General features: G+C 40.9%; 2 protein-coding genes across 2 annotated transcripts; one reads left to right on the top strand and one right to left on the bottom strand.

The window, feature by feature from the left end:
* Positions 1 to 21,679: 21,679 nt before the first annotated feature.
* slc39a7 (solute carrier family 39 member 7) lies at positions 21,680 to 34,056 on the bottom strand. The gene is made up of 8 exons (NM_130931.3): positions 33,873 to 34,056; positions 32,428 to 32,813; positions 30,598 to 30,766; positions 25,322 to 25,405; positions 25,061 to 25,189; positions 24,691 to 24,810; positions 23,422 to 23,618; positions 21,680 to 22,374 (listed from the first exon to the last, which is right to left on the bottom strand). Exons 2-8 carry the CDS (start codon positions 32,806 to 32,808, stop codon positions 22,120 to 22,122), a joined length of 1,335 nt encoding a protein of 444 aa, NP_571006.3. The 5' UTR covers positions 32,809 to 32,813; positions 33,873 to 34,056; the 3' UTR covers positions 21,680 to 22,119.
* A 70-nt stretch (positions 34,057 to 34,126) lies between these two features.
* Positions 34,127 to 49,492, top strand: LOC141379056 (uncharacterized). The gene is made up of 2 exons (XM_073931631.1): positions 34,127 to 34,260; positions 46,800 to 49,492. Exon 2 carries the CDS (start codon positions 47,229 to 47,231, stop codon positions 48,180 to 48,182), a length of 954 nt encoding a protein of 317 aa, XP_073787732.1. The 5' UTR covers positions 34,127 to 34,260; positions 46,800 to 47,228; the 3' UTR covers positions 48,183 to 49,492.
* The last annotated feature ends 22,597 nt before the right edge of the window (positions 49,493 to 72,089 follow it).

Here is a 72,089-nt window from a genome sequence, read left to right as displayed (position 1 = left end):
AAGGTGTTTACATAATTGATGATTCTGAATAGTTGTATGAGACTGAGTTAGATTTGCCCTTCTTTTATCTAAACTCTTCTTTTATCTTTTTTATGTTTCTGTTGTTATGTTGTGTACGTTTGTTCATTATATGTTAGACTAGATAATAAATCATGCTTTAACCATGTTGGATTGTCATTGTTTCGCCTCAAAGAAAGGGTCACTTTAAAGGTAAAAGATCTTTGCTACCAGAGTTTATTAAGTTTCCAAAAACTTCTAAACTTTTTATTTACTTCACTAGAAGTAGCTATAATTCCCTTTCTAAATAATTAAATAATTTTGGAGGTGGCTCAGACAACCGGGTGAAGTCATTATTATATTTGTTTTGTTAAATTAACATTACGTAAAATCTGAATATTCATAAATATAATTTTTTTTATTGCTAATAATTAATATTCATAAATTGAGCTACAAAAGCATACAGGTAAATGTACCTTTGCCAAAAACCAAGGTGGACCAAAAGTACCTAAATCATATTCCACTAATGTACAAACCACAACAATGATAATACCAACACAATCTCACAGCAGTTTGTAACTTTTTCATTTAGTGGCTAATTCGTACGAATTCGTACGATCTAATTAGTACATTTTTGTACGATTTGCTCATCCCCCCAATGACGGTTGGGTTTAGGGGTGGGGTTAGGTGCCACGCCTCCTTTTTAAAATCGTACAGTTTCTTACAACTGAACTGAATTAGCCACTAAACTGCCAAAACGTCAAATACTTACGTTTTCTCGTGAGATCAGGCTGATAATACACAAGCTTGCAAGATAATTCTAGAAAGGTATTTTGCAGACAAAGGAAACTCCAGTCCAGAAAACTTTGGCAGCTGTTAGCAGCCATCTTGTATTGGCCATGCTGGTCTCTGTATATTGTTACCTGCTTCCTATCAGGTGACTGGTCTTCCTTAATTCTGTTCTTAAAAACACACACACACTAATGTTGTAAGAGATAAAATGGAATGACAGAGTGGTAAAACATCTATCTCATGTTTCAGTGTCACACAAATTAGGGGTGGGACCATTTCAAATCTTCAATGAAGATCCCATGGGCCATCCAGGCTTAGGGCTTTCTGTGGGCTTAGTAAGGGCAGCCCATGCAGCGCCAATGAGAGTTTGATTAGTGGCTAAATGTTAGCCCATTGGTAGGGCCAGACAGAATCTATAGACATGTTTTGCTATTTCTGCTGAGAATTTTGTAAAATATCTGCAGATTTATGCAGTGTGATTTTAGGAGTACCATAACTAAAAGCTTAATACTCATTCATTCATTTTCTTTTCGGTAGTCCCTTTAATAATCTAGGGTTGCCACAGTGGAATGAAACCCCAACTTATCCAGCTGCAGCATATGCTTTATGCAGCGGATGCCCTTCCAGCTGCAACCCATCACTGGGGGAAAAAAAAGGTTAATATATGAAATAAAAATAAAACACTTTTGATTTTTATTTAATTTTTACAAATCAAATTCAATTAGATCCACTTATTTGGTAAACAAAACAAGTCTCTCACATAATATATATACTAAAAGACAGAAAATATTACTTTACAAACTGTATTGTAAATAAATCATAAGAACAATTTCATATTCATATTATATCACAATAATATTAGTGAAATTAATAAAGAAATTTAATAGATATAGATTTACTCACACATACACAATTAAATACATAGACTCAATGATGGGCTAAAAATCTGCGGAAATATGCGATATTCTGTGTGCTCAGATTCCGTGTGGGCCTAGTGCAGACTTCACCTAGCCCCCAGAAAGCCCTTACTAGGCACTCACTTGCTGTGGGTTCTCTCCTAGCTGTGGGCCAAACCTGGGCGTGCCCGCACTGGGCCTGTTTATATTTTGTGTGGGCTTGCCATAGCACATACTCCCAGCAAAAGTCAGCATGAACCCTGCTGGGCACACATGCAAAATGCTATAAGACATGTTTCTGGGGCATTAAATAATGGTGGAAAACCCAATTAACTGATTACCACAAACCTCTGTCAGTCATGTTGCCAGATTCAAAGAAATATTTTCCTCCAACCATTTATAAATCTTTTCCTAGAGATGGGGTCTGGCTAAAAGGGCATCCATCGCGTAAAAACGTTCTGTATAAGTTTGCGGATAATTCCACTGTGGCGACCCTGGATTAATAAAGGGACTAAGCCGAAAAGAAAATGAATGAATGAATTATTCATCTGAAAGGGAACTTCCCACAAATGCATAAGGTCAGTAACAAAGTAAACAATGTACTTTTTGCCATCATTTTGTAAATACTAAAGCTGTAGTTTACAACACAAACAGTAAATCTGATGTTTAGAATTAATGAATGTGAATAATAGCTTAGATGATAGAGGAGGAAGGTGTGGTATTATTTTAAACACTCGCTCTTTCAACTTTTACCTGCTAAATGCTAAAATGATTATTGTGCAATACAATTCCACAGAATTAGATTCAATTTAATCAGCTGGCCCTCAGAACAATGCCTTCACACACATTACACTTGTGAATCACACTTTATAAGATTTCAAAATTGAGTAATACCAGCTGTGTGAGGATTACGCTTTTCAGCTGATTGTTTCAACACATCAGTGATGAAATAAAATGCAGAAATGATTATGGTCTTTTCTATTTCTGTTCCCCTTTTCCCTACCTTTTGCCATGATGTGTGTTCTAATACAGTTTTTTTCCCCAATTCAATTCAATTCAGCTTTATTTGTATAGTGCTTTTATAATGTTGATTGTGTCAAAGCAGCTTCAGATAAATAGTCATAGTAACTGGATCAGGGTAGTTAAATTTTTTGTGTTTAAGTTCAGATCAGTTTAGCTCAGTTCAGTGTGGTTTAAAATCATTACTGAGAGTACAAACACTGAAGAGCAAATTCATCGATGCGTAGCTCTACTGATCCTGAACCATGCAAGCCAGTGGCGAAAGTGGAGAGGGAAAAAAAAGGTTCACCGATAGGAGAGTGAAGAAGAAACCAGACTCAGTTCGGCACAACCAGGGCCGGAGTGGGACTCCTTTTCAGCCCTGGAGTTTCAAGCCTGACCAGCCCACCCAGTTTACGACTGACTATATTAAAATAAGGTCATTTCCAAATCAGTTTCTAATGACACTATCACGTCTTTTTTTGAGAAAATAGCTGCTTTGGAACTTCAAATGTTCAACAACCCTAACAATATTATATGTCTTAACAATAAAAATGAAAAAAATAAGTCACTCAGCGGAGGATCAAACCCGGGTCTGCAGCAGCATAAACTAACGTTTTAACCACTGAACCACTACAGTTCATTGTGTAGTGACTCATCTAAGTTATATTATCCTTAACCGGCAGGCTGCATCTTGCTCACTGAGCTGCGAGAAAAAAGATAAAAAAAGAGTAGAGCTGCAGTAAAATAGTGAATAAAAGGCTGTGGTCAAGTAAATCAATAAATACATAGCTGCTGATCATAGTGTATATAAACAAGATGCAGAAACTTGTGTGGAAACCCGCTAAGTGTATGCTTTACTAAACAGATAGGTCTTTAATCTAGTTTTGAACTAAGAGAGTGTGTCTGAGCCTCGGATGTTATCAGGAAGGCTATTCTAAAGTGTAGGAGCCATAAAGGAGAAGGCTCGACCTCCTTTACTCGACTTTGCTATTCTAGGTACTACCAGAAGCCCTGAGTTTTGAGATCTTAAAGAGCAGGTTGGATTGTAGCGAGGCAGAAGGTTGGTTAGATAAACAGGAGCTAGATTGATTAGAGCTTTATAGGTGAGGAGTAATATTTTAAATTCAATAAGAAACTTAACAGGCAGCCAGTGTAAGGAGGATAAAATTGGGGTGATATGATCATATTTTCTAGACCTGGTAAGAACGTTCGAGGTTACAGAAGTAACCCTTCGTTCCCCGAGGAGGGGAACGGAAGTGCCATGAATGGGAGGATTCGGATCAGAAGCCGCTTATCTGGAGAGTATTGAACGGGCCAATGAATGAAATTAATTGGCAGCGTAAGCTTGCGCAGGTGTGCGACATCTGCAATTATCTCAGCATATAAGCACACCTGAAGCCAGCAGACGCCATCCTTTTAAGCTGAAGAGACTTTCAAACAGCTAAGGGACAGTCATTATGGCGACGGAATATGGCACTTCCGTTCCCCTCCTCGGGGAACGAAGGGTTACTTCTGTAACCTCGAACGTTCCCCTTCGGTTGGGGAACTTCAGTGCCATGAATGGGAGAATATGGAAAGCGCCATAATGACTGCACCTTACCAACACCCCCGATGAGGAGATAGTCAAGCAAGCGTGACGCACCCACATCATGGGGGGCGCGGTCCTCCAACGTGTCCCTGGCCCTAATTTATCCTACTTCAACAGAAGTTTTACGGATTTAGATATATTTTTTGGGAAGTCGTGAGCATCTAGATAATTCTAGGAAATACGACAGTACGTTGGGAAGCGTGCAATCCCGATAGGGAGGACGCTGCGGAGGCCATCCGTTACCCAAGGGGGGGATAGATGGCAGAATTTACCTATGGACTAGCCCTAAAAAGGGGGAGTACGCATAGCAAAAGAGTGGTTAGCGGAGAGGGAAGACACGGGTCCGCCCAGGGGGGGGACTTAACCGTGGCGGAATAAGCATATGGGATCGCCTAGTGGGGATCACGCATAGCAGGCACCTATACCCAAAACGCGGGCTGACCAGCGGGCAGACCTACAACGTAGTGGGCCAGCAAGTGACTCCTCCGCTGAGTCAGTGCTGGGGGCCACGGAGGAATCTGCAGGGCTCACCTGACGGGGAACTTTACTGACAGATAAAAAAGGCGCACGTACCTCCGTGTTAGGGAGAATGGCGCCGCAAGCGTGTTTCAACACCCTACCGAGTTGTCTCCTCAATCACCAAAGGGTTACCTAATACCCTTGAGGAAACCGGCTCCACTCGCAGATTGTAAAACCTTGCAAATGTGTTGGGTGTCGCCCAGCCCGCAGCTCTACAGATGTCTGTTAGAGAGGCGCCGCGTGCACGCGCCCAAGAGGATGCAACGCTCCGAGTGGAGTGTGCACGAACTCCCGATTTTAAATGGCATCCACAATCCAGTGGGATAATCTTTGTTTTGATACGGCACTTCCCTGCTGCCGACCGCCATAACAGACAAAGAGCTGCTCAGATGATCTAAAATTCTGAGTACGGTCCACATAAATGCGCAGAGCGCGAACTGGACAAATTAAAGAAAGGGCTGGGTCTGCCTCCTCCGGGGGCAGCGCTTGCAGGTTCACTACCTGATCTCTAAAGGGGGTGGTAGGAACCTTGGGCACATAACCGGGGCGGGGTCTCAGGATGACGTGAGAGTAATCCGGCCCGAATTCCAGGCACGAGTCACTGACCGAAAATGCCTCCAGGTCCCCGACCCTCTTGATGGAGGCCAACGCAACCAGCAGAGCTGTCTTCAGGGACAGAAATCTTAGAGATACTGATTTGAGTGGCTCAAAGGGATCGGATCGCAGACTCGTGAGAACGAGGGCGAGATCCCAAGAGGGCATGAGGGGGGGGCGAGATGGATTAATTCGCCTAGCACCCCTAAGGAACTGGATGACCAGGTTATGCTTTCCCACGGTGCCGCCAGCTACCGCGCTATGATAAGCGGAGATGGCGGCCACGTAAACCTTGAGAGTGGAGGGCGACAGCCTGCTGTCCAACTTCTCTTGAAGGAAAGAGAGCACAACACTAATCTGGCAATTTCGGGGGTCTTCTCTGCGAGAGACGCACCATTCAGTGAATAGACTCCACTTCAGGGCGTAGGCGCGCCTCGTGGAGGGGGCTCTAGCCTGAGTGATGGTATTAACCACCGCAGTCGGTAGGTTACCTAAGTCTTCCTCGCGTCTAGGGACCACACGTGGAGGTTCCAAAGATCGGGGCGAGGGTGCCAGATGGTGCCCTGTCCCTGAGAGAGTAGGTCCTCTCTCAAAGGGATCCGCCAGGGGAGGGCCGTCGCGAGGAGTGAGAGCTCTGATATCCAGGTCCGGTTGGGCCAAAGGGGCGCAACTAGCAGAACCTGTTCCTCGTCCTCCCTGACCTTGCACAGAAACTGCGCGAGCAGGCTCACTGGGGGAAACGCATACTTGCGCATGCCCCGAGGCCAGCTGTGGGCCAGTGCATCCGTGCCGAGAGAGCCCTCGGTCAGGGAAAAAAACAACTGGCAGTGAGCGTTCTCGGGGGAAGCAAACAGATCGATCTGGGCCTCCCCGAATCGCGCCCATATCAGCTGAACAGACTCGGGGTGGAGTCTCCATTCTCCAGGGCGTAACAGCTGTCGTGAGAGCGCATCGGCTGCACGATTGAGCGTGCCTGGGACGTGAATGGCGCGCAGCGATTTCAGCCGCGGGTGACTCCAGAGGAGCAGACGGCGGGCGAGCTGAGACATGCGGCGAGAGCGCATACCCCCCATGCGGTTGATATACGCCGCCGCCGCCATACTGTCCGTCCTGACCAGCACGTGTTGCCGCTCCAGCACCGGTAAAAAGCGGTGGAGAGCGAGGAACACTGCCAACAGCTCTAGGCGATTGATATGCCAATGCAGCTGGGCACCCTTCCAGAGGCCCGCAGCCGCATGCCCGCGACACACGGCCCCCCAACCCATGTTGGAAGCGTCTGTTGAACCAACAACATGGCTGGACGCCTGTCCTAGAGGCACACCGGCCTGTAGGAACGAGGGGTCGTTCCAAGGGCTGAGGGCGCGGCGACACAGCGCAGTAACCGAGACCCGGTGTGTGCCCGCGTGCCATGCGCGTCTGGGGACCCGATCGTGAAGCCAGTGCTGAAGTGGTCTCATATGGAGCAACCCGAGCGGCGTGACGGCGGCTGCGGATGCCATATGCCCCAGGAGCCTCTGAAAGAACTTCAGTGGGACCACTAGTTTGCTGTCGAGCTCCCTCAGACAGTTCAGCAACAGGCGAGCGCGTTCCTCGGAGAGGTGCGCTACCATGGTGATCGAGTCCAGCTCCATCCCGAGAAAAGAAATCCTCTGCACGGGGGCGAGTTTGCTCTTTTCTCGGTTGACCTGAAGCCCCAGTAGGCGGAGATGCCGAAGCACCTTGTCCCTGTGCATAATCAATTGCTCCCGCGAGTGGGCTAAAATCAGCCAGTCGTCGAGATAATTGAGTATGCGAATGCCCGCGAGCCGAAGGGGCGCTAGGGCACCCTCCGCGAGTTTGGTGAAGACCCGCGGAGACAGAGAGAGCCCGAAGGGGAGGACCTTGTACTGCTACGCTCGACCCTCGAACGCAAACCGCAGAAATTGGCGGTGGCGTGGAAGAATGGAGACATGGAAATACGCGTCCTTCAGGTCTATGGCTGCAAACCAATCCCGAGGACGAACGCATTGGAGAATGCGCCTCTGCGTGAGCATTCTGAACGGCAGCTTGTGCAGACAGCGGTTCAAAACGCGCAGATCTAGGATTGGCCGTGACCCACCGCTCTTTTTGGGTACGATGAAGTATGGGCTGTAAAACCCACTCTCCATCTCGGCTGGAGGAACCGACTCGATTGCACCCTTCGCCAGGAGGGCAGCAATCTCCTCTCGCAAGACAGGGGCGGACAGGGGGTTGACCCTGGAGAAATACACGCCCGTAAACTTGGGGGGCCGTTTCGCGAACTGAATCGCGTAACCGAGTCTGATTGTGCGTATGAGCCACCGCGAGGGGCTGGCCCGCGCTAACCAGGCAGGCAGAGCCCTCGCTAATGGAGTCATCGCTACAATCGCTGACGTACCAGCGGTGGGGCAGCGCGGAGTGGGTGTGCTGATCCGGGAAGCACGAGGGTCCCGCGGAAGAGCTGGAGGAGAGCGATTCGCTCTGGCTCCGCACCCTGACTCCGGAGAGGGGGCTGGAGGGCTGAGGGAAGGGAGACCGTCCCCCCAGCGCTCGTGAGCCTCTGGCGAAGCACGTAGAGTCTGTGAGCCGGAAGGCAGCGCGTCCCGGACTGGCAGAACTCGTGCAGTCACATCCGGGGAAGGGAATAAGTGCTCTTTTACTGATGTTTTGGTGGCACTGAAAAGTACCGTTGTTATCGGGGCCCCGCCCTCCAGCGGGGAAAGAGCAAGTTTCCTCTTCTCCGGATGGCCTGTCTCAGGGACGCTTCGCGGTCCGTTTACCGGACTTAACGGCGCCCTGGGCAGGAGGGGCTGCCTGCTTTCGAGGTGAACGCCGCGCCCGCTTGGCCGGAGGCGCAGGCGGGGGCGGGGCAGCACTCGTTGGCGGGCACCCTCGGCGAGGAACAGCGGAGGTGGATGGCTCGGCGGGCGGAGCGGGCTTACGGCCACGCCGATAGATGACATTGCCCATCGCATCCGACTGCTCTTTCACCGCCTTGAATTCCTGGGTGAATTCACCGACGGTGTCGCCGAACAGGCCAGCCTGGGATATGGGCGAGTCAAGAAAGCGAACTTTGTCAACGTCGCACATATCGGCCAGGTTTAGCCAGAGGTGGCGTTCCTGAACCACAAGTGTGGACATCGTCCTCCCCAGCGCACACGCGGCGGACTTAGCAGTCCGAAGAGCATAGTCGGTCGCGGTGCGCAGCTCATGTAATAAGCTTGGGTTGGACCCGCCCTCGTGCAGCTCGGCCAGCGCTTGCGCTTGGTAGCGCTGGTAGGTGGCCATCGCGTGCAAAGCAGAAGCAGCCTGGCCCGCAGCCTTATAAGCTCTGGCTCCGAGGGAGGCAGACAACCTACAGGCTTTGGACGGGAGGCGGGGCAAACCCCGCCACGTAGAGGCGCCGCGCGGACAAAGATTGACCGCGATAGCGCGCTCCACTGACGGGATCGCCTCATACCCCCTGGCAGCTCCGCCGTCAAGGGCGGTGAGGGCGGAGGCACTCGCAGCACGGGCAGAGAAAGGTGCCCTCCAGGACTGCGTGAGCCTACTGTGCACTTCCGGGAAGAAGGGGACGAGAGGCTTCGAAGGCTTCGCCTTCTGGTCCTCTACGTAGCACCCATCTAGTCGGTCCGGCCGCGGAGCTGGGGGATAAACCATCTCCAACCCCACGGCCGAAGCAGCCCGGGAAAGCACGGCTAACATGTTTGCTTCAGGATCCGATTTGACAGCGCTCACCTGCCCGGAGGGGGCGAGCGGGTCCGGATCTTCGTCGGACAGTGAAAGCCCACCCTCCGATGCCGCGGAGGACATCTGATCTCCGGTGTCAGCGAGTGTGAGAGCTACCATCTGGTTAGACGGATCACTCTCACCACCCGAAGCTTGGATGGAGCGCCGTGAGGAGCGAGAGGTCCGCGAGCCCGTGGGCGGCGGATTAGCTCCCGCTGAAACCCTCAGATCTGCCCGAGCGCCCGCTGCTTTTTTAGAGCAGGAGGCAACTGGGGTGGCTCGCTCTCTTGCGAAAGTTAGCCGCGATCTTAGCTGTGCAACGGTCATGGCATCGCAATGACGACATGAACCGCCCGCGAGCACCGCATTAACATGCTGGACCCCCAAACATGCAATGCAGTGATCGTGTCCATCATCCGGAGACAGGAAACCCCCGCATCCAGAAACGCACAGTCGGAGCGCCATCCTGAAAAGGACGTGCTGCACGACTGTGTTGCTCTTTTAGGAAAGTTGCAACTATACGCACCGCTCTGGAGGACCGGACCCAAAGAACCGCAGGCAAGGGAGTAACCCAGCTCGACCGTCTGCCACCGCGAAGACCCACTCTGGACCGGGAGACACACTCGTTCGCTCTGAAGTGCTGATCAGCAAGAGGAACCCTCATCGACTCACTCAGAAAGGATCTGAAGCGAAAAGGATGGCGTCTGCTGGCTTCAGGTGTGCTTATATGCTGAGATAATTGCAGATGTCGCACACCTGCGCAAGCTTACGCTGCCAATTAATTTCATTCATTGGCCCGTTCAATACTCTCCAGATAAGCGGCTTCTGATCCGAATCCTCCCATTCATGGCACTGAAGTTCCCCAACCGAAGGGGAACTACTAATGGAAGTTTGTTAATAGAGAAAGCTGGGCAGCCAGCAAATAGAGCATTACAGTAATCCAGTCTAGAAGTCATAAAAGCATGGACTAGCTTTTCTGCATCAGAGATTGATAGCATACTTTGTAATTTAGCAATATTTCTTACATGAAAGTAGGCGGTTTTTGTGACATGGGATATATGATTTTCAAAAGTTAAATTGCTGTCTAATATGACACCCAGATCTTTTATAGTAGAGCTAACGCTAACTTTGTATCCCCCTAATTGTAGATTGCGTTGTGAGATCTGCTGTGCCTAATAAGTAATAATTCTGTTTTGTCTGAGTTTAAGAGAAGAAAATTGTTAGTCATCCAGTCTCTAACATCTCTAATACACTCAGTTAGCTTACACAGTTCATACATCTCATCAGGTTTAGTTTAAACATATAATTGAGTATCAGCTGCATAGTAGTAAAAGCTGATCCCATGTCTTCTAATAATGTCTCCCAGTGGTAGCATGTAAATTGTAAACAGCAAAGGGCCTAAAACTGATCCTTGAGGCACCCCATACTTTACTGGGCTGACTTGTGATGGCTGTCCATTAATATTAACAAACTGGTAATGGTCAGTTAAGTATGACTTGAACCATTGTAGAGCCTGTCCCTGGAACCATGTAGACTTTAAGTGATTTATGAGGATATTGTGGTCAATGGTGTCAAATGCCGCACTAAGATCGAGTAGAATTAATAGCGAGATGCACCCTTGGTCAGCAGCTAAGAGTAAATCATTGGTTATTTTCACTAATGCGGTTTCTGTTCTGTGATGAGCCCTAAAACCTGACTGAAACACTTCAAAAATATTGTTGGTCTGCAGAAAAGAGCGTAATTGGGTAGAAACAACTTTTTCTAGTATTTTAGACATAAAAGTTTTGAGTGGCAAAAACTCAAACATCCATTAGATGTTTACAAGCTTTATTATTTTGATGTTCATTTTGAGTATAATAATTTTCTTTTGCATCATAATAAGGAGCACACAAGAAGCACTTTTACTTGTGTACTTAGTAATCCAGTATTTGGTCACCTGTTGACATTCAGACCAGCATAACAGATGCAAGTGTGAAACTGCTTTTGCATTAAAACAAGAAGTTAATACTAGGTCACATTTCATATGATCTTTCTTGGTTGCTTACTTTCAGTAACATAATCTCTTAGCATGACTTCATAGTAGAAACTTCCCACTAGTTCTTAAAATCAGTGTTTCTCTACCAAGCTCCCGGTGTACCACAGCTCTGCACATTTTATATCTCTCCTCAACTAAACACAACTGATTCAGATTATTTTCTCAGTAGCCGAGACTGAAAAACATGTAATGGGTGTGACAGACAAAGGAGTCCAAAACGTGCAGTGATGGTTGTCCTCCAGGTCAGTGGTTGAAAAGCACTGCTTTAAACGACTGGCTAAGAATAAGCTACATGTCAGCTAACTTTCTGATTTATAGGATTAGTTTAGGCTGTATAAATTAGTCTAAACCCATGTTGTTTTTTCCTCAACAAAAAATGTTTTCCCTGCAGTCCAAAGACATGCGGTATAGGGGAATTGGGTGTGCTAAATTGTCCATTGTATGTGTAAATAAGTGAGTTTGTATGGGTGTTTCCCAGTGATCGATTGCAGCTGGAAGGGCATCTGCAGCGTAAAACATAGGCTGGATAAGTTGGCGGATCATTTCGGTGTGGCGACGCCGCGACCTCAGATTAATAAAGGGACTAAGCCAAAAAGAAAATGAATGAACGAATGAATAATAATTCATTCATTATTTTCTTGTCAGCTTAGTCCCTTTATTAATCTGGGGTCGCCACAGCGGAATGAACCGCCAACTTATCCAGCACTTTTCTACGCAGCAGATGCCCTTCCAGCCACAACCCATCTCTGGGAAACATTCACACACACTCATACACTATGGACAATTTAGCTTACCCAATTCACTTGTACCGCATGTCTTTAGACTGTGGGGGAAACCGGAGCACAAAATAAATGTTAGCTTTATGATTTGTAAAAGTGCTTCAGAATCAAGCATTAGGGCCTCTTCTTTTATCAGTTTAAGTTGTATCACATTTATTTCATTGAAACCGAAAGGGAATTGTAAAGGGTTTACATTGTAATGAGTGGCATTTGAATAAATAATATGGGAAACACAAACAATAAAACTAGAAAAAAATTCTACTTCAATATACTGTTTGCATCTAATGATGAACCATCACCACTGCATGTACAGTTGAAACCAGAAGTTTACATATACTTTATTACATATAAATGTCTTATGTTGAATGTGGCTTCTCTTTTTCTCTTTTAGGTAAGTTAGGATTACCAACATTGTTTACATTTGCTTAAGAGCAGAATAATGAGAGATAAATAAATATGTTTTTTATAACTTTTCGTAAAAGTCAAAAGTTTAAATACACTGAGATTACCATGCATCGGAAAAAAAGCCCAGATGATGGTGTCAAGGTTTTGGAAGTTTATGATTGGCTAATTGACAATATTTGAGTAGCACAACTGTAGATTAGTATTTAAGGCAAACCTCACATGGCTTCCTTGTGTGACAACATGGGAAAATCAAAAGAATCAGCCAAAACATCAGGAAGAAAATTGTATACCTCCACAAGTCCGGTTCTTCTTTTGGTATAATTTCTAGATGACTGAAGGTAGCACGTTCATCGGTTCAAACAATTATATGCAAGTATAAACAACAGGATAATGTCCAGTTATCATATCGCTCAGGAAGAAGGATTCTGTGTCCCAGAGATGCATGTGCTATAGTGCGAACTGTGTGCTAACCACAGAACAAAAGCAAAAGACGCAGTGAAGACGATGGCTGAATCTGCTGAGAGAGTTTCATTATCCACAGTGAAACGACTCCTGTACCAACATCGGCTGAAAAGTTACTATTACTACCATTACTAGCCATATTACAATTTGCAAAAGCACACAGGGAAAAAGGCTTTAATTTTTGGAGGCATGTTCTGTGGTTTGATGGAATTAAAATTGATCTGTTTGGCCATAATGACAACAGAATTCTGTGGTAAATACTACAGACATATGAAAGTGATACCACACACTACCACAAGAATACTACTGGAGTATTACATACTGTACAACACAGAATCCTGTGGTTCAACGTACCAAAAAACAACAAAGTACTACACAATTACCACATAATTTTTGTGTTGTACATTTGATGGTTTACCACATAAAATACCACAGGTAATTTTTATGGTATCATCAAAACTGGAATTTATAAACAACACCAGAAGTAATAATTGTCATAAATAAAATTTTTAGTAGATATTTTTTTTTAGTAGATGTCATAATTATAATTATAGCTAAATTATCTGATTGTTTCAAATACAGGGATTTGACAATTGAAGTGAAACACTGGCCAAGTTAATGTTGGAGGTTTTATTGCTAAATCTGACCAGCCTCGTGGCCAATCTTCATTGATTGCATATTCCACTAGTAACAGCAAAGTGATTAAATTAGCAGTTTTGCTTAAAATATTGCAATGCATACAGCATTACAGGTGACATCAAATTCAGAAGAGGACAAAATGTGGGTGTGCATCTTGCTGGTGCATATGTTACAAAGACAGCAAGTCTTTGTGATGTATCAAGAGCCACGACATCCTGTCGATGCAGGAGGAAGCTGTCTTAAAGGGATGTCTGGGTGCTATCCTGGATTGTATCCAAAAAAACATAAAACCACAGTAGCCCAACTCACTGCAGAATTAAATGTGCAACTCACCTCCCCTGTTTTCTTTCGTTGGGAGCACCACAGAGGCAATGTACATGGCCAGGCTCCTATAGCCAAATCCTTGGTCAATCATGCCAATACCAAACGTCTGTTTCAATGCTGCCAACAGCAGATATCTTGGGCTGTGGACAATATGTATTGTTCTCTGATGAGTCCAACTTCACTGTCTATCTTACATCCCAGAAAGTTACGATGTGGAGAAGCCCCAAAGAAGCTTACCACCCGAACTGTTGCATGCCCAAAGTGAATGATGGGGTGAATCCGTAATGGTTTGGCCTGCAATATCATGGCATTTCCTTAGGCCCTTGTGCTAAATGGGTGCATCACTGCCAAGGACTACCGAACCATTCTGGAAGACCATGTGCACCCAGTGGTTCTAACCATGTATCCCAAAGACAGTGCCATGTATCAGGATGATAATGCACCAACACACATAGCACACAGAGAAACCGAGTAGTTTGATGAACTTGAAAGTGTCACATTTCTTATTTTCCGGCAATTATAAATTAGTTTAACGTTTGGCTGTGCATATCCCCAATCTGCGCAGCAAACTCCACGCAAACGACAGAAGGACATCTAATAAAAAGACATCATCTTCTAAGCATCAGAGAATGAACCCAGGAAGAGAGAGAAAGACCCAGACAAACAGGTATTAGTTATGCGTTTACGCTGTGCCTTTTTAAGGTGTTTACATAATTGATGATTCTGAATAGTTGTATGAGACTGAGTTAGATTTGCCCTTCTTTTATCTAAACTCTTCTTTTATCTTTTTTATGTTTCTGTTGTTATGTTGTGTACGTTTGTTCATTATATGATAGACTAGATAATAAATCATGCTTTAACCATGCTGGATTGTCATTGCTTCACCTCAAAGAAAGGGTCACTTTAAAGGTAAAAGATCCTTGCTACCAGAGTTTATTAAGTTTCCAAAAACTTCTAAACTTTTTATTTACTTCACTAGAAGTAGCTATAATTCCCTTTCTAAATAATTAAATAATTACGGAGGTGGCTCAGACAACCGGGTGAAGTCATTATTATATTTGTTTTGTTAAATTAACAATACATTAAATCTGAATATTCATAAATAGTAATTTGTTATTGTTAATAATTAATATTCATAAATTGAGCTACAAAAGCATACAGGTAAATGCACCTTTGCCAAAAACCAAGGTGGACCAAAAGTACCTAAATCATATTCCACTAATGTACAAACCACAACAATGATAATACCAACACAATCTCACAGCAGTTTGTAACTTTTTCATTTAGTGGCTAATTCGTAGGAATTCGTACGATCTAATTAGTACATTTTTGTACGATTTGCTCATCCCCCCAATGACGGTTGGGTTTAGGGGTGGGGTTAGGTGCCACGCCTCCTTTTTAAAATCGAACAGTTTCTTACAACTGAACTGAATTAGCCACTAAACTGCCAAAAAGTCAAATACTTACGTTTTCTCGTGAGATCAGGCTGATAATACACAAGCTTGCAAGATAATTCTAGAAAGGTATTTTGCAGACAAAGGAAACTCCAGTCCAGAAAACTTTGGCAGCTGTTAGCAGCCATCTTGTATTGGCCATGCTGGTCTCTGTATATTGTTACCTGCTTCCAATCAGGTGACTGGTCTTCCTTAATTCTGTTCTTAAAAACACACACACACTAATGTTGTAAGAGATAAAATGGAATGACAGAGTGGTAAAACATCTATCTCATGTTTCAGTGTCACACAAATTAGGGGTGGGACCATTTCAAATCTTCAATGAAGATCCACACATGGGCCATCCAGGGTTAGGGCTTCCTGTGGGCTTAGTGAGGGCAGCCCATGCAGCGCCAATGAGAGTTTGATTAGTGGCTAAATGTTAGCCCATTGGTAGGGCCAGACAGAATCTATAGACATGTTTTGCTATTTCTGCTGAGAATTTTGTAAAATATCTGCAGATTTATGCAGTGTGATTTTAGGAGTACCATAACTAAAAGCTTAATACTCATTCATTCATTTTCTTTTCGGTAGTCCCTTTAATTATCTAGGGTTGCCACAGTGGAATGAAACCCCAACTTATCCAGCTGCAGCATATGCTTTATGCAGCGGATGCCCTTCCAGCTGCAACCCATCACTGGGGGGAAAAAAAGGTTAATATATGAAATAAAAATAAAACACTTTTGATTTTTATTTAATTTTTACAAATCAAATTCAATTAGATCCACTTATTTGGTAAACAAAACAAGTCTCTCACATAATATATATACTAAAAGACAGAAAATATTACTTTATAAACTGTATTGTAAATAAATCATAAGAACAATTTCATATTCATATTATATCACAATAATATTAGTGAAATTAATAAAGAAATTTAATAGATATAGATTTACTCACACATACACAATTAAATACATAGACTCAATGATGGGCTAAAAATCTGCGAAAATATGCAATATTCTGTGTGCTCAGATTCCGTGTGGGCCTAGTGCAGACTTAACCTAGCCCCCAGAAAGCCCTTACTAGGCACTCACTTGCTGTGGGTTCTCTCCTAGCTGTGGGCTAAACCTGGGCGTGCCCGCACTGGGCCTGTTTATATTTTGTGTGGGCTTGCCATAGCACATACTCCCAGCAAAAGTCAGCATGAACCCTGCAGGGCACACATGCATAATGCTATAAGACATGTTTCTGGGGCATTAAATAATGGTGGAAAACCCAATTAACTGATTACCACAAACCTCTGTCAGTCATGTTGCCAGATTCAAAGAAATATTTTCCTCCAACCATTTATAAATCTTTTCCTAGAGATGGGGTCTGGCTAAAAGGGCATCCATCACGTAAAAACGTTCTGTATAAGTTTGCGGATAATTCCACTGTGGCGACCCTGGATTAATAAAGGGACTAAGCCGAAAAGAAAATGAATGAATGAATTATTCATCTGAAAGGGAACTTCCCACAAATGCATTAGGTCAGTAACAAAGTAAACAATGTACTTTTTGCCATCATTTTGTAAATACTAAAGCTGTAGTTTACAACACAAACAGTAAATCTGATGTTTAGAATTAATGAATGTGAATAATAGCTTAGATGATAGAGGAGGAAGGTGTGGTATTATTTTAAACACTCGCTCTTTCAACTTTTACCTGCTAAATGCTAAAATGATTATTGTGCAATACAATTACACAGAATTAGATTCAATTTAATCAGCTGGCCCTCAGAACAATGCCTTCACACACATTACACTTGTGAATCACACTTTATAAGATTTTAAAATTGAGAAATACCAGCTGTGTGAGGATTACGCTTTTCAGCTGATTGTTTCAACACATCAGTGATGAAATAAAATGCAGAAATGATTATGGTCTTTTCTATTTCTGTTCCCCTTTTCCCTACCTTTTGGCATCATGATGTGTGTTCCAATACAGTTTTTTTTTCCAATTCAATTCAATTCAGCTTTATTTGTATAGTGCTTTTATAATGTTGATTGTGTCAAAGCAGCTTCACATAAATGGTCATAGTAACTGGATCAGGGTAGTTAAATTTTTTGTGTTTAAGTTCAGATCAGTTTAGCTCAGTTCAGTGTGGTTTAAAATCATTACTGAGAGTACAAACACTGAAGAGCAAATTTATCGATGCGTAGCTCTACCGATCCTGAACCATGCAAGCCAGTGGCGAAAGTGGAGAGGGAAAAAAAAAGTTCACCGATATAAGAAACAAGTAAATCAATAAATACATAGTTGCTGATCATAGTGCATATAAACAAGATGCAGAAACTTGTGTGGAAACCCGCTAAGTGTATGCTTTACTAAACAGATAGGTCTTTAATCTAGTTTTGAACTAAGAGAGTGTGTCTGAGCCTCGGATGTTATCAGGAAGGCTATTCTAAAGTGTAGGAGCCATAAAGGAGAAGGCTCGACCTCCTTTACTCGACTTTGCTATTCTAGGTACTACCAGAAGCCCTGAGTTTTGAGATCTTAAAGAGCGAGTTGGATTGTAGCGAGGCAGAAGGTTGGTTAGATAAACAGGAGCTAGATTGATTAGAGCTTTATAGGTGAGGAGTAATATTTTAAATTCAATAAGAAACTTAACAGGCAGCCAGTGTAAGGAGGATAAAATTGGGGTGATATGATCATATTTTCTAGACCTGGTAAGAACTACTAATTAAAGTTTGTTAATAGAGAAAGCTGGGCAGCCAGCAAATAGAGCATTACAGTAATCCAGTCTAGAAGTCATAAAAGCATGGACTAGCTTTTCTGCATCAGAGATTGATAGCATACTTTGTAATTTAGCAATATTTCTTACATGAAAGTAGGCGGTTTTTGTGACATGGGATATATGATTTTCAAAAGTTAAATTGCTGTCTAATATGACACCCAGATCTTTTATAGTAGAGCTAACGCTAACTTTGTATCCCCCTAATTGTAGATTGCGTTGTGAGATCTGCTGTGCATAATAAGTAATAATTCTGTTTTGTCTGAGTTTAAGAGAAGAAAATTGTTAGTCATCCAGTCTCTAACATCTCTAATACACTCAGTTAGCTTACACAGTTCATACATCTCATCAGGTTTAGTTTAAACATATAATTGAGTATCAGCTGCATAGTAGTAAAAGCTGATCCCATGTCTTCTAATAATGTCTCCCAGTGGTAGCATGTAAATTGTAAACAGCAAAGGGCCTAAAACTGATCCTTGAGGCACCCCATACTTTACTGGGCTGACTTGTGATGGCTGTCCATTAATATTAACAAACTGGTAATGGTCAGTTAAGTATGACTTAAACCATTGTAGAGCCTGTCCCTGGAACCATGTAGACTTTAAGTGATTTATGAGGATATTGTGGTCAATGGTGTCAAATGCCGCACTAAGATCGAGTAGAATTAATAGCGAGATGCACCCTTGGTCAGCAGCTAAGAGTAAATCATTGGTTATTTTCACTAATGCGGTTTCTGTTCTGTGATGAGCCCTAAAACCTGACTGAAACACTTCAAAAATATTGTTGGTCTGCAGAAAAGAGCGTAATTGGGTAGAAACAACTTTTTCTAGTATTTTAGACATAAAAGTTTTGAGTGGCAAAAACTCAAACATCCATTAGATGTTTACAAGCTTTATTATTTTGATGTTCATTTTGAGTATAATAATTTTCTTTTGCATCATAATAAGGAGCACACAAGAAGCACTTTTACTTGTGTACTTAGTAATCCAGTATTTGGTCACCTGTTGACATTCAGGCCAGCATAACAGATGCAAGTGTGAAACTGCTTTTGCATTAAAACAAGAAGTTAATACTAGGTCACATTTCATATGATCTTTCTTGGTTGCTTACTTTCAGTAACATAATCTCTTAGCATGACTTCATAGTAGAAACTTCCCACTAGTTCTTAAAATCAGTGTTTCTCAACCAAGCTCCCGGTGTACCACAGCTCTGCACATTTTATATCTCTCCTTAACTAAACACAACTGATTCAGATTATTTTCTCAGTAGCCGAGACTGAAAAACATGTAATGGGTGTGACAGACAAAGGAGTCCAAAACATGCAGTGATGGTTGTCCTCCAGGTCAGTGGTTGAAAAGCACTGCTTTAAACGACTGGCTAAGAATAAGCTACATGTCAGCTAACTTTCTGATTTATAGGATTAGTTTAGGCTGTATAAATTAGTCTAAACCCATGTTGTTTTTTCCTCAACAAAAAATGTTTTCCCTGCAGTCCAAAGACATGCGGTATAGGGGAATTGGGTGTGCTAAATTGTCCATTGTGTGTGTAAATAAGTGAGTTTGTATGGGTGTTTCCCAGTGATCGATTGCAGCTGGAAGGGCATCTGCAGCGTAAAACATAGGCTGGATAAGTTGGCGGATCATTTCGGTGTGGCGACGCCGCGACCTCAGATTAATAAAGGGACTAAGCCAAAAAGAAAATGAATGAACGAATGAATAATAATTCATTCATTATTTTCTTGTCAGCTTAGTCCCTTTATTAATCTGGGGTCGCCACAGCGGAATGAACCGCCAACTTATCCAGCACTTTTCTACGCAGCAGATGCCCTTCCAGCCACAACCCATCTCTGGGAAACATTCACACACACTCATACACTATGGACAATTTAGCTTACCCAATTCACTTGTACCGCATGTCTTTAGACTGTGGGGGAAACCGGAGCACAAAATAAATGTTAGCTTTATGATTTGTAAAAGTGCTTCAGAATCAAGCATTAGGGCCTCTTCTTTTATCAGTTTAAGTTGTATCACATTTATTTCATTGAAACCGAAAGGGAATTGTAAAGGGTTTACATTGTAATGAGTGGCATTTGAATAAATAATATGGGAAACACAAACAATAAAACTAGAAAAAAATTCTACTTCAATATACTGTTTGCATCTAATGATGAACCATCACCACTGCATGTACAGTTGAAACCAGAAGTTTACATATACTTTATTACATATAAATGTCTTATGTTGAATGTGGCTTCTCTTTTTCTCTTTTAGGTAAGTTAGGATTACCAACATTGTTTACATTTGCTTAAGAGCAGAATAATGAGAGATAAATAAATATGTTTTTTATAACTTTTCGTAAAAGTCAAAAGTTTAAATACACTGAGATTACCATGCATCGGAAAAAAAGCCCAGATGATGGTGTCAAGGTTTTGGAAGTTTATGATTGGCTAATTGACAATATTTGAGTAGCACAACTGTAGATTAGTATTTAAGGCAAACCTCACATGGCTTCCTTGTGTGACAACATGGGAAAATCAAAAGAATCAGCCAAAACATCAGGAAGAAAATTGTATACCTCCACAAGTCCGGTTCTTCTTTTGGTATAATTTCTAGATGACTGAAGGTAGCACGTTCATCGGTTCAAACAATTATATGCAAGTATAAACAACAGGATAATGTCCAGTTATCATATCGCTCAGGAAGAAGGATTCTGTTTCCCAGAGATGCATGTGCTATAGTGCGAACTGTGTGCTAACCACAGAACAAAAGCAAAAGACGCAGTGAAGACGATGGCTGAATCTGCTGAGAGTTTCATTATCCACAGTGAAACGACTCCTGTACCAACATCGGCTGAAAAGTTACTATTACTACCATTACTAGCCATATTACAATTTGCAAAAGCACACAGGGAAAAAGGCTTTAATTTTTGGAGGCATGTTCTGTGGTTTGATGGAATTAAAATTGAACTGTTTGGCCATAATGACCAGTGTCACGTTTGGAGGACAAGGGGGAAAGCTTACAAGCCTAGGAACACCATCCCAACTGTGAAGTATGGAGGTGGCAGCATCATATTGTGGGGCTGTTTAGCTGCAGGAGGGACGGGTCCACTTCACAGAATACATGGCATCCTGAGGAAAGAACATTATGTAAAAATATTGAATCTCGAGACATCAGCCAGTAAATTAAACTTGGCCACAAATGGGTCTTCCAAATGGACAATGACCCTAAGCATACTGCAAAATTTGTTAAAATGTGCTTTAAGGACAATAGAGTGAATGTTTTGGAGGGACCATCACGGAGCCCTGATCTTAATCCTATAGAAAATGTGTGGGCAGAGCTGAAAAAGCATGAGCAAGAAACAACAAATCTGACTCTGTTACACCAGTTCGGTCAGAAGAAATGGGCCAAAATCCAGCAAACTATTGTGAGAAGTTTGTGGAAGGATACTCAAAATGTTTGACCCAAGTTATACAGATTAAAGGAAAAGTTGAAAATACTAAGGAATTGTATGTAATCTTTTGACTGTTTAAAAATTAATATATTTTTTTTAAACAATCAAGAAAAATCTCTAAAAACGTTTAGTATGATTTAGCAGCAGACATTTAAAAAAAAAAAAAAACGTAATGTGCCTTTTTTAATTGTGTATGTAAACTAATGGTTTCAACTGTAAATATAAATGTAAAGAAATCCCATTAAAAAGCAAACGCACTGCTGTAGAAAGAATCACATACTTCTTTATTGCGTGAAGTGCAGTCAAATGATTTTTCAAATCAAAACATTACTGCAATTTCTTGATAAGCAAATAAATTGATTAGCAAAACATGTTTTAGTGACTGGAGACATAGTAACTTTGGAACGTAATGGTCCGCACATTCTGATTCTATCAGTCTCTTTAGTGTATACCTATGATTTGTATGCATGTATTAGATCTAAATTTTGGTCCCTGGTGAGGTTGTTTTATGTGATCCATTCATGCAGGTCTTTGCATAAATGAGTAGTTTTCTCATAAAAGCACTTTTTTTATTTCTTACGCAGGTTTTCCTCCTGTGGTCAATGCTAACATACATTTCAAAGTTTCTCTGCGCTTCCGGTGACCATACATTGGTCACTGCGCCTCATATTCCAAGTTCTTCTTTTAAACATGGCTTCCTCGCTCACTCATACTCTGCAATCAGCACCATCATTCCCACTCCAAACAGAAGAGCCAGGATCTCCAGGAGTGACTGCCAGAAACTAGAGTGTCCAGCCAGCAGCTCTGGGAGAACTGTGACAGTCGCAATGTAAACAAAGCCTCCGGCAGTAAAGGGGAGGATCCACGCTGTGGCCGCGTCACCCACTCCTTCAGCCAATAAGGAGCAGGCAGTTCCAGCTAATGCACCAACAGCAGTGAGAAGCTGAAGACACATAGCCTGATTAAAAGAGAAAGAAAAGAGAAATAAATGAAAAATAAAATAACGGTCATCAGGAAAGATTTTTGCAACCAATTCTACTTTAGCTTCAATCTTTGAAACATGTAGATCAGGGTTTCTGCAGTTTTCATCAAGTCAAATTTAAGACTTTTTAAGACTATTATAAATTATTTATATATTTTAGGGAAAAAATTATTAGCCCCTTTAAGCTATTTTTTCTTTCGATGTTCTACAGAACAAACCATCATTATACAATAACTTGCCTATTTACCCTAACCTGCCTAGTTAACCTAGTTAAGCCTTTAAATATTACACAAAAGATCAAGTAAAATATTATTTACTGTCATCATGGAAAAGATTAAATAAATCAGTCATTAGAAATGAAATATTAAAACTATTATGCCTAGAAATGTGTTGAAAAAAATGTTCTTCGTTAAACAGAAATTGGGGAAAAAATTAAAGGAGGGGCGAATAATAATTCTAGGGGGCTAATACTTCAGAATTATTAGTATTGATATACTTATCATTAATAAGTCAAGAGCATAAGATTGATTCCCTAAAAGACTCAAGTTTCTGCCCTGTGACCTACTCAGACTTGCACCTTCTCCATGATGGAAGATCATCTTTTTCAAACCTCCGACATGCAGACGTTTGGCCAGAAATCTGAGCCTGGTTTCGGTCAAGGTTTTGTTTTCATCACTTTCTTTTAATGGTACAGTGAAGTTCCTTGCCACAGTCATATTTGGCTTGCTAGGTTGGGATCAGTGGAGCTGCGCACCAGTGGACCGGCCTTCAGCAGTGACGTTTAAGTTCCACTGATCTAAACATTTAAACTAAACTGAACTGAAGCAGTTTCAATTTAACTACAACTACATCAGGATTCTACATTCCAGCCAGCCTAAATTGCTGAAATTTTCCACAATCTCCAAAAATATTATGGCTTTCACTATCTATGTAAAGCTGCTTTGACAATCTACAAAGTAAAAAGAGCTACAAAAATAAAGAAGAATTTAATTGAATGTGCGAGTCCTTAAATTTGCTCCGTACCTTCCTCTTGGTGCAGCCTGATTGGACAAGAATTGCAAAGTCTCCAATTTCATGTGGTACTTCATGTAAGAGGATGGTGATGGTGGTAACAGCACCAACAGCTGGACCAACCAGGAAAGATGCTCCAATTGCAAGACCATCCGTGAAATTGTGAGTGAAATCAGCAGCCAGGTTCAGATAACCAGACACTTTAATATCTGTAAATACAAACAGAAGTCACCAATGACCATTTCAACTGAGCAGTATGGTTTGGTAGAGTACGTTTCCACTGTCAAAGGTACCAAAAAAAGCATACTGTACTGTGCCATACCACCCTTTCCAAAACGTATCTAGTTTGAATAGTACCAAAGGGGTGCTTTTGGTTTACAGAAAATAGTCACCAGAGTGTGCAACAAGCCAGGAGAACAACACAGGAAGCGCCATTTTGAAAAACACAACTGAGATACATCAGTAATACATATAAGCCATGGTCGACCATATAAACCTTGTTGTCTTTATGGGACAAACTGCCAAATGTCAAAAAAGCGATAACAGAATCTGCTATATTATTGTTTACCCAAGCATCTAAAAATGTGTGGTCTAAAAGCATTGAGGGGTTCTGCGCTCTCTCTCTCTTTCCATATTTGCATCTGCTTTACATGCATCTATATATTTGAAATAATGAACTTGAACTCATGATTTTAACTTACATGTGATTAGGTTCAAGTGCTTCTCACATCTGTTTTGAAAGAAGCAAAATTGAGAGTAAAGCGCAAAAGAACTAATGAATCTATTAGCAACCTAAGCGATTTTTAATTTTTAACATCATCACCTTTAAGACTATTATGCACTCAGAATGACAGAATTTTTTTTAATTGTTTAATACTGTAAGTTTATTAAAAAATTATCTATTAATGTGAAACATTCGAAACATTAATGTGTTTTTTTATTTATTTCGATTTTTAAAAATACAATTATAAACGTTCAGTAATTTGCATTAGCGTAAAACATGAAATCCTGCTCATAGAAGGATTAATTAACATTAATACACAAGTATATATGTATATGAAGCATCTTTTTTCTTAGTGCTCATCACTACTATTCTTTAAGTGAAAATGGCATCTACTGAAACTCTGTTGTACACCACGCCTACCAAAAGGGTACCATTGGAAGTGGAAGGATAGACTTGATGAAGGTGACACATACTGTACTGCATACTGAACCATACCACTCAATGGAAACAAGACACAAAACAACAATACTGACACTCAAATACTTTGGTTTTCGTACCAGAACTTGTCTCTACTGTTTTCTTTGTAGGTTTCTGTTGAGAGACAACTTTGTCTTTCTCTCCCTTCTTTTGTCCTTTCTTGTCATCTTCTTCATCACTATCCTTTGACTTTGGAGCAGCTGAAAACATGACAAGAAAATATATTTCTGCGTTCATTTTAGAGACTTCATAACAACAAAAAAGTGTTTATTTTATCAAGGAACTTTTTTAGTCTCTGCCAGTTTAAAAACACTGAAGATGGCAAAAATTCAAAAAAAAAAAAGATTATAAAGATTATAACAATTTTAGAAAGAAGTTGCTTTAGGAACAATTTCAATTCCTAAAAGCTCCTAAAAAGTAAATACAATACAATTAATCTGAAGCACTTACAGGGAGAGTGGGAATGCGAGTGTGAATGTCCTCCCTTCAAAAGACGAACAAATTTCTCAACCACTAGAAATGCAACAATGCCACCTAGCACCCACAGACCAACTGACATCATGTGACCATGGGCAGCTCCTGTGACAGAATTTAAAAAAAAATGTACAATGAACAAAAAAGTAAAGACTATCTACCAATAAATTCTATTCCTCATCGCATTTGGCCTCATTATAACAACTGTAGAAAAAATAAGATAGACCAATGACCTACCATGAGAGTGACCATGTGACTCCTCACCATGCGACTGGCCATGGGACTCCTCGCTGTGTGGCTGACTGTGATGAGAATGAGGTTCTGTGTTGGGAAAAAGAAAATAAAATATGGCTGGTTAGCATGGACCAATTATATGGGTTGTTTATTTTATGACTCCGCCATCTGGCTTCAAAAACACTCATTCAAAAGCATCTGTCTAACTATTTGGGATCAAACCTACACAGGAATAAGAGAATAATTTAACATCTCACAAATCAATTATTTTTCCAGTATGATAATATATCTATGTAGTCCAGTACAGATGGCTAGGAAAAAACAAAAACAAAAAAAACGCTCAAGTCAAAGGGTACTGTCATAATAAAATAAAGCAAATTCTCTGCAATATGAAATACATTTAAATGGGAAAGTAAAAATTCAGTCTTTATTTCCCTGCTGTTCACAAACCTGTTTGAGTTTCTTTCTCTCTTTCTTTCTTTTGGACACAAAAAAAAAAACATTCTTGGAAACTGTTACTATTGACCTACATAGCATTTGTTTTTCCTACTATGGACATCAATGATTACCAGATCCACCCTTTTTCAACAACATATTTCTTGTGTTCAACAAAAAAAGAAACTCGTAATAGTGTGTTAACATTTGATTTTTTTTAATAAACTATCCCTTTATGTTTTCTGCCTCAGATTGGCCCAATCCCAATTTTATCCCTACCCCTTGGCTCTTGAAATAGAGTGTGAAGAAATGGGACAGCACTACAACACCTGCACATGTCATTGCGAGCTCGTACTTCTCATGAGATTGACGATGGCGACTACGGTAGTTATTCAAGTTGCAATCATTTTTTGTATTTATCTTCAGGAAAACACTGAAGGCAACAATATCATGTTATCACAAAGATAAATGTGGCAATAAGCTGGTAACTGCACTGTGCATTTACACAGTGGACATATTCATCTAAACACACAAAAACAACATTAACATTCTACCAAGCACTGTAAAAAAAGCTCATTACCAGTCACTAGACTTTTCTGACATGGTATTCAAGTATCATTAGATGTGAAAGTATGTTGTAGGACTATACAGGAATTATTATTATAGATAACGAATAACAAAATTTTGCCGTTTTTTTTTTCAAAGCAGATTGTAAAACACGAACACCTTTATGAATGTATTAAAACATATGCTTGCTTGCTTGTAAGAATTCATAATAAGGACAAAAAAAAAAAACAATTTGTGCATCTTTTTACTTCTGTGTGCAACCATGCTGCCGTTGTAGCTGGTGTATTCGGGGTAATTTTCATACCCCTTTGGTTTCAAGTAGGGTTGTGACGATGAGGAAATTTCTCCAGCGGTTAATCGACATGTGACAACACCGGTAATACCATTATCACCGCAGGGGTGGGGGTTTCCTCTTTTTTTTTTTTTTTTGCCTTAAATACCTTATAAATGCGTGTGTATAATACTTTCAGTTTTGCGAGAATTGACAATACACGATGCATAAGGGCGATAAACACACTACACAGCATACACTGCCAAGATAACAAATGCTGCAGGATCAGTTTTATTTGTTTTGTCATTTGCATGTTGTTCCTTTTTAAAATCCCTTTTATTAGTAAATCTCTCAAGTTAATATTGGCTATCTGGTAACCTATTCTCCCTCAGAGATATTGGAGGTCAATAATGGTGCGCAGTATGACTATTGACCAACACCTCCCTGTAAGTTTACACACTGCATAGACTACAGCTCTGGTGTGTTATGAATTGCATGTTTTAAAAGACAGCGAGACATTCTACACTTTTACTGTAAAATATTCATTATAACCCAGTAAACAGTAAAATAATATTTTTTGAATGGCTTGCCTATTGGCAGCATATATAGCCGTTAAGCATCAATAGGCTAAGCATACTTTTATTAATATAAAAACTTGGGATGCCCAAAATAATTGATTAACCATTAATCCAAAGGGTGCGTTTGTAACAGATTAATGGTATCAGTTAAACGTTTAAAATATTATTTTATATATTTTTTGTTTGATGCATAAGGGGCCGATCGAAAGCGCATTTTGTGTTAAAAGGGGCATCTTTTTAATGGTTTACTCAAAGCCGCATATGTTTTACATGTGGCTCATCCCAGAGCTGCAGTGTGTGTGTTGTCAAGACAACTATAGAGAACTTTTAAAGAGCATGGTTTTCGCTACATTTATTTTTCCATGGCCAGGCGCCACACCAAAATGCATCCCTCCACGGCTACATTACAACTTTTCATTTAAAACATTGTCATTGTTGTTGTTGTTTTAATTGCGGGTTATAATTGCACCAAAACGTATTAAAAGGTAAGTGAATTATAACAGCGCTGACTTTTCTGTAACTGTAGCAGTGATTCGTAGTGAACCGTTTTTAGGTTATGTGCTGACAGACTGACAGGTGCGTGATGCGTGAAGCCAGCAAACACGACGTAGCTTTCAGTTAGGATGAACACAGTTTCCATAATTTGAACTTATTTATAGATAAAAGGTCTGTGGCTCTGTATATAATGACTTTATCTTGCTGGAGTTTATAGCCGTTTCACTTTACTTCAGGACGCATTGATGCCGCTCTAAGTCTATTGGAGACATCCAAAAATATTCCTAGAAAATCTAATAAATGTTGGAGACATACTCACTACATAAACGCAATAAATCGCAGCGTTTATTTGAGAGCACAAGAAGATCTGCGCTTGACCTGCATAACCTATATTTGAGGGGTGTGCAAGAGGTTTTGAAATCGGCGGTCTTCTTTTTTCCTTGTCAACATAAAAGGTGTTTTTGGAATGGAAAAGCATGTTTGCTGTGATCGGCCCTTTGTTCAACTGCAACACATATTTGTGAACTCGCGAGACGGTAACGTGTAACCACATGTGCCTACAGACATATTTGGAAAAAAACATTTGATTAAAAAAAAAAAAAACAGCAGGCCTATTTATTTTATTAATTTTCTTCAGTTTATTCTGGTTTTCTATGCTGTTGGAAACTGCAGGTGCGTGCAGATGCTGTTATGTTCTGTTATTAATATGCTAGCATGTTAAAATAAATCAGTATTTTAAAATGCATTTTTTAAATAATGGCTCATCTAAATTAACTTTACATTTGATTATAAGCAAAAACACACAGAATACACTCTTGTCAGCCTATTCATAATAGATTTTTTTTTTTAACATTAAATGCATAATAATCAAGTGTAAAAAAGAACAGCTGAACTTAGAAAAAAAAGTCATAACTGCGGTTGCCGTGAGGGTTGCTTTGTTTCTCTGCAGTTGGCTTATTAATGACACGGCATTGTTAAATCACTCATTTTAATAAAAAAAAAACAGTATTATTTATCATTAAACATTGTGAGATAATGGTCGCATGATTTTTAAAATGAGTATGCGTTGCCTATTTATGGCTATTGATCTTATCTACCCGCGACCCTCCCATAGTTAAACATCAAGTCGGTGTGTTGAAGGTGCCTGTATAAATTAAGTTAGTTGTATTTCCTCCAGATGATGCCGCCTTTGTCAGGCAAAGTTTGCGGACTGCCTCATTAATGTTTTCAGGTTCTCTTTTTGCATTAGGGTTGAACCCAAAATATTGCCAAACAGGCGCTTTTGCATTGCGATTTGACACTAAATCATCTGCCATTCTCTTTCTGTAAATTCGACTCCGCCCGTTCTCCTCATGTGATAAATGAAATATGACGCATTGTAGCTATGTTCAGATTATAATTATAGTGCATGCTCTCGTCTTATGTAAATTATTTAGAATAATATTTTCCATCTGATTCAAATAAATATTTAATAAAAAAATAAATGTGGGGACTGTGTCACAGAGGAAAAGTGATGTCACTGGTGTTGTGTATAAAAACCGGTAACACCGTCAACACCATCTATCATGGCAAGCCTAGTTTCAAGTGTGGTCCTGAAAAAAAATCTCAAGTTTCATCAGCACTCTAGCCCTTCCCCTTAGCCCTACACCGTCACGCTAAATCCTGGTTTATAATCGACACGTCGGCTAGTTGACATGGTGAATGTGATGTCATCGCTGTATTTGCAGAGGTTAACTTTAGGTGCGTGCAACATGATTTCAGCTGGCGGAGCACACAAAATGTTTTAAGACTCAAGCGAACAGTTTGCGTAGCATCATATTTTATTTTATTTTATTGGAGTTGAATATGAATCACTTTAAAGAGATTATGTCTGAAACAGGTACGCCTGTACACACATCTTTATGATCCAACAATGGGTGATCATAGGGATAACCAGATGGCCAATAACTCTTGGCTATAAATTGCAACAGCCGTGGAAAAGAAGAAGTTTTTGTAAAAGTTTGGAAAAATCTGAGGGATAAGTTTGTTAAAACCAAAAAAAAGAGGCCATGGCAAAATTTAAGACCCATGTGGTTTTAATATTACAGAATGTTTTTCCACCATTCATGGGTTTAACTCTGATGTATATATTATAATTTTGAATTTAACACTATTTAATAGTTACAAACTAAAATGAAGGAGTTTTTTGATAACTGAAAATAAATATTTGATTTACAATATACCTTTATTGATGCCCTGTTTTTAGGCTTTATTGGTGATAATGGTCAGGAATGTTGGACCATTATTTCCTTTTTAACTTATAAGTAGAGGACAAACTAGCCAGACAGTAATGTGTGAATTGTTGAGTGGGCTAAATAAAAACATCAGTATTTTTTAGTAAGTGTACTTATTATTGCTTTTATTCTTACCACAATAAAAAATATAACTGTACCCATGTTCTGTTGTCATTAATATTCACTTTAATAGGTAGAACTCTGAGATATATTAACTAAAGCAAGTGATGCATCAAAGTTTGACTTAACAAATCGTTAAATTGTTAAAAAAAATCTTTATAATCATTCAAATAAATTAGTAAATGAATAAAAAAATAATTATAACTGAACGATATTGATGATATGAAGCAGTTTCGGAAACTTCCTACTCTGTTTATGCGGCTGACCTTACAGAACATCACAAGAGCGATTGCTTAATAAAAAGAATAAAAGTCTCGTCCATTTCGTGAGGTGACCGCGCAGTCAGCGGAGGTCTGCAACACGGCACCAGGTGAAAGTATAAATGAGCCTTAAAGAGAATTGAGACACCCTTACCCTTTCACATGAACACACAAAACGAGGGGTACGGGTAAGGAAAAGGGCTAAGGGGTAGAATTGGGATTGGGCCAGGTTATGTGAGACAATATGTTACTATGGATTGACCTCTGTCCAGTCACTTACCCAGTGCATGAGGAATGAGATGAAGGAATGCATCTCCAAGCAAACCACCAGATGCAAAACTCAAGAGCACTTTAAGCAGGTTCTGGTGCTGGTCAGTGTTTGACTGTACTGGAATGAGGAAGAGTATCAGAAATGGTGCAGCACTAATGAGCAGGGTGGCTCCAATGGCCTATAAAAACAAAGAAAGAAAGAAAAAAAAAAGCTTAGTTTCTTAAAGCCATGGTTGAGATCTAGTCATCCACAGTGTTTCTTTAGACCAATTAAACATGGCACTCATAATTTTCAACAGCATCTTATTTCAATAAAATGACTTTTGGAACATGTTTTGGTCAATGTTATAGCAATCTAAACTTTGACTGACATTTTAATCAGCAGATTATTTTCTTCAATTTTAAATCATCCAACACTTTATAATATGGATGGGAAATTTGGCCTAAAATCTAAATTTTTATTCGAATAATGAATAATTATTTTATTTTTTATTTTATGTTTTTGCCCTCATAGTTCACTGACAAGTTTTATTTTATTTGTATTATTTATAGCACTTCAATGCTAAACAACTAAAATTAAAATGCACATACCCTAAAATGCGGTTCTCTGTGCCACCCACCTTCATTACCGCTACCAAACCAACCAACCACAAAGCTTGCGTTAAACGTCGTTATGACATGCAAGTACTTTTTTTTTTGAGAGGTGAACGGGTATGTGAAGGCTGCTCTGGACTGTACACGTGCCCTTGACAGAAAAATAATAATTATAACATAAAAAATTATAAATCATGATATAAAAAGTAGAATTAAGCCTTAACAGCGTGACTCCACACAGGGTAGGAAAAGAAAATGAAAAAAAATTGACCTAGAAAAATGTGATCAATTATAGGTTCTGAATGACTATTTCGATTAATCACCCAGCCCTAGTTTATAATCTTGCATGAGCCATATAAAATACCATCCAAAAGATCACACAATTAAATTTAAAATTACCCAGGCATATAAGAATTTGTTAAGAAAAAAAAAAAAAAACATTAAAATGTAAATAATTTGTAAACCTGTTTTTTTCTTTGCTCCAAGTATCTGCCCTGGACTATTCTGTTGTGGTTAATCAGTTTATACCACTATACCATGTTGTATGATTATTGAGTTATTAATAAAAGATAACACATTGTTTAACTGTTTAATTATGAACCAATTAAAGAATAATTTGTTAACTTACAATACTAGCAAACACATTGTTTTTAAGTAAACAAGTCACCGGTTTTAAATAAAAATAAATAAAATCATCTTGCTAATAATTAAAAAAAATAAATAAATCGACTAATACTATGAATTGAGTATTTGTATTGTTTCCATGTTTATGTGGAACTATATGTGTATTAAAAATGTGTTAAGATTGATTAGACTTATAATTATAATACACAAACAAAATAAAAAGATATTTCATAAAAGAAGAGTCTTTGCATATGAGCTAATAAAAAGTACTTTTAACAGTATACATTAATGTAAAACACAATTAATAAACTATGAATTATTTATAAAATGATGGTAGGTCAGAAGTACCTTATTACTCTACAATTAATATAAATTGTTATTATAATGTTTTGGCCGGAATAAGATATATTTTTTGCAATATGTGCGTATACAAATACAACCTGTCCATATACCCTATTAAAAGTAATATTGGTGTAAAGAAAATGATTCATAAACTTTGAATTAATTTTGAATAGGTACTAAATATAAAAAAACACTTCACTATTGACATACAGTATCAAATGTTTCACAATAACCCAAGTGGGAATCTATTAATCTGCACTTATTCATCAGCATGTTTCACCTGCATCCAGAGCTCCACCATGTTCCGTTTGCCTGCTTCCACAACTTTCTTCGATTTCTCAGCTCCATGATCGTGTGCGTGTCCATGCTTGTGTGCATGTCCATGATCATGAATGTCTCCATGACTGTGTGCATGCCCGTGATCGTGTGCATGATTATGTGTGTGCCCGTGATCGTGTACGTGATGCTCCTCTTCAGCATGAGGCAGATTAGCTTCAGCACTCCATTTGCTTGCCCCGTGATGCATCTTCGCTCCACCATGTGAGTGACCATGGCATCCACCATCACCATGTCCATGATGATGGTGGGAGTGAGCCAGTGTCTGCTGGGACATTAAAATGCCAACAGCAATCAGCAATAGCGATTTGCTAAAGACCCTCATTGTTCCTAAACAGAAAAAAACAATGTTTTTGAACTCACACAAGCCACACCGAATATTCAGTTGCATTACAATTAATTCACTTTTTATTGCAAGTAGTTATTTGTTCTGGGTAGTTACTTGACAGTCTTTAGGTTACAACTGACAGGTATGAAAGAATGCAAGTAAACTATTTTAACGAGCCAGAACTGGAAATCATTGCTTTTAATGTTGAAGTATGATTAAGCATTTCTTAGCCTTGACTAGTTCTACATGTCTCCATGTTAGAGCAGTTTTGGATAATTTTTGAAACGATCTAGAGGTAAATGTGATGTATATGGTCAAAAGCATCATACACACAAAACTAACTTCAATTGAATAACTATGATAAAAAATACAAGTTAAATGTAAACTGCATGAACGCTAGTGTAAGATAAAAATACCGCAGCTGACATACTGCAGAAAACTCTACACCACAACTCGTACATTGAGCTAGTAAAATTGCAGACAGTATCCTGAAATCACACGAGTCACTTCCTACAGTTAGCTCCGCTTTGTAACAGAATGCTAACAGTAGGAAGGGATCCCACAAGGGAAGGGATTTTAATTAATGCAAGAAGCCTATACTTTCGGTTAAGCGTTTAAAAGCGGTTCCCATTTAGATAAATGTTTTAAAATAGCAGATCACAACGAAGATAGTCATGACGTATTAAGGATGTCAAATTGATTTAACTTATATTCTGATATTCTCAGCTTTTCCAAAACAACGTATATTTGGAGTATCGACGAATTTTATTAAATTTGCAGAGCCTATCTTAAACCACTAGATATACAGTAATCAAGTCAAAGATAATGTTAAAGATAACAAAAGCATCTGTTGATGATGCATCGACTTCATTCAAACGTTAAAGATGAACTGTGATCCAGACCTCATCACGGTGAATCTGTGCTCTCGCAAAGAATTAACAGTAATCTGCAGCCTTAACAAATAACTGTTAGAACTACCTGAAGTGAACAGACCAGCGACAGTAAGGTTACAGTAAACAAACGATCAGTCTCACAAAGCTCAATGCTCATCGTGCAAATACCTGCTAGTGATGCCGAAAAAACCAAAGCACGCGCCAGTACCGTGCACTGAATAAGTTAGCAATCTGCTAACCGCATCCACGTCTAGCAACGGTATAAGCTGCGAAAACTAATATAAATTAGCTTATTCTGGTAAAGAGTGAAAGCAGTTAAGATGCTGCTCACACTCAAACCGACGTGGCATTCAGTCAACACATTTGATTCCCGCGATACTTTGGAGGTGTGTTCGAAAAGATACAAAACAACGAAATAACGCGAGATTCCAGTCACGTCAAGCCGGATGCGAAAAGTGTACCTCACACATAATCTGAACCATTTAAAAAAAAACTATTTATTATCCGTATTGTTTTACACGTATCACTCATTGTTGTAGGCTGCATGAGTAGACGGGTAAGTCTAATGTAATAATCTGAATATGCTGATACTAACAGCAATTCATCCACCAGAGACAAATGTTTGCATGCACTTTTCCTCTTTAATCATAGTATTCCTGCAGAGGGCGCAAGGGGACTTGCACGACACTAGCTTAACATTTAGAGAAATTTTCAATGAAAAATTTTTCACAATTACTTATTCATTACTTACTGTCATGTAATTACTGTCTTGATTGTACTTGCTTTCGTTCTGTATTTTATCTGAGAGTTATTAAAACATGAGTTGTAATTAAAAAAAGTCATGAAACAATGACCTTAAATCTTGTCATTATGACTCTATACCCCACAACTGGAACTTTTTTGTAATTGCCTTTTTGTTTAGTTTAATTTAAATGGTCTCTTAGCTTTCTCATAATTGTGCCACTTTATGTCACATTGGCCTCAATTGTGTGAAGTCACATTCAGCACAAGACATTGCATTTGACATAAGATGTATAACCGTTCATTCATTTATTTTCCTTTAACTAAGTCCCTTATTTATCAGGGGTTGCCACAGCGGAATGAACCACCAACTATTCTAGCTAATGTTTAACGCAGCGGATGCCCTTTAAGCCGCAACCCAGTACTGGGAAACTGAAGGACCCCTTTTAGTCCTGTTCTATTCCCTTCTCTGCTCTCTATGTTTTTATGTCTTCTACTATCATATCTTTTAAAAATATTAAATTATGTGATAAACATTTAAACAAAGAAAGAATTTATAATAATAGTGGTTTTTGAAATACATTTTTATAATTCGCAATAAGAGATAACTGCATGACAGTAAACAGAAGTCCACATATTCTGACTACTCTTTTCTGAAAACCTAGTCTCATTTGTGTCTATATTTATTAATGCAAAAATGTAGGATCTGGGAAGCAAGTAAGAAAGAGCAGAACAAAGCTGAAAACCTTTTGACTTGCTCAGTTTATATACATATGGGATCAGAATTAAATCTTTCTCGTCCTAATTCATTTTACTCTTGTCTAGTTTTGTTTCATATTTACAGAATACCTTTTACCCTAATTATTTCCTTATTTACGCTAAAAGAATGGAAGTGAAATGTGACAACATGCCCCACTGGTAGAGGCATGCTGTAGCATGTCATTTGACAGATTAAAATGTTAACTGATTAAAAAAATAATAATTAAAACGCCCCAAAGTGGCTCAATGATATTTAAAGCCGGTGACTGGGAGGGACATGGAAGCTCTTAAACTTCACTTTCATGTTCATCAAACCACTCTGTCACCAGTCTGAGAGGGGTCTGGATGCAGACTTGGTGCACTTACAAGGTGAGCTGCATACAGTGTTATTAATGCTCATACTTAACCCCACCCCTCACAGTGACTCCACTAGCTCCATTAAGTGCATTGTGTTTAATATTGCATTTCTGAAATATGTAGTCTCAGTATGCAAATCCAAGTCTGCATCCTGATAGGTATTAACCAGTCTTGCTGTGTGTATTGGTGCATTACCATCCTGATACATTGCGCTGCCTTTAGCATACCATGCTTAATCATTGAGTGCACATGGTCCTCCAGAATGGTTCAGTTGTCCTTGGTAGTGATGTGCCCATCTAGCATTGTAGTATTGGGCCCAGGGCAATGCCATGATATTGCAGCCCAAATCATCACTGATCCATCCCGTTAGGGGACTCTGTCACTTCGATCTTGTTTATTTTTGTTTTAGTGGCAGATTCCAGACACTAGTCGTGTCTTGTCATAAATGACGTGCTCTGTTTAAGTTTATATTTCCTGTCTTTTTCCATGTCTTTGTTTTTGTAATGAGCGTGGTCTCGGTTGTGCTCTGGCCATGCACGCTCTTGTGTCTCATCAGAGAACAATGTATGTTTCACATTGTCCACAGCCCAAGATTTCTGCTGCTGGCATCTTTGGCATGAGAAACCAAAGGTTTAGCTAAAGCAGCCCACCCATTAATATTTACCCTGTTAAGCTCCCAATTAACAGTTTTGGTGAAAACAGGACAGTTAAGGTGCAGATTAAATTCTGAAGTGAGTTGGGCAGCTATGGTTTTATGTATTTTGCATACAATTTGGGTCCCATGCGGACATCTTTTTAACACAGCTTCCTTTTGTGTCCACCTGCTGGATGCGGTTCATCCTTCTTGGTGGTTTGCTGACAATACCCTGGATGTCATGGCTCTTGATGCGCCAGGCGTACATCAACAATTGGTTCTCTTTTGATCTCTGATATGTCACCCATAATGTTGTGTGCATTCCAAAAATTTTAAACAAAATAGTGCTATTACTTCGCTTAAACCTTTGCACTCTGCTCTTACTGGTGAAATTTGCATTCAATGAAGATTGGCCTCCAGGCGGGTCAAATTTAGCCATGAAACCTCCAACATTGCATTGGCCAGTGTTTTAGTTTCATTGTCCAATCACTGTACACACACACACACACACACACACACATATATATATATATATATATATATATATATATATATATATATATATATATATATATATATATATATATATATATATATTTATTTATATATATTAAATAATATATTATATATATTAATTATAAGGTTCTATCTGAATGATTTTGAGATATTGAGCTTCAAAGTTTTTGCAGTCCATTTAGCAAACAGTGTGTGTGTAACAGTTCTCTTTCATACATTAACATGACAGAAACCCTAAGGGCTCTCTAAATGTAAATTATCAAAGTTTTCTTACATTTGCAATTTGGAGTAAAAAACCATGGTAAATGCAGATAGAAGCTTCTTATTCTGAAAAGTCATTTTCCGATTGGAATTATAAGGTTCTATCTGCCAGAAATTTATCAAAGCATTGCTTTTCAAAAAAATACAATACAAAAATAAGTCCAAATACATGCGGTACAGGTGAATTTGGTATGCTAAAATTGGCCATAGTGTATGTGTGTAATTGAGTGTGTATGGGTGTTTCCCAGAGATGGGTTGCAGCTGGAAGGTCATCCGCTGCGTGAAACATACCTGTATGCTGGATAAGTTGGTGGTTCATTCTGCTGTGGTGACCCCAGATTAATAAAGGGACTAAGCCGAAAAGAACATGAATAAATGAATGAAACGGCAAGAAACGGCAAGAAATACTTCTAAATCATCACATTGACACACATCTCAATTCTGTGTGGTGCGGTATTATTTAGCTGACTCTGATTTTGTGTGAATTTGTCTTTCTGGTGTTTCCCGCTGACAATGGAGCAGTCCGGCGAAAATGACAAAGAAAGCTGATCCTGATTGGTCCTCGTGTGTGCATTAAAAATGCTGATTGGCTCACAGAAAGAACCTTATAGAGCCAAACTAGAGTTTGACTTTGTAGATAAAACCTTTTTTGTTTTTTAAATAAAAAAATCTTAAAATGTAAACAACTTATAAACAAACATCACATGATGTAAATAAGTTGTCATTTAATAGGAATATGCAAATAACTAAATTTTTATAAAAATGTCAGATAGAACCTTGTAATTCTCAAGTGACGATAGATATATATATATATATATATATATATATATATATATATATATATAACCACAGTGCCTGTGAAATGTAGTAGTCAGTCAATCCTTTTAAATATCTTTATATCTAAATCTAAAAAAGGGGGGAATTACATTATTTCAAATAAACCCAAATACTGAGATTTGAATACTGAACTTTACTTCAGGAAGAAATGTACTTTTTAAATAATTAAATTCACTGAAAACTTCAAAAGGTTTTGTCTTGGTAGCATGTATGAAATATTTAAATGGGTGTGTTACAACTAAGCCTGCATTAGTCATTAGGATGCTACCGTTTCAGTAAGGTCCATATAAAAGCCATAATAATAAATGTTATTCCTATAAAAGAGTGACTTCTAACATCAAGAGTTTGATCAGAATGCTGCAAACTCATTTTAGATATATGAGGGTGATCTCAGCAGAATTGTGAACAGAGGCAGTGAGTTAGAGCATGTATTCCTCCCATAGTCAACTGCTACTCTACGCTTTAGCAATACGCAATAGAAATGTCAGTAAACCTAATGTCCAATCAATCATCATGGTGTCCTGTCTGGCTGTCTTTTTTTTTAAAGTTTTTTTTTTTTTTCAAGTTCAGACCTCCACATTGGCCTTCTCTCCTTTGACCCTAGAACCATAGACAGCAGACACTATTGTTTTCATGATAATCAGAACATCAACTGAAAATCACTCGATTCGATTACGGCCATCTGCATATTGAACATCTGCCCCTTAAATGTGGCCAGCCGTCCTCTTCTCCCCCAGACCTTGTGCACAGCCCCCAATGACCCTACAGCTGCCCTCGACCTGTTCACCCATTCCCCCCTTCAAACTACCATCGAGATATAGTACCAAAGTTCAAGGTAATTTTCCCGGTCTGTGTGTGCTTATAATCACATGCATCTCTCTATTTCAGTTCTCACAGATTATCTTTCCAGCCTGGCCACCTATGTTAAACCTGCAAACCAATCCAGTTAATGGTTTGAGCCTCGGCTGGGTCATACTGTGTAACATACAAGTTATCGTTTTCATGCATGGTCAAGGGTAAAGCAAATGATTTACAGTTGCTACTGAAATTAAACTATGTTCATTATACGAAACAACATTGGTCTTCTTAAAATATTATAAATAAACACAATTGACTAAAGTGATGATCTTATGCTGTTAAGTTGTTTACATTGTAAAATGTATTTTCGTTACATAATTATTGTGGCATCCACAGCTGCCAGATTTTTTTTAGATATTAATGTAATTATTAATTTTAATAAATAGTATTAATTAGTAAATATATTGTTTTGTTTTTTCACGTAATTGTTCTTTATGTTCAACAGTTTTAAATTGTAAACAGGTTTACATTTTTATTGTAATTTTTACAAAATTATTCTGGCAACCACAGCTGCCAAAATATTTTTGTAAAAACAACAAGATTTTTTGTTTAAATACTAAAAATTTAAGTATTTCTTACACAAAATGTTTGTAAATTTTACATAATATTAATTTGTTTTTTACATAATTATTTTGTACATATACAGTTTTAAATTGTAAACAGGTTTACATTTTTATTGTAATTTTTACAAAATTATTCTGGCAACCACAGCTGCCAAATATTTTTTGTAAAAATAACAAGATTTTTTTGTTTAAATACTAAAAATGTAATTTATTCTTACACAAAATTTCTGTAAATTTTACAAATTTTTAAATTGTTTTTTACATAATTATTCCGTACACATACAGTTTTAAATTGTAAACCGGTTTACATTTTTATTGTATTTTTTACAAAATTATTCTGGCAACCACAGCTGCCAAATTTTTTTTGTAAAAACAATGGAATTTTTTTTACAGTGCAGTTTCTTAATAGCGGGTAATAATCGCACCAAAACGTATTAAAGGGTAAGTGAATCATAATAGCGCATGCTTTTTTGTGTCATTTTTTACCCTTTAGGGTGACGTGCAGCTGACTGACTGGCTGACAGGTGCGTGAGGCCAGCAAACACGACATATAGCTGTTTCACTTTACTTCAGGACGCATTAATGCTACTCTGAAGGTCTGTTGGAGACATTCATAAATATTCCTAGCAAATCTAATAAATGCTGAAGACATACTCGTTACATAAACACACTAAGGCCTGCCGCCACAGCTGGAAAAATTCCTAGAGGAAACACTGTGGGCGTTTCCCAGTGATGGGTTGCAGCTGAAAGGGCATCCACTGCATAAAACATTTGCAGAATATGTTGGCGGTTAATTCCGCTGTGGGGACCCCTAATTAATAAAGGGATTAAGCCGAAAAAAGAAAATACCTGCGAAGGGTTTTTATCGGGCCAGGTCGGGCCAATCGCGCGGTAGGTTGAGTATTCAGGCTGAAATCATGTTGTGTTTCCACTGTCATGCTAGCAGCTCGCAGCGCGTCACAAACCATGCCCCCAGAATGTCCCCCGACTCAAAAGTCACACAACCTGCCCACTTCAGCGGGAATCAGGCAAATAAAGCAATCATCCCATCATCACGAGAGCATTAAAATGAAGACAACTGAAACAAATAAATGACACATTACTGTACAGGAGTACATTATATGTCTATTCGCACAGGCCTATGTATTTCAATTTATTATATTTGTTTACTTGACAATGCAGTGGCGCAGTAGGTAGAGCTTTTGCCTCACAGCAAGAAGGTTGCTGGGTCGCTGGTTCAAACCTTGGCTCAGTTGGCGTTTCTGTGTGGAGTTTGCATGTTCTCCCTGCGTTCATGTGGGTTTCCTCTGGGTGCTCCGGTTTCCCCCACAGTCCAAAGACATTCAGTACAGGTGAATTGGGTAGGCTAAATTGTTCGTAGTGTATGAGTGTTTGAGTGTATGTGTGGATGTTTCCCAGAGATGGGTTGCGGATGATCCACTTTGTAAAAACGTGCTGGATTAGTTGGCGATTCATTCCGCTGTGAAAAAAAAAAGGTAGATTCGGCTTTCACTTACCCAAAAATGCTCTGTTTGCACGTTTTGATTAATATCATCGTATCCGAATACTTTATAAATAATATTTTAAACCTCCTCTGGTGTTTATTGGTTTTAGAAAATATCTAAAAAAGAGAGGCCTTTGTAAAATGAAAGTTATATATGGCTTAAAAACGGTTTAATTTATATATTGTATGTACCTACATTGTTAAGCTAGCTTTTGTTTGTTTTATACTGCTTTATTTATTTAATGTGATTTTATTATATCTGATATTTGTAATTCTTTAAATTATGTCAATATAGCTTAGGCTATTTTATCCAGATATGATATTGAGCCTACAAAAGTGGACACGTAATTTGTAAAGTTTTATGTCTTTCTGTTGTATTCATATTTTGTATTATCTCCAAAATAAATAAATAAACAGAGCTGTGAAACGAGCGCTCTTTTGCCTGGTTTCTCACACACATACAGGGATCTAACTTGCACATATCATGCACAAACACACCTTTTAAACTTGACAAAAACTCTCAACAACCTTTACTGACTACTGTGTCTTTAGCATGGTGTAAAGATTATTATGCGCTATTGAAACATCAAGGAGGACACAGCAAGGAAATGTCAAATTAAAACTTTGTTATTTTATGCAACAGCCTGACATTTAAAAGGGAAACATAAGCAAAAAGACCCCTATCCTTTAAGGTGTTTTATGGAATAGCCTATCTTAAACTGAGCAGCTATATGTTTTTTTTTTTTTTTGTCTTATTTATTTATTTATTTATTGGCGCATGTACTCTTGTGCGATCGGAAAACTAGTGTAACTAGTGCCATCTTCTAACAGACGTAAAAGGCCGGTCGCTGGCCCAGAGAAAGTCCCGCTTTAGCCCGATTAGGCCCCGGAATTGACCGTGGAAACGCATCTGGCTCGCTCGCTTTAGGCGCGATAGTGGAAACGCGGCTAATGAATGAATGAATGCTCTTTATACAGGCAATGTAACAGCCTGTATAACTTTTATGCATAGATAATCTATAAGGCTTTCCACACTGTGCTTATCCCCTATGATATCATCATTTCACATCCTTAATTTGAATGTGATGTTATAGTGTTAACCTGGGGTTCTGAAACTCAGTTCCGAAGCAGGGTTAGCATCACATTTTTGGTGTTTTATACTTTGCTACTTATTTACATTTATTTGTATTTGGTTTATGTACATTCCTTTGTTTTCGTTTTTTTTTTTTTTTTTTTTTGCCTTTGCATATCTCGTGAGCCTCATTCACACGGGGCGTCATCTTCAACGCTTCCTATTCACTTTGAATGGGTGACGTCAGGCGTTGCAAAACTGCATTGTGGATCAGATCTTCAGAGGCATTGCTTGCTGCAGAAGTTGGGACTTTCTCAACTTTTCAAGCGCCGACGGAAGTGTCAGCCAACAAGATCGCTGTATGCAAATACACCAGCTTAGACAGTAGCCGATTACAGACTAATTTCTTGGGCTGACGCTGCTATGACGATTGCGCTGAAGCTTTGTGTGAATGGGGCATCAAACAGCTAAGGACCTGCTTTGCATACTTTTTTATGACTTTAAAGATGCAGGTGGCATTCCTTCAGTCAGCAACAGACACAGTATGCAAATAAGAAATGCTAACCTGGGGTATAGAAATGTACAATTGTCTGTTAAAGAATAGCCAGGATTTTTTGTTACCATGGTTTAGTATGAACAATCATTATTGGGTAACCCAGCATTCCATTTTCAGGGGTTTATGATGCCCTAAGCTAAATTTTAAGTGTGAAAAGCGTTTTAAAAATAAAGAAAATTTGATGCTCAGAATGGTTCCAAGAACGCACTTTAACCAAATAAATTGATTCAAAAACATTTTTCAATTTGCAGCATATATTAGAATATTTACACAGTATAGCAAAAGCTCCACCATTATTGATAAATGAATATGTGGTGGGGAAGGAATGTTCGAACACCCAAAAAGAGGGGAGAGCAAACAGAAACACCGTTGGCTGATCAGTGGTTCAATCAAAAATAATCAGTAACTTCTGTATTTTCTAGCTATTTATCCGGAGAGACACCTTTATAAGGGGAGAAGAAGGAACAGCCGAGAGAGAGAAGAGCCAGACAACAGAGACTCGACACGCACACACACATGCACACAAGTGCTAGCACAGAAAATTAATAAATAATTGTGCTTACTTGATATCAGCAACCCTGTCTTCTTTTTCCCACAAAACACACGTTAACTACAGTGTTGCCAAAACCCAGTAAGAAGAAGAGACTTCACTGCCAAAATGACCGCTTCGTCGAGCAGTCCATTTGCAGAAGTGATCCAGGCAATCGCGGTCCTGCACCAGGAGCAACATGAGGCGCTAGTGGAGATCCGAATGGACCAAGACCAACGGTTCCAAGTTCTGGTGGAAGCCCAGCGAGAGGACCACAAGCTCGTCCGGAGACTGCTAGACCAGGAGATCCGGCCCTAGTTGACACCTGCCACCCACCCTCCCATCTCTCTCCAGAAGATGGGAGCCTCCACCACGGTGACTGAAGCTCTGTACAAGACTTTTGGCCAGCGGAGAAATTAAAATGGTCGTGCACAACTGAGTCTGGTTCTCTCAAGGTTTTTTTTCTTCAATCCTATCAGGTGAAGTTTTTTTCCCTCTCCGCTGTCGCCACTGGCTCGCATGGTTCAGGATTGGTAGAGCTACGCATCGATGAATTTGCACTTCAGTGTTTGGACTCTCAGTAATGGTTTCAAATCACACTGAACTAAGCTAAACTGAACTGAATTTAAACACCAAAAACTGAACTACACTGTTCCAGTTACTATGATAATTTATGTGAAGCTGCTTTGAGACAATCTACATTGTAAAAGCGCTATACAAATAAAGCTGAATTGAATTGAATTGAAGATGGGGCCTCAGGACGATCCGCAAGTGTTTCTGGACCTATTTGAAAAGATGGATGAGGCGTGTGGCTGGCTGCGGGACGAATGGCCGGTAAGAGTCATCCTGCTACTATCGGGGAAACCCAGATCACAGCGCAGCAGCTACAAGCCCAGAAACTCCAGTACTGTGCTCACCTGAAGTGAGTCATCACTCAGCGGGCCCGCCACAACCGAGAAGAACAACTGGACCTCCCCTGCCAGCACCAAGGAAGCGGGGCTCTGGGACTGATCACCCTCGCTCTATGCCTCGGTGGGGTGGATACAATGACCAGGGCGCAGAAGCAGGCAACTAAGTGGCTTCTCCAACCACAACAGGCTTCTCTCCGGCTCAATTGGTTGGTCTGACTGGCCACTGGGGTGCAGTGGTGAGGTCTGGGCTGACGTGTTGGCGGTGCGAGTGTGTGGATCATACCCCTGAGAGTTGCTCTGCGATGGAGGTGGGGACTTTGATCTACGTGCTCAACACGGCGGCTGTCACCCCTGGTCGCAATGGGCTATATGAGATATCTGCGAGTATAAAGGGGTATAAATATCAGGCCTTGGTGGATTCAAGGTGTAACCAAACCTCTATCCCCCAATGTCTGGTGCAAGACAAGGCATTGGATAAAAGCTGCACGGTTAGGGTGAGGTATGTGCACGGGGATGTAATTCACTACCTGCTAACGGCTTTGGAAATCCAATTACTGGGAAAAAAAAAAATTGCATGGAGGTAGCAGTTAACCCGCACCTCAAGCACCCGCTGATTTTGGAAACCAATTGGTCTGATTTAAAAAAAACTATTAGGGATTTTGACAGCGGGTGCTTCTTGCGAATAAGGATTGATGGCTTGGGGCGGACTGCTCCGTTGGGGGAATCCCTGGCGATGTTGTCAAGCGCTGACTCAGAGGGAGGGCCGGGAATCTCCCGGTGTAAAGACTTTCCTCTAGAGCAGTCACGTGACGATTAGCTAAGTCATGCCATCAAGCAAGCGAAAGCAATTAATAGGTATATCCTCCAGCCTGAGCGACCGCTCAGCTATCCGTATTTTGTTATCATGAAAGACAGGGTGTATCAAGTGATCCAAGACACTCAATCAAAAGAAGATACTACCCAATTATTGGTCCCTAAAAGCCATCGGGAAATGCTTTTCCAGGTGGCTCATGCTAACCCTATGGCCGGACATTTAGGTCAAGTGGCCACACTAAATTGCGTTCACGAAGACGTGAAAAAGTGGTTGAAGTCTTTGCTTTTCACTGTGTTGGAGGTTCCAGTAAGCCTCCACTGGGGTTTCCCCATTCGAGCTTCTCTACGGCAGATAGCCCTGAGGGGTGTTGGATGTTGTCAGAGAGGCTTGGGAGGATTCAGAGTGAACAAAGCCAGCACCATGACAAGGGCTTTAAGCTACGGAAATTTTCACCAGGAGATAAAGTACTTGTACTGCTGCCTTCTTCCAGCTCTAAATTACTCGCCAAGTGGCAAGGGCCGTTTGAGGTCACACGGCAAGGGAACAATCTCGATTATGAGGTGGTGAGGGATTACATGCAAGGATAACCTGGGACTGGAGAGCGACGGCCAGAATCGGTCGAGCGCTCTAGTCACAGGAGGTTATCATCTCTCGCCCGCCCAGCTCGCTAATGTCCGGTTCCTACAATATGAATTTACAGACATGTTCTCACACCTGCCCGGTCATACTAATATGATTCAGCACCATATCGAGACAAAACCAGGCATGGTTATTAGGACCCGCCCATACCACTTGCCTAAACACAAAAAAGTGATTCATGAGAATTTGAAAAAAATGCTGGAAATAAGTGTAGTAGAAGAATCACACAGTGAGTGGCCCGATTCGTCTTTGTTCCTGAGACAGGTGACACGGTCCGGTTCTGTGTTGATTATCGCAAATAAAATGTTGTATCAAATTTGATGCGTATCCAGTGTGGCGAGTTGCTTGACCGGTTAGGCACTGTTCACTATTACTCGACATTGGATTTAACGAAGGGATATTGGCAGATCCCCTTTACTCCTATATCCAGAGAGATAACTGCCTTCACAACGCTGTTTGGATTACAACAGTTCGTAACGCTTCCGTTCGGGCTGTTCGGGGCTCTAGCCACGTTTCAGCGCCTAATGGATAAAAGACTTGCCCGTAACTCAGTATATGCCGCTGCTTACTTAAAGGATATCATTGTCTTTAGTAATGACTGGCAGTGGCATATGCAGCATCTGTGGGCAGTATTATCAGCTCTGAGGCAGGCCGGGCTCACGGCCAACATGGGGAAGTGTGCAATTGGGCAAGTGGAGGTGAGGGATCAGGGGCCTCATGTACGAAGACTTGCGTGAAAATCATACCAAAACATTGCGTACACACAAAGATGTAAATGTGCGTACGCAGAAAAAATTCAGTTGTATGAAACACTGCGTACGCCGAATCCCACGCATATTCTTTGTACATCCGAATGAACGTGAAACTAAGCGCAACATGCACGAGCACAAAACCCCTCCCTGCCTCCTCCCCGTATGAATATGCTAATGACTCTACTTTGGCAAAACCAAACGAAAAAGCAATGGCAAAAGCAAGCAAAAACAGAAACTTTTAACAGAATGTGTATTGGAGGTGCTCCTTTTGGAGGTAGAAAAACTGTGTTATTTGCAAGTTTGTCCTCCGGAATTAACAACAAAAGAAAAAAAAAGAGTGGGGAGAGTTTAGCTGATGCGGTTAAAACAGTTGGGTCTGAACATCGCACTGTTTGGATTTAAAAAAGAGATAGTGAGATGTATAGGTGCAAAATGATATAATACTCTTAACAGTCTGAGTGGCGCAGCTAGTAAAACGCATGTCATTATGTTTTGACATGTTCGAGCATGAACTCGGTTCGAATTCAGCGTCTCTAAACCGGTTCCAGATCCTGACTAATTGCATAGACACAGCTGATGCTACTCATGTACTGATTACACACACATATATACAGCTCACTTTGAAATCCTCATAGCTGAGTCTTGTTGTCTGCCACAGTGACATTACGCGTTTCCTTTGTCTGCCTTTGCCGTGTTTTGATCTTTGCCTTGCTTATTTATTTTATTCTGTTTGCTGCCTGCCTCTGACCATCTGCCTGTTAATTTGACTTCGACTCTGGTTTGCCTTCATAGGTCTGTTTGCACCTGTGTTGACCATTGCTTGCCCGACCACTGAAAAAACCTGCACGTGGATCCACACCTCTGTTGTTTGTGTCACTCCCTGCGTTACAGAAGACTCAGCCACAACATGGATCCAGCGGGTATTGCAATCATGTGTCTGCGTCAGGAAGCACGGTCCATTGAGGAGTACGTAGAGGGAATCATCGAACTGGCACACCTAACATCCATGAGTGAGTTGTGTTTGGTGACTTTCTTTCATGGAGGAATTTCTGGCCCCCTTTATTCATGTATGCCACTACATGAGGCCCACTGGACAATAAGGTTTTACTTAGACTTAGACTTATACAATAGACAGCAAGACCGGCGGTCAGCGGGGCTGGCAGAGGACACTACTACAACGCTGGACTTACTGGTGTTCTACTCTAACGCCCCCGTTGGTATATGCCAAGTCCTCCAGCTTTCAAGATGGCTGCCTCCAGTGCTGCAGCTAACAAAATGGCCACTACCAGTTTCCCATTTCACAAGATGGCTGCCACCAGTTCTCCATGTCAAAAGATGGCTGCCTCCAGTCTGCCAGTTCACAAAATGGCTGCCAACAGTCCAGCTTACAAGATGGCTGCCTCCGATCCTCCAGCTAACAAGATGGCTGACACCAGTTCCCCATGTCACAAGATGGCTACCTCCAGTTTGCCAGTTCACAAAATGGCCACCAACAGTCCAGCTCACAAAATGGCCGCCTCTAGTCCTCCAGCTCACAAGATGGCTGCCTCCTGTCTGACAGTTCACAAAATGGCCGCCTCTAGTCCTTCAGCTCACAATGTGGTCACAACCAGCCCTCCAGCTCACAATGTGGTAAGCGCCAATCTGCCACCAGCTCACAAGATGGCTTCTTGTTCCGAGTCTGTTCCTGTCATAGTTACTGTTTCAGTTCCTGAAATGCCATCACTTGAGCCCCCAGAATGGCCACCACCACCTGAGTTGCCAGAGCTGCTATTACCACCAGAGCTGTTACTGCCAGAGCTGCCACCGTCACCTCCAGAGCTGCCAGCTCCTCAATCACTGCCAGAGCTGCCAGATCCTCAGTCACTGCCAGAGCTGCCACATCCTCCAGAGCTGCCAGATCCGCTGCCAGAGCTGCTGCTAGAGCCACTGCCGCCAGTACTGACAGAGCAGCCACTGCTGCCAGTACTGCCAGAACCGCTGCCACTACCACTGCTAGAGCTGCCAGAGCTGCTGCCAGAGCCACTGTCGCCATTACTGCCAGAATTGCCAGAGCTGCCATCTGAGCTTCCTGAATGGCCACTGCCGCCTGAGCTTCCTGAATGGCCGCTGCCGCCTGAGCTTCCTGAATGGCCGCCGCCTAATCCTGAGCTTCCTGAATGGCTGCCGCCTTAGCTTCCTGAATGGCCGCTGCCATCTGAGCTTCCAAAATGGCCGCCTCCTAAGCTTCCTGAATGGCCGCCACCTGAGCTTCCTGAATGGCCGCCACCTGAGCTTCCTGAATGGCCGCCGCCTGAGCTTCCTGAATGGCCGCCGCCTGAGCTTCCTGAATGGCCGCCGCCTAAGCTTCCTGAATGGCCGCCGCCTGAGCTTCCTGAAGGGCCGCCACCGCCTGAGCTTTCTGAAGGGCCGCCACCGCCTGAGCTTCCTGAAGGGCCGTCGCCGCCTGAGCTTCCTGAATAGCAGCAGCCTCAGTTCCACAAATGGCTGCCAGAGCTGTGTGACATCTCAGAGGCGCCAGAACCATATGATTTCCCAGAGCCATGTGACCTCCCTGAGCATCCTGACCCACTGGGGTTTAAAGAACTGCCAGTGCCTCCTGTGCCCAAACCTTCCGACCCACTGGGGTTTGAAGAACTGCCAGTGCCTCCTGTGCCCAAGCCTCCTGACCCACTGAGGTTGAAAGAGATGCCAGTGCTCTCTGAACCAAAGCCTCCCGACCCACTGTGGGTGTTTAACCCTTCTTCGCCTGCTGAACCCAAGCCCCCAGATATACCAGAGCTCCAGGTTCCAAACCCACTGCAGCTCCATGCTCCAGGCCCTCCGCAGCTCCACGCTCCAGGCCCTCCGCAGCTCCACGCTCCAGGCCCTCCGCAGCTCCACGGTCCAGACCCTCCACAGCTCCATGCTTAAGGCCCTCCGCAGCGCTATGCTCAAGGCCCACCGCAGCTCCACGCTCCAGGCCCTCCACAACTCCACCCCCAGGTACACCTCCGCTGCATGGTCCTGGCCCTCCATCCCTCCCCCTTTTCTGCCTCCGCTCCACCTCCCGCCTGAACTATGTTAGGAGCGTCTGGAATCCGCTCCTTAGAGGGGGGCTCTGTCATGATCACCAGCGAGATCTAACCACCAGATGTTGCTGGTAAACACTCACATCCACAGGAACTACAAATCTGCTTATAAATGGACTACATAACCAGTAACCAGTGTGTACTAATTACACACACATATATACAGCTCACTTTGAAACCCTCATGACTGAGTCTTGTTATCTGCCACAGTGACATTACAAAGCATTTTCCTAGCCCTGTTTTCCCAAATACCGATCTTAGCCTTGTTTATCCAGTTCTCCTGTTTAGCCGCCTGCCTTCTGACTTCTTGCCTGTTACTTCGACTACGATTCTGGAGTGTCTTCATATATCTGTTTGCACCTGTATTGACCATTGCTTGCCTGACCACTGATTAAACCTGCATTTGGATCCAAACCTCAGTTGTTTGTGTCACTCCCTGCGTTACAGTATGATGCCTCTTTATTAACTGATTCAAACTAATAACTTTCAGACCTGAACCAGGCCAATGCAGTTGCTCTAATATCAACATAATTTTCAAGCCTATCAATGAGAATGTTATGATTGAGTGTATCAGATGCAGCACTGAGGTCCAAAAACACTAAAACAGAAATGCAACCACAATCAGACGACAGGAGGAGGTCATTTGTAACTCTTAGGAGTGCTGTTTCTGTCCTATTTGTACAATCTATTGTTTCTATGTAGAAAGGAACATAGTTGAGCAGATACAACTTTTTCTAGTGTCTTTGATTAAAAAGGCAGGTTCGAAATGGGTCTATATTTACTAGTTCTTTGGGATCAAGCTGTTGTTTTTTTTAATAAGAGGCTTAATGACAGCTAGTTTAAAGGTTTTAGGAATGTATCCTAAAAGTAGGGGTGAATTCAAAACGTTAAAGGGCCATGAAACCCCCTTGTTTCAGCAGGGTGTTTTCACACCTCTACTTTGGAAAAAGTCCGAAAAGTGGGCGTGTCCAGCTCTGTTTAGGGGGGAGTGTCGGAGGAACTAAAGTGGGAGGGTGTGGGAGTGTCTATTTGGGCACGCGCGAGTTTCAGTCAAAATACACACAGGAGAAAGTGATGGTGTTTAACCTACATGGACATCTTTAGTCGAATTATTTGCCAAATTATTAAATGTTGGACTTTAACTGCAGTTTGGCTCTTTCATTCAGGGAATTCATTCATGCCCCTTGCGACAATCGAGACATTTGATTCGAGGATCTGCTCTAAGCGTGTATTTTTCATGCAATGTTTGATACCGCATGGCGAATGAAAGAAAAAAAACCTCTGCATTTCCCGGAAACTTAGATGCACACGGCAGGTAGCGTCAGAAAGCCGCGTGTGTTATTTCGGTCACAAAATGGGGTGCTAACATGTTTGCACTCAGTGCAATAGTTAACTTAATTTGATACGAATAAACTGAATAAACAAAGAGCACTGGTCGCTCACTTACCAAATCTGTAGAAACAGGACAATCACCAGCAACTAGAGCCGCGTCTTTATGAAGAGAAGACTACAAGCGAATCCGGATTTCAGCGTTTGCAGATGAGAACAGCTCTCAGGTAAACAATGTTCCTCCTTAGACACGTAAGTTATTGTTGTCGAGCGTCGCGTGCATTGTTAATCAACACGTGATCCAGATGAGCTCTCACAGAGAGAAAATGAAAACGAAACTTAATAGCAGCAAACTATAAAAGCAACACTTCACGCTTGTTTTGCCAAAACAACGTGGCGTCTCTGTGGTGTAAACACGGTGACACTAATGAATATTAATGAAGTTGCACAATAGAGCGCGCTGATTGGTTTGAACCAAGCCTTACTCATGCATTAATGCAACACACTGTAAGACGTAATAAGACTCACTCTGGCACAGACGCCCAGTCTGCACGCTGGAATACAACGCTATTATGTCATGACCGTGACGCAGCTTCAAAAATTTGTTTCAAACAGGAAGTACGAATTTGCTTGAAATAACACAAAAGCAACCAATTTACACTTTTTAGTGAAATATAGGTGTCCTAATAGTGTTTTTAGAAGTGTGGGACACATATACGACTGTCAACAGCTCAAAAAATGTGTTTTGGTGTTTCGTGACCCTTTGAGAACAGAGAAACTTCTGAAAACAATTGTTTTAATAATTTGGTCAGTATAAGATCTACTTTAGCATAGACGTTGTTGATTTGGACGAATTTGTCAGTTTAGAAAAATTTTGAAGTTTATCCATTAACGGTCTACAGTGCTCTAACTGAGATGAGGCTGTAAGAAGCAGATTGATGGTGCTAATTTTATCTCTGATATCATCAATCTTGCATGTAAAAAAAAGTTCATAAAGTGATTACTGCTATGTTGAGAAATGCATGTTGATGCTTTAGTTATACTGTGTTAAACAGGACCCTAGGGTTGTGTTTTTTTTCTTCTATTAAAGTTGAAAAATAAGCAGATCTGGGAGACTTTAAAGCTTTTCTAAAGTTAAAGGTGCAGTAGGTGATTGTCTTCAGAAACATTTTTTCTTCACAGTCCAATAGCTATGATTAAAGTAAGTGATCTAAATGTATTTTATATTCAGGATAAGACAAAAAACAAAAAAATGTTCATCCAATTAAATATTGTCAGGCTGACATCTCCCATAATTCCGATAAGTAGCTCAAACTGTCTTTCAGCAAATGTAGATTCGGACTTCTGCGCATCTGTTCACGCAGATCCGCCATCTGCGCGCCCTAACCTGCATGAGCGCCGCGCGTTTATGAGACAATCACAAACGTGGTGAAATCAAATGCTGAATCTAAACTTTTGAAAATCCTGAATCAATATTGAAGTTACTTTTGCACGTTAGAGGAATGACGAAACCATAGCCAAAGTTACTGTTAGACAGGTAATGCTCTGTTCTAAAACTATTTGGTAACGCTTTCTTTTACAACCCGCAAAGTACCGCGTAAGTACAGTGAAATTACAGTGTACTTTTCTGTACGTACTGTGTAAGTATAATGAACGTATGTGTAGGTATGAGGGAACAAACCGTAATGCTTGGGTAAAAAGGGGGTAACAACCAGATGTTCATCACGAAAATGACCGCGTAAGTACAGTGAAATAACGGTGTACTTTTCTGTACCTATAGTGTAAGTATAAATAACGTTTACGTAAGTATAAGGGAACAAACTGTAATGCTCGGGTAATAAGGGGATAACAACCAGATATTTAGCATAAAAGGTACCGCGTAAGTACAGTGAAATAACGTTGTACTTTTCTTTAAATTGCAAAAGAACAAACCATAATGTTTGCGTAAAACGGGAGTAACAATAAGATATCCATCACACAAAGAAGTATATTAAGTTTACGATGTACATTTCTTCAAGTATTGTATACATATAAAGAATTATGCAAGGATGGTGACAACCTATTGCTATCTGCAAATGTACTGTATATGCACCTGCGTGAGTACATTAGTACTCTTATTCAGTGCTTGGGTTTTATATAGGGTGTTTAATGAATAAAAGGTTTACAACCTGTGAAATTATGAACCCTTATTGTATACTGTATGTATTTTAAATCTGCAATTCAATATAACATATATTTCCATACACTACTTACCTTATGTTTACTCGTCGATCTCACCAAAGCCATCAATGTCTCCATAACTCACTCACTATCAACAAATAACTTTGCATGATATAGGCCTACCGTCAGGGTTCAATGCAGATTAAAACAGGCTCGCATCTTTACTGCTGTTGCACAGGGGGGCTAACTGTTGCATTTCAGTAAATGTATAGCTGATGCTTTATAGAAAAATCTAGTAATTTGGTCTTCAAACAATAAAAACTGCTGCTGTAGTTTACTCTGTTCTTAGTGTTCAAGTATACACTAGTATGTTAAAGTTCAGCTTCTTCCCTCTTTGTTCCCTGTAGTTAAAGGGTAAATACAGTATTTGTTCCCTCCTTGTTCCCTGTACTTACAGGGTAAATACCACATTTGAGGGTTGTAAATTAAAGTGAAGCTTTGTTCCTCCCTTGTTCCCTGTACTTACAGGGTAAATACCACATTTGAGGGTTGTAAATTAAAGTGAAGCTTTGTTCCTCTCTTGTTACCTCCTTGTTACCTGTACTTACAGGGTAAATACCACATTTGAGGGTTGTAAATTAAAGTGAAGCTTTGTTCCTCACTTGTTACCTCCTTGTTCCCTGTACTTACAGGGTAAATACCACATTTGAGGGTTGTAAATTAAAGTGAAGCTTTGTTCCTCCCTTGTTACCTGTACTTACAGGGTAAATACCACATTTGAGGGTTGTAAATTAAAGTGAAGCTTTGTTCCTCACTTGTTACCTCCTTGTTCCCTGTACTTACAGGGTAAATACCACATTTGAGGGTTGTAAATTAAAGTGAAGCTTTGTTCCTCCCTTGTTACCTGTACTTACAGGGTAAATACCACATTTGAGGGTTGTAAATTAAAGTGAAGCTTTGTTCCTCTCTTGTTACCTCCTTGTTACCTGTACTTACAGGGTAAATACCACATTTGAGGGTTGTAAATTAAAGTGAAGCTTTATTCATCTCTTGTTACCTCCTTGTTACCTGTACTTACAGGGTAAATACCACATTTGAGGGTTGTAAATTAAAGTGAAGCTTTGTTCCCCTCTTGTTACCTGTAGTTAAAGGGTAAATACAACATTTGTTCCCCCCTTGTTCCCTTTAGTTTACAATGTAAAATCTTGAAGGCAGTGAAATAAATATACAAACACACAATATATTTCTTCTTTACTTTGTAACCTTTATTTTAATAAATAAGCATTTTAAAAGACTTCATATTAATCAAACATTGTCTTGTCTATCATTGCCTATACTCATTCATTTTCTCTTCGGCTTTGTCCTTTTGTTAATCTGGGGTCGCCACAGTGGAATAAACCACCATCTTATCCAGCATATGTTTTACGCAGTGGATGCCCTTCCAGCTGCAACCCATCTCTGGGAAACATCCATACACACTCACTCACATGCATTCACTACGGACAATTTAGTCTACCCAATTCACCTGTACCGCATGTCTTTGGACTGTGAGGGAAACCGGAGCACCCGGAGGAAACCCACGCGAACGCAGGGAGAACTCCATGCAGAAACCTTCTTGATGTGAGGAAACAGCACTACCTACTGTGCCACCGTGTTGCCACCCAGCTGCAACCCATCACTGGGAAACATCCATACATACTCATTCACACACATACACTACGGACAATTTTACCTTACCCAATGTCACCACATATTTTTGGACTTGTGGGAGCACCCGGAGGAAACCCACGCTAACATGGGGAGAACATGCAAACTCCACACAGAAATGCCAACTGACCCAGCCGAGGCTCGAACCAGCGACCTTCTTGCTGTGAGGCGATTGTGCTACCCACTGCACCTGCCTATACTCAAACAGCAAAATAACACATTATTTCCTTCCCCCTTTTTTTCTGGCATCTCTTGCTTGGCTTCCTCTTCTGCTCTTCTCAGCTTCCACTGAGGACTCTGATGGTGAGTGGCTGATGAAATCCCATGGGTCTTGCTGCTCTGCATTTATATAAAATATATGAACAGACAGAAAGGCTTTTAGTAAGCTATAGACATGATTATTTTGATGTTTAATGTGTGTGTAGTGGTTGTCCAACAATTTCACATACTAAACATTTACAGATACCATACAGACACTATACATTATTATCAAACAAAAGTACTATCATCAGATCATATGGGAGATTGTGATCATTTATAGTGATAATAATTAAAGCGCAGAGGGGAAAAGGCTTAAATAGTAGGCTACTGTGCTAAAGTCCTAGGCAAACGTTACTAGTAATTGGGTGGGGGGCTATTGATATATCAAACTGGCATGCTACAGAAAATATCAATTTACATTTCCAAACATTAATTTTGTCATTAACTTTGCTGTAATTAACGTATAAAGGGAGAAAATCGTCTGCACAGTCAGTATGACAACAGCCACAGAGATCTGACCTGCTCATCATCCAGTCTTTCTGGAATGACATGAAGAAACTAAATCCATAGGAACTTTGGCAACATTTCTAAGATGTGCAAAGTAAACGACAGTAAACATTGGTAAATATTCGCTGCTGGCCGTTTAGATTCGGCCATGAACTAACGTTAATGTTACGCTAAAAACAAATGAAACAAAATAAATATAATCTGGTTAATGCACAATTTCTAATCGTAACAATAGCCTTATTTACTGACAACGATTTACTCACATGTGTTACATGGTGACAAGACGGAGCAATTCCAAACGTCCCAAAAGTCTGAGCAAAACCTAGTGGCGTGCTGCTGCAGTTTGATTCGGATCTTTAGAGGCTTCTTGATTCACAACTCGTTTGAATCAACGAATCAGTAGGCGCGTACCTGAAGTGATACAATATCGCGAGATGGATTCAAATGCACACGGAGCTGTCTGTTGTTCTCGCGATGTTTTGATGTCACACTGATCGGTTTGTTGAAGACGAATCGATTCAACTCTCCGTCCTCCATTCCCAGAATTTCCTGTTCACGGCAGTACAAGGACGGCAGCGCGAGGTAAATAAAACAAGTATTTTTATGACGTTATGTACATAGAAGTGTTTGTTTAGGTTTTTGTTTATATCTAATGTTTGTACCTATTTTTAACAATTACACCCTTTTCACAACACTGTTATGACGCGTTTAACGATCATCAGGATCTAAAATCCTTGAGTTTTTTATTTGATTTTTTTATAAAATAACATTTATTTGTATCTACGTATGCATTATATAATATGATTACATGTGCGAGGTGTTTCAAACAGTGTCTATGGTCATGAGTAAATTAGAAGTTATTCTCTCTTCTTGCTGGCGTTATCAGTTTCACACTATATTTTTATTTTTCTAATTGTCGAGACAACACCATCGTAAAGTTTTCATTTTATTTGAGCAAAGAAGATTGTAAAAAAAATGTGTTGTACTTTCCCATTCACTGCGCTGAAATGTAAAAAGGGTCCATAACAGTACATCAACCATATTATGTTATCTTTCACTTTATTTAGGACTAATGATGGGTTAAGACATGTACTTTAATCAAAAACTAACCTTAGGGGTAGTTAACCCAAACGTTACATTTACTTACCATTTAATGAGTGACACAGAATTCAAATATGTACACTGAACTGCAAATAATCTTTACTTCAAAGTCTATACTGCCTGCACATATATTTAAGCCTTTTCCCCTCTGCACTTTAATTATTATCACTATAAATGATCACAATCTCCCATATGATCTGATGATAGTACTTTTGTTTGATAATAATGTATAGTGTCTGTATGGTATCTGTAAATGTTTAGTATGTGAAATTGTTGGACAACCACTACACACACATTAAACATCAAAATAAACATGTCTATAGCTTACTAAAAGCCTTTCTGTCTGTTCATATATTTTATATAAATGCAGAGCAGCAAGACCCATGGGATTTCATCAGCCACTCACCATCAGAGTCCTCAGTGGAAGCTGAGAAGAGCAGAAGAGGAAGCCAAGCAAGAGATGCCAGAAAAAAAGGGGGAAGGAAATAATGTGTTATTTTGCTGTTTGAGTATAGGCAGGTGCAGTGGGTAGCACAATCGCCTCACAGCAAGAAGGTCGCTGGTTCGAGCCTCGGCTGGGTCAGTTGGCATTTCTGTGTGGAGTTTGCATGTTCTCCCCATGTTAGCGTGGGTTTCCTCCGGGTGCTCCCACAAGTCCAAAAATATGTGGTGACATTGGGTAAGGTAAAATTGTCCGTAGTGTATGTGTGTGAATGAGTATGTATGGATGTTTCCCAGTGATGGGTTGCAGCTGGGTGGCAACACGGTGGCACAGTAGGTAGTGCTGTTTCCTCACATCAAGAAGGTTTCTGCATGGAGTTCTCCCTGCGTTCGCGTGGGTTTCCTCCGGGTGCTCCGGTTTCCCTCACAGTCCAAAGACATGCGGTACAGGTGAATTGGGTAGACTAAATTGTCCGTAGTGAATGCGTGTGAGTGAGTGTGTATGGATGTTTCCCAGAGATGGGTTGCAGCTGGAAGGGCATCCACTGCGTAAAACACATGCTGGATAAGATGGTGGTTTATTCCACTGTGGCGACCCCAGATTAACAAAAGGACAAAGCCGAAGAGAAAATGAATGAGTATAGGCAATGATAGACAAGACAATGTTTGATTAATATGAAGTCTTTTAAAATGCTTATTTATTAAAATAAAGGTTACAAAGTAAAGAAGAAATATATTGTGTGTTTGTATATTTATTTCACTGCCTTCAAGATTTTACATTGTAAACTAAAGGGAACAAGGGGGGAACAAATGTTGTATTTACCCTTTAACTACAGGTAACAAGAGAGGAACAAAGCTTCACTTTAATTTACAACCCTCAAATGTGGTATTTACCCTGTAAGTACAGGGAACAAGGGGGTAACAAGGGAGGAACAAAGCTTCACTTTAATTTACAACCCTCAAATGTGGTATTTACCCTGTAAGTACAGGTAACAAGGAGGTAACAAGAGAGGAACAAAGCTTCACTTTAATTTACAACCCTCAAATGTGGTATTTACCCTGTAAGTACAGGTAACAAGGAGGTAACAAGAGAGGAATAAAGCTTCACTTTAATTTACAACCCTCAAATGTGGTATTTACCCTGTAAGTACAGGTAACAAGGAGGTAACAAGAGAGGAACAAAGCTTCACTTTAATTTACAACCCTCAAATGTGGTATTTACCCTGTAAGTACAGGTAACAAGGGAGGAACAAAGCTTCACTTTAATTTACAACCCTCAAATGTGGTATTTACCCTGTAAGTACAGGGAACAAGGAGGTAACAAGAGAGGAACAAAGCTTCACTTTAATTTACAACCCTCAAATGTGGTATTTACCCTGTAAGTACAGGTAACAAGGAGGTAACAAGAGAGGAACAAAGCTTCACTTTAATTTACAACCCTCAAATGTGGTATTTACCCTGTAAGTACAGGGAACAAGGGAGGAACAAAGCTTCACTTTAATTTACAACCCTCAAATGTGGTATTTACCCTGTAAGTACAGGGAACAAGGAGGGAACAAATACTGTATTTACCCTTTAACTACAGGGAACAAAGAGGGAAGAAGCTGAACTTTAACATACTAGTGTATACTTGAACACTAAGAACAGAGTAAACTACAGCAGCAGTTTTTATTGTTTGAAGACCAAATTACTAGATTTTTCTATAAAGCATCAGCTATACATTTACTGAAATGCAACAGTTAGCCCCCCTGTGCAACAGCAGTAAAGATGCGAGCCTGTTTTAATCTGCATTGAACCCTGACGGTAGGCCTATGTCATGCAAAGTTATTTGTTGATAGTGAGTTATGGAGACATTGATGGCTTTGGTGAGATCGACGAGTAAACATAAGGTAAGTAGTGTATGGAAATATATGTTATATTGAATTGCAGATTTAAAATACATACAGTATACAATAAGGGTTCATAATTTCACAGGTTGTAAACCTTTTATTCATTAAACACCCTATATAAAACCCAAGCACTGAATAAGAGTACTAATGTACTCACGCAGGTGCATATACAGTACATTTGCAGATAGCAATAGGTTGTCACCATCCTTGCATAATTCTTTATATGTATACAATACTTGAAGAAATGTACATCGTAAACTTAATATACTTCTTTGCGTGATGGATATCTTATTGTTACTCCCCTTTTACGCAAACATTATGGTTTGTTCTTTTGCAATTTAAAGAAAAGTACAACGTTATTTCACTGTACTTACGCGGTACCTTTCATGCTGAATATCTGGATGCTACCCCCTTATTACCCGAGCATTACAGTTTGTTCCCTTATACTTACGTAAACGTTATTTATACTTACACTATAGGTACAGAAAAGTACACCGTTATTTCACTGTACTTACGCGGTCATTTTCGTGATGAACATCTGGTTGTTACCCCCTTTTTACCCAAGCATTACGATTTGTTCCCTCATACCTACACATACGTTCATTATACTTACACAGTACGTACAGAAAAGTACACTGTAATTTCACTGTACTTACGCGGTACTTTGCGGGTTGTAAAAGAAAGCGTTACCAACTATTTTAGTCAGGCTACGCTTATGTTAGTTTGTGTTGTTATGAATTGCTTATATGCACAGATGTGTTAAAAATCTACATTATCAATGCTGTCAAAGGTCCAAAAAACTGAAAATAGTCACATCAATCTTTGGCCGGGAGATTTCAGTGACTATTTTCAGCTTTATAAGGGACCTTTGATTTTATTTAGTTTAACAACAAAACAGCAATAAACAGCGCTATGCCGCCTAACCTCCTTCATTGAGCTGAAGTTGCTTTTATATTTACATTGGTTCATTTTTGAACAATGATAAACTTTCTATACTGTTTACCATGCTACTCTGATTATTAGCTCTGAAATAGCAGTGTGGCTTAGTAATAAATGTAATTTCTGTACACGCCGGCCAAACACTAACTAACTGGCAAATGACATGAACTAGAGGGTCTGCTGTGTAGTGCGCACGTTCGCGATTTCAGGAGGCTCGGCTTTAAATCATAGTCCCTCCTCGCTGTCCAAAGATAATATGCTAAGCGGTTAGCATTTTCGCAGATCACCTACTGCACCTTTAAGTGTACTTTCTTTCCAGGCCAGATGAAAAACTTCTAGTTTTGATTTCTTCCATATATGTTCCGTTTTCCGGGCTGCTGTGTGCTCATTGTGCCATGTTGTAAGATTTTTTTCCCAAATCTTTTTCAAACGTAACGGAGCAACTATGTCTAACGTGCTAGAAAGGACAGAATCAATAGTTTCAGTTCCAGTGTCAAGCTCTTCTGAGCTGCCTGGAATGCTATGGAAATTAGAAAGATCATGTAGATTACTGACAAAGTGATCTTTAGTGCTAGCGTTGATCGCTCTACCATATTTATAAATAGAAGATGATTTTGTAGACCTAACAATGCACAATAAACAAGAGATTGAACCAGGGGTGTCCAAACTCGGTCCTGGAGGGCTGGTGTCCTGGAGAGTTTATCTCTAACCCTAATCAAACACAACTGAACCAGCTAATCACGCTCTTATTAGATACACTACAAAATTCCTGGCAGGTGTGTTGAAGCAGGTTGGAGCTGAACTGCAGAACACCGGTCCTCCAAGACCGAGTTTGGACACCCCTGAATTAAACAGTGATCTAAAATGTCATCACTCTGCTTCACAACTAAAACATTATTAATATCAATACCATGTGATAATATTCGTTCTAAGGTATGATTGTCAATGAGTAGGCTCTGAGACATGCTAAAACAAAGGCTAGTATGTCTAAAAAGGCCAGACTTAAAACATCTTTTTCAATATCTATATGACTTAAAATCGCCAAAATATTTTATTTTATCTGTGAAACCATTTCAGATAAGAAATCAGCAAAATCTTTTGTAAAGTCGGTATGGTGCCCTAGAGACCTTTATACAGTTGGCAATATAAATTTAGATTGAAATGTGTTGTTTAAATTGCATACTGAAATATACAACACTATTGCTTCAAATTAATTATATTTAAAGTCAGGTCACTGAATAACACAAAAAATATTACTGTATATGTAACGCAGGGAGTGACACAAACAACTAAAGTTCAGATCCACGTGCAGGTTTATTAGAATCATCAGGCAAGCAAAGGTCAATTCAGGTGCAAATAGATATATGCAGACAATACAGAATCGTAGTCGAATAACAGGTAAGGAGGTCAGAAGGCAGGCGGCAAACAAGGACAAAAGGATAAGCTAGGCTAAGGATCAAAAACACGGCAAAGGCAGACAAAGGTAAACACGTTGTAATGTCACTATCTGTAAACAAGACTCAGCAACAGTAAATGTTTCTGTGCTGTTTATGTAGTAGGTGGATTCCAGACACTCCTAATATTGTTCAGGCGGGAGGTTGAGCGGAGGCGGAACAGGGGGAGGGATGGAGGGCCAGGACCATGCAGCGGGGGCGTACCTGGAGCATGGAGCTGCTGAGGGCCAGGAAAGTGGAGCTGCAGAGGGCCCGGAGCGTGGAGCTGCGGAGGGCCTGGAGCATGGAGCTGAGCGTGGAACTGCGGAGGGTCTGGAGCATGGAGCAGCAGAAGGCCTGAAGAGTGGAACTGCGGAGGGCCTGGAGCATGGATCTGCGGAAGGCCTGGAGAGTGGAACTGCGGATTGCCTGGAGCATAGAGCAGCGGAAGGCCTGGAGAGTGGAACTGCGAAGGGCCTGGAGCATGGAGCTGCAGTGGCCCGGGATCATGAGGCTGTGGAGGGCCTGGAGCATGGAGCTGCAGTGGCTCTGGATCATGAGACTGCAGTGGGTCTGGAACATGGAGCTGCAGTGGCCCGGGATCATGAGGCTGCAGAGGGCCTGGAGTACTGCGGGGAGCCGGCAGGGCTGGAGACTTGTGGTGAGCTGGCAGGGCGAGCCGTCTGGGTGGTGCCAGCAGGGTGAGCCGTCTGGGGGGTGCCGGCAGGGCGAGCCATCTGGGTGGTGCCGGCAGGGCAAGGAGGTGGGCTGGGAACAGCACTGAGCTGCGCTCTGGGACTGGAGCCGAGACTGGAGGGCGCTCTGAGGCTAGGACTAGCACTGGAGGGTGTTCTGGGGCTGGAGAAACCCTCGCTGTAGAGGCCTTTCTCTTCAGCCTCCGTCTTTGGATGCAGGTTGACCCTTGGGGGTTGGTCATGGGTTTGGACCCTTTGAGAAACTCAGGCAGCAGTGGCAGCCCTGGCGTAGACTCTGGCTGCTCTGGCAGTGGCTTCGACTCTGGCAGCACTGGCGGTGGCGTTGACTCTGGCAGCTCTGGCGGCGGCGTCGACTCTGGCAGCTCTGGCGGCAGTGGTGTCGACTCTGGCAGCGGTTGTTTCGACTCTGGCAGCTCTGGCGGCGGTGGTGTCGACTCTGGCAGCTCTGGTGATGGCATTTCAGGAACAGGAACAGACTCAGGACAGGAAGCCATCTTATGAGCTGGAGGACTGGAGGCTTGTCCAGTCCATCTTGTCCAGCCCATCAAGGCCATCTTGTGAGCTGGAGGACTGGAGGTGGCCATTTTCTGAGCTGGAAGACTGGAGGTGGCCATTTTGTGAGCTGGAGGAGCAGCCATCTTGTAAGCTGGAGGACTGGAGGCGGCCATCTTGTGAGCTGGAGTCTGCCATTTTGTGAGCTGGACTGTTGGCGACCATTTTGTGAACTGGCAGACTGGAGGCAGCCATCTTGTGACATGGGGAACTGGTGTCAGCCATCTTGTTAGCTGGATGACCAGAGGCAGCCATCTTGTAAGCTGGAGGAGTGGAATGAGCAGCAAGTCCCGTTGCCAGCGGGGCTTGCTGTCCTTTTATAATGATATCCTTCATTTGAAGACTCGTTTAGGGGCATGTAATCATCTGGTTTTAGCCAGGTTTCTGTTATACAAAGTGCATCTGGCTTTAGATCAGTTATCAGATCCTTAACAAAAAGAGTTTTAGAGGAGTGTTAGCTAATGTTTAATAATCCAAATTTTATCTTTTAATCAGTTATATTTTTTATTTGATGAACATCAATTAGATTGTTACCTTTGAGAGGGTTTGGGAGTTTTTTTTATATTTAGAGGTTCGTGAAACAAATACAGTCTCAACAGTTGAAAGATAGAGGATCAAAAAAAAGTATGTGACTCAAATGAGCACAGCCACTGAGTTGCATTTAAATCTATTGATCTATTTTCCTTTCTTTATTACAGTAGTAGTCAATTGCTAACCTACTTTTGTCCAATCTGTAGTCATATTTACAAAATGTTATTTTGCAATAAGCACTACATTAGTCTGTTGTAACTGTACCGTTATCACAATTCTTGTTGTTTAAACACAATATTCAGTTAGTTAACAGATTTCTTTTCACAAAAGATGAACCCATATTAAAATGATACCTTTCTTATCTTTTTTTTCAAATGTTTAAACACCTGGGTATTCCCCAAGGCCTCCTCTCGGTGGGACATGCCGGGAACACCTCCCTAGGTAGGTGTCCAGGAGACATCTAAAACAGATGCTCGAGCCACCTCAGCTGACTACTCTCGAGGTGGAGAAGCAGCGGCTCCACTTCAAGCTCCTCCCAGGTGACAGCGCTCCTCACTCTATCTATAAGGGTGTGCCCTGCCACTCTGTGAAGGAAACTAATTTTGGCCGCTTTTAATCTGAGATTTTCACATTTCGGTCATGCCCCAAAGCTCATGACAATAGGTGAGAGGAACTTAGATTAACCAGTAAATCAAGAGCTTTGCCTTTCTGCTCAGCTCCCTCTTTATCACAACAGACTGGTCCATCGACCGGATTACTGCTGTCACTGCACTAATTCACCTGTCAATCCCACGTTCCATCCTTCCCTTACTCAAACAAAAACCTAAGATACTTAAACTCATCTACCTGGAGTAAGAACCTTCCTCCAACCTGGAGATGTCAAATCACCTTTTTCCGGTGGAGCACCATGGCCTTGGACTTGGTGGTCCTGATTCTTATCCCAGCTGCCTCACACTCTGCAGCAAACTGCCCCAGTGCATCCCAAAGTTCTGTGTTCAATGAAGCCAACAATACAAAATTTTCTGCGAATAACAGATGTGAGATCCTGTCATCCCCGGACCGTCAACCATCGGCCGGATCTTCTTCTCCAGTACCCTGGCATATACTTTCCCAGAGAGGCTGAGGAGTGGGATCTCCATATAGTTGGAGCACACCCTCTAGTCCCCCTTCTTAAAAATGGGAACCACCACCCCAGTTGCCCAGTCCAGAGGTCTTTCTCCGACTTTCATGCTATACTGTAGAGACGTGTCAGCCAAGACAGCCCCACAATATCCAGAGACATAAAATATACAGGGTAAATCTCATCCACTCCTGCTGCTTTGCCGCTGTAGAGCTTGCAAACTGCCTCAGTGACTTCAGCTTGGGTGATGGGTGAGTTTACTTCAGCATCCCTAGTCTCTGCTACCTCAATGAAAGACATGTCAGTGGGGTTAAAGAGATCCTCAAAGTATTCCTTCCACCATCCAACAAATTCCTTAGACGAGGTCAACAGCTCCCCTTTTCTGCTGTAAATGGGGTTGGTGTGCAACTGCTTTCCCCTTTGAGGCGCCGGACAGTTTGCCAGAATTTCTTTGGGGCTGACCTGAAGTCTTCCTCTATGGTCCCACCAAACTCTTCCCAGGCTTAATTTTTTGCCTTCTTGACTGCCCAGGCTGCAGTATGCTTGGCCTGTCTGTACCCATCAGCTGCCTCAGGAGTTCTGCAAGCCAGGTTGTCCACCACCAGGTTCAGGGATTGCTACTTTGACTGGCACCAAAGACCTTATGGCCACAGTTCCTCACGGCCGCGTTAACAATGGAATCAGAGAACATGGACCACTCTGTCTCAATGTCTCTAGCCTCCCTCGAGATCTGACTTCTGCCCTGGGGTGTCCTGGTGCCATGTGCACTGATGGACACCCTTATGCTTGAATACGGAGTTTGTTATAGACAAACTGTTATTAGCACAGAAGTCCAAAAACAGAACACCACTCTGATTCAGATCAGGGAAGCCATTTATCCCAATCATGCCTCTCCAGGTTACACTGTCTTTACCCACGTGAGCATTGAAGTACCCCAGTTGAACAACTAAGTCCTCGGTCTGAACACCTTCCAGCACCCCTCCCAAGGACTCCCAAGGCCAGGTACTCTGCACTGGTGTTTGGCCTTTAGGCACAAACCTCAGTAAGATACCTATCCCGGACATGGAGGCGCAGAGATAACCCTCTCATTCACCAAGGAACACTTCAACACATGGTGGTTAAGTTGGGGAGCTATAAACAAGCCCACACCAGCCCACCACCTTTCACCGTGGGCAACTCCAGAGTAGAAGAATGTCCAGACCTTCTTAAAAAGTTGAGTTCCAGAGCCCCAGCTGTGCGTGAAGGTAAGCCCAACTATCTCTAGTCGGTAATGTTTCATCTTCCGCACATGCTCAGGCTCCATCCCTCATAGTTCTATGTCCCAAGAGCCAGTTTCTGTGCCCGATGATCTGGTTGTTGTGGTCCTAACCTTTGACCACCGCCTATTCCACAATGCACCAGCCCCTCACGGCTTCCCCTGCAGGCCTACCACCTGAATGGTCCCACATCGCTCCTTCAGGCTGAGGTCGGCCAGGCTCCATGGGATAAAACCCAGCCACATGGTGCTTGTATATGAGCCCCAATCCCAGGCCTGGCTCCAGGGTGGGGTCCCGGCTGTGCCATACTGGGCGACATCATCTGGGATCACTAAGTGGGGATCACGCATAGCTGGCACCAAGTGTGGGTTGACCAAGCAGACTTACCAGAAATCATAATGGGCCGAGCACCTGACTCCTCTGTCAAGTCTGGTGTTGGGGGCCAGCAAATGCAGAGCAAGCATTTTTTTCACCAAGCTTAGTTTTTTCTCTTTTAACCGGAGTTAACCTGCAGTTGGGAGGAAACTTGAAGGTTGTAGAATTTGCTCCACTTGAAGATTGTAGAATATTGGGAATGTGTCACCCACACCCACCCCAACAGATGCCTGTTAGAGAGGCATTGCATGCTAATGCCCACGAGGAGGCAACACTCCTTTTTGAGTGCTCTCTCACTGCCGGGGGAAACAACTTGCCCTGACATGGTATGTGAAGACGATGTTATTCATAAACCAGTGAGCCAAACTGTGCTTTAATACTGCACTGCACTGACTTCAATTTGCTGACCACCATAACAGAAACACCATATGCAAAAAGAGACAGAGCAATGAAGGGGTTGGATCTGCCTCTTCAACGGGCAGCACTTGTGGGTTTACTATCTGGCGTTTAAAGGGAGTGGTAGGACCTTGGGCACATTGCTGAACTTGGGTCTCAAGATATTGTGAGAGGAAGGTTAAGTGTGGATGGTGACAGCCTCTGCTCCAGCTTTTACTGAAACAAGAATTACACAGCACTGATCTGGTATGTTTAGGGGTCTTCTAGGGAGAAGAGCACCACTAATGAACAGACTCCACTTTTAGGGGGAAAAAGCCTTGTAGAAGGAGCTCTAGCCTGAGTGATGGTGTTTACTACCATGGTTGGTAGATCACCAAAGTCTTCTGCACCCTTCCTATGGACCCCACATTGAGGTTCCAGAGATCTGGGTGCAGATAAAGAGCCCCGTCTCTGAGAAAGGAGGTCCTTCCTCTGAGGACTTACCAGGGAGGGGTCATTTTGAGGACTGTGAGTTCCGTAACCCAGATTCGGTTGGGCCAAAGTGGCATAACAAGCAAGACCTGGTCCTTGTCATCCCTGACCTTGCACAGGGTCTGCACGAGAAGGCTCTTTTGAGGAAGCAAATATTTGCAGAGGCCAGCTGTGAGCCAGTGCATTTAAGCCAAGGAGGGGCTCAATCTGGAAATATAACAACTGGCAATGGGTGGATTGGTGGGAAGCAACAGGATGACTTGGGCCTGGGCTCTAAACAAGAGCTGCCATGAGAGCCATTGGCTGCATGATTAAGCTTGATGGGGACAAGAATGGCACACAGCTATTTTAACTGCACGTGACTTTAGAGGAGTAGATGGCGAGTGAGCTGTCACATGCATTGAGAGTGTAAGTCGTCCATATGGTTGATACACCACCGAATGCCACCACCACTATAATGTCCATCCTGACCAGCATACCTGACCTAGGTCTGCTTGAAGCATTATAATTCAACCTCAGATACCACGATAAACATCTGTGAACTGGAGTCATTAGATGAGAGCACAGCCATTCTGGAGGATGAACCAGCATAACCATCCAAATCCTGAACGGTAGTGCTTTGTAGGAGTGGGAGGTCCATGAGGAACTACTGGGCAGATAGCCTACACTGTTCTCCACCAATTTCCCTGGGCTACTCGCTGTCGATGTGGGAATCAGCTGAGGGGGCTCAGGCGTTTATGAGCTCAGAAGCAGTTGTCAGTTGTTTTCTTCATTCATTGGCCTTTTTTCTTCAAAGTGATTTGTCATCTGGAGATTTCCCATTATGTCGTTCCAACATTACTTGAAATTAAGATTCTGAAAGGCAATAGATAACGACAGTTTTGTCATCATCACCATTTAATCACCATTATGTTTTTGCTATTGTACTTTTCAATACTCATAATAATGTAAAAAATTATTTCTGAAAATTACAAAAAATATATATATTTTGCAATTGTTAATAAGCATTTGCCAACAAACAAGCAAACAACAAAAACATGTACTATAGTTATTCTATAACAAAACTTTCTTTTTCTTTTTTGTTGATTTTTTTGGTCCTTTTTTCAATGAATAGTTAAATAAATCATGGTGAACTTCAAACGGTATATTGCTATCTTTCTCTTGACCAAATTGACCTGAACACACTTGATGTCCTACATTGGAATTTAGTTTTGAGTCCTTCATTTTATCATAGAGTAATTGTTTTGCATGAGCAAAAATCAATAACATTTTGATTTATTTTATGAACTCTTTAAAAAATCCCTGCAGAGTTACATTTGGTGGCTCAGTGGTTAGCACTGTCACCTGACAGCAAGAATGTCATTGGTTCAAGTACCACCCAAGCCAGTTGGCATTTTTGTGTGGAGTTTGCATGTTCTCCCCGTGTTGGCGTGGGTTTCCTCCAGGTGCTCCGGTTTCCCCTACAGTCCAAAGACATGCACTGTAGATGAATTGAATAAACTAAAATTGTCCGTAGTGTCTGTGAATGAGTGTGTATGTGTCACTGTTCCCCATTTCTGGGCTGCAGCTGGAAGAGCATCCGCTGCATAAAACCCAGGTGTTGTTTAATAAAGAAAAGATTTATTTACTACACTCTCAGAAAAAAATGTACACAGTGGTACAAATAATGTTCTTTAAGCAACAGTTTTGTACCTTTGTAAAAGTTGTACCTTATATGGTACAGAAAAGACATCTTATGATACTGTTCTGTACTTTTTATGGCACAACTGAAATGAGGGTACACAATTGTTGTCATAAAAAGGTACAAAATTGTTGGACAACTCCTTTATTACAATATCTGTGCAAATAAATATTACTGGAAAGGCAAAGGGGCGAGGCAGTAGCGCAGTAGGTAGTCCTGTTGCCTCACAGCAAGAAGGTCGCTGGTTCGAACCTCGGCTCGGTTGGCGTTTCTGTGTGGAGTTTGCATGTTCTCCCTGCCTTCGTGTGGGTTTCCTCCGGGTGCTCTGGTTTCCCCCACAGTCCAAAGACATGCGGTACAGGTGAATTGGGTAAGCCAAATTGTCCGTAGTGTGTGTGTGAATGTGTGTGTGGATGTTTGCCAGAGATGGGTTGCTGCTGGAAGGGCATCCGCTGCGTAAAAACTTGCAGGATAAGTTGGTGGTTCATTCTGCTGGGGCGACCCCGGATTAATAAAGGGACTAAGCCGACAAGAAAATGAATTAATGAAAGGCAATGGGATTTTATAAATAATTTCCATTTTAAAACAAGAATCACCATTTAAAAGCACATTTTTAAAGAAACTCATAAGTGAAGTTTATTTATAAACTAATTTCGAGAGGATCATATGCTTATGATTGCTTGCGGCTGGTCCCGCATTATTCAATTTATGATTCACCAATCAGACAAACTCCCCTGGTTCCCCGGTTTCCTTCCACCATCCAAAAACATGCAACTTAAGTTAACTGACTAATCCAAATCGGCACCACTGTTCTATAGCAGGGAGGTTCTCGAGATCTACCTGAGCTCTAACTCCCTATTTGCCTTGCAAACGGGAGGGAGCCCCGGGCGCAAGGATCTATTGAGCTCAGGGCTCTCTCCCGGGACATCATGCCAAACAAGCTTTATAATCAATTATCAACTAAGTGTAGAAACATTAATTATTAACTTCTATAAAACAAAACAACTGGTTAAACCAATCTACAGGTATTGTAAACTAATCATTTAAGGCATTTTAATAAACATTTGGTAAGCATTTTCTGATAAATACAGTTTCATTGTAGATATCTGCACGTTTTGCTGTTTGCTTTCCACTACGCACATGAGCTGGCAAAAGTATTGCATTTGTAAAGTGTTCATGCAGATATTTTAACATTGTAAACCTAATAAAAATTGTGCATATCTTGTTACAATAGTTTGCATAATTCTATTTCTATTTTAAAATGAAGTAAATTGAATTAACTTATAAGTGATTACAAATGTTTTGTGTGAAAAATGTTTATCTTGTATGAGAGAATGCATTTGTGTAACATTTTTGCAAGAGATAGATCTTTTGATTTATGTTTAATCATTTTTTGTTCTTCATTGTAAATGGAAATGGTGCATTTACAAAAAAAGAAACTTTAAAAAATATGTTGTTTAAAAATCTATTTGATGTTTTGTATTTACTGAAAATAAATTGACGCATTTTGAATATAACAAAATGCCTTTAAATAGTTCTTAAAGGAACACATTTGACACTGTTCAGGTACAAAGTGTCTTGTCACTGTAGTGGTACCTTTATGGATCACATTTGAGCCTTTGATGAAGTTGCAATATTGTTTATGCAAGTTTTAAAAAACAGAGATACATTTTGGTTTCCCTGGTACAAATCATGTCCTTAAAGGCACAAACTGCAATGGTACAAATTAGTTTCTTTGTCTGAAGTACAATGCTGTTTCATAAAAAGGTACTGCACCAGTGATAGGGTTTGTACTTTCTTTGGTACAACATTGTACCATTTTATTCTGAGAATGTATAATAGATTTAATTACAAATTTCTTCATTAATTTTCTTTTCGGATTAATCACATTAACCTGGGGTCGCCACAGCAGAATGAACCTCCAACTTATCCAGCATACAGTATGTTTTATGCAGCGTATGCCCTTCCAGCTGCAACCCATCACTGTGAATACTAATTCCTTAACTAACTATAAATAACTTTTGTTTTTGGTATGATGACAGTACATAATACAGTACATTCATTCATTCATTTTCTTATTGCCTTAGTTCCTTTATTAATCAGGGGTCGCCACAGCAGGATGAACCGCCAATTTATCCAGTTATGCAGCGGATGCCCTTCCAACTGCAACCCAACACCAGGAAGCACCCATACACTCTCATTCACACACATACACTACGACCAATTTAACTTAATCAATTCACCTGTACAGCATATCTGGGGAAACCGGAGCACCCAGAGAAAACTTATGCCAACACAGGGAGAACATGCAAACTCCACACAGAAATGCCAACTGACCCAGCTGGCATTTGAACCAGCGATCTTCTTACTGTGAGGCGATCGTGCTACCCACTGCATCACCGTGCTGACTAAATACAGTAAAATGATCTTAAATTTTTAAATTAACTTATATATTTAAATATAAAAACTGCTTTTATTCCAACCAAATAAAAGATATAAGATTTTCCCTAGAAGACAAAATATTCAAGAAAAAATGTCTGCTAAACATTGCTTAAGATATATTTGAAAAGTAATTTTTTAAAAATCAGAGGAGGGCTAATTATTCTGACTTCGGTTGTAATAAGTTTAGACCTTTCAATGTTAATGCCAATGTCCACTGCAGAAATCCCAGATTTAAGTTTGAAGGACTAAATGACTGCCCATAAATCAGAAGAGCGATGATTGAGGCATCACAGATTAGACCAGCTATATTTGTAGATTATCCATGATGCTTGGAGATCTTTTGTCCTTGAGGTTCAGCTCTAAATTGTGTTGCTGAAGATGCACAAAAGGTGTCACATTGAGCCTGTGAGTAAGGGGACCATGGCTTCCTTTAATCCTATTACTGCCACCCATATTGCAATGGATCCCTCTCTGTAGGTCTTTATACTAGAATCTCTACATAAAAATAGAAAACATATAACGACTTTATATTAATCCAAGTTTGTATTCTCGCCCAGACTAATATATCTACATTAATTTTATTGTTCATTTAATTCATTATAAAATGCTAAAGCACAATCTACACATGCAGCAGTTCAAAAATTCTAAAAGAGCATCATGCACGGTGTCTTTGACAATCTAACATAAAGCTTAAAGTATACATATATCTGCTGCTTTTTGAGGGGCACAGTTCTAATGAACTGCACTTAACATTGGTGTGATTTATAATGAAGAATTATAAAAATGACTTTTTGGAATGTTTGGTTTTTACTTATTTGTGAGATCTGTGCAACAGGTTGCTGAAAAAACAACCTGAAATATAAACGCAAAATGCTTTAGCCTTTAGTTTTACTTCACAAACAATAGGTGTAATTATTTAATCAAATATAAGAAGCTTTATATTATATTTGTCTCAATGCCCTTTAGAAGTTCAAATCAGCCATGTGTGACAGAGAAATGCAAATGTGCTGATGCCAGCTGCAGGGCAATCACAGCTTATTAGAACTTGGTGTCGCTATACCAAGCATTTTTTGTTGTTGTTTAACAATTTGTGCCTCATATGACTGTCAATTATTACACACACACACACACACACACACATTTTCTCAGATTTTTACTACAGCCTGTCAAATGCTGTATCCACCCATAGGTGGTCAGCGGGCCCCTTTCATTCACGCGTTTTCCCTGTGGCCCCTCAGTTCAATGTTAACGTCCAGCAGGTCCCACCCTCCAGCTTTTCACACCCTCATCTCCTCTTGTGCTGTCCAGCTGGCTGTAACCCCTGACCTTTTGACCCTCACTCCTGACCCTTGGATTCGTTCCCACGGCACACCTTTTTGTACGGATCTCACTGTGGCAATGGCTGCCACGGTAACAGATGGATAGAACAGTGAAAATAACTTTATTCAGCAGAGAGGTGGACACACTGCCTGAAATGCTCCTTAATAACCATCACACAGCATTTCTGAGCTCCATGATTTTTAACGCAGTTTACAATTAAAACATTTTACACACACATCAGACTCTTTGAAAATCAGCATTTGTTATAAGACAACACTTGACTTTATCTGAATCACATATGGAAGAAGGCTGACATCTACATCAATTTGTTTACATCTACATCAATTTACATTTACAACAGTGATTTATGATTTGCAATATGTG

The sequence above is a fragment of the Danio rerio genome, chromosome 19 (assembly GCF_049306965.1).
Source record: "Danio rerio strain Tuebingen ecotype United States chromosome 19, GRCz12tu, whole genome shotgun sequence".
In the NCBI taxonomy this organism is placed as follows: Eukaryota; Metazoa; Chordata; class Actinopteri; order Cypriniformes; family Danionidae; genus Danio; species Danio rerio.
This window is presented reverse-complemented; position numbering and strand designations above follow the sequence as displayed.

Bases quoted from the DNA above. Each gene is read 5' to 3' on its own strand.
- slc39a7 (NM_130931.3), bottom strand. From the start codon at position 32,808: ATGAGGGTCTTTAGCAAATCGCTATTGCTGATTGCTGTTGGCATTTTA. The intron at 25,406-30,597 runs GTAAGTGACTGG...TTCCCAACACAG, and splicing joins TCTCATTCCTCATGCACTGG to AACCTCATTCTCATCACAGT. The intron at 22,375-23,421 runs GTACGGAGCAAA...TCTTTTAATCAG, and splicing joins CAGGCTGCACCAAGAGGAAG to GCTATGTGTCTTCAGCTTCT.
- LOC141379056 (XM_073931631.1), top strand. From the start codon at position 47,229: ATGCCAAGTCCTCCAGCTTTCAAGATGGCTGCCTCCAGTGCTGCAGCT.